Genomic DNA, 71,233 nt, shown 5'->3' on the forward strand with positions numbered 1-71,233 from the left:
CTAACTGGGGTTAAAAAGTCAGGGCTGTAAGAAGCAGAGGTAAGGAGGGAATGCATTCCAGGCACAGGGAGCAGCCATTGCAGAGGTAAGGTGCTGAGACAGAGATCGTTGCTGGAAGGAACAGAAAGAAGGCTGGTTTAACTAGATTGTATTATGCATTAAGAGGAGTAATGTGTAATAAGCCTAGAGAAGAAGGTTGGACCCAGGTTTATGAAGGATTTTAAATGTCAAATGGAGAAGTCTGTATTTGACTCTGGAGATGATAGGGATCCATTAGGGTTTATTGAGCAGAGTAGTGATATAGGCAGACCTGTACTTCAAGAATATCACTTTAGTAGCTATATAGATGATCGATTGGAAAGGGGAAAGCCATGAAGCAGAAGAGCAATTAGGAGTCGATTGCAATAGTTCAGATAAGAGGTAATGAGAGCCTAAACTAGAATGGTGGCTGAGTGGGAAGGAGGAGCCAGATGAGAGAGATGTGGGAATCTAAGGACTAGATTTAGCAGCCACTTGGGTGTGTGAAGGGAGGAAGAATGAGGAGAAGGGGGTGATTTCCAGCTGGAAGGATGATGGTGTCCTCAACAGTAATGGGGAAGTTTGGAAGAAGGGTGGATTTAGGGAGAAAGATAATGAATTGTTTTGGGCACATCGAATTTGCGATACCTGCAGAATGTCACTTTCAAAATTCCAATAGGCAGTTGGGGATGCAAGACTGATGCTCAGGAGAGACTGTACGGAGATGGCAGTTGATCTCATGGGAACTGGTGAAGTTGACAATAAAATATAGAGAGAAGAGAAGAGAACTCTAACTGAATCTTGGAGTACACCGACAGTAAGGGTGAGATAGGGAGGATAATTAGCAAAGTGGGGCATAAACCTGATGGCAAAGGGTTGAGAAGTGAATGGGAGAAGAAGGAGTGAAGGCAAGATGTGTAGACAGCTTCTTCCAGGAGTTTGATTGTGAAAGGGAAGAGAAATCTAGGTTAATAGGCTGAGGGGATAGTGGTAGCAAGTGAGGTATTTCAGAGAAGGATGGGGGTGGGGAACCTGTGTGTGTTTGTAGGCATCAGGGAATGAGCCAATAGATGGGAAGAGACTGGAGAGAGAGGGGGAGAGAGGAGAGAGAGAGAAGAGAGAGAGAGAGAGAGAGAGAGAGAGAGAGAGAGAGAGAGAGAGAGAGAGAAGTGAGGGGAGATGTACCTGTGAGAGACAAAAGATAAAAGGGGGTGTGATCAAGGTGACAAGTAGACAGGTTAGCCTTGGTGATAAAGGCCATCCATCTCTCCTTCAGAGGCTAGAGTAAAGGCACTTCCTGTCAGTCTCCATCTTTGGGCACTTAATCACTGTTTTGTTTTGTTTTTAAGTCAAAGGACCAGGGTTGTATCCTTTATACCAATTTTCTTTTTTTTTTACTTTTTTTTTCTTGTTCAATTTGTGTAAGTCTCTTGTCCCCCAACCAGATTGTAAACTCCTTGGAGGTGCACTGGATGCATGATACTATGATTATGATTCCTTTTTGATAAGATGCAAGGACTATATCGTCTCTCCTTAAGATTTCTCCCTTAGTTCCTTCCTCTGGGATAAGTGAATAGTGAATATTTAATAAAAATTATGGAATAGAATTCATTTGAGTACAATTTCCCTGAATGTATGCTTCTCCCCATCACAGTCGTTGCTGAGGTCAGGTAACATAAGAAAATGCCTGGAAGGGAGGGAGGGAGGGAGGAAAGAAGGGAGGGAGGGAAAGAGGGAAGGAAGGGAGGACAGAAGAAAGGAAGGAAGGAAGGAAGGAAGGAGGAAGGGAGGAAGGAAGGAAAAAAGCATTAAGTGCTTATTATGTTCTAGGCATTATACTAAGACTGAAGACAAAAAATACAACCAAAAAAACATTCTCTGACCTTAAAGAGCTCACATTCTAATGGGAGAAGAAAACACACAAAGGAAACTGAAAGAAAGTGGAAGAAGGTGTAGGCTGAGGGAGCATAGTTTTGAAGCCTGGAAACCTGGTCCGGGAGGGGAATGAAGGCTGGCCAGACCCTCCGAAAAATGGAGGCTCTTGGAGGAACTCACCGGTGGGAGAAAGGAGTGGATCTTACAGAGGCATGTTCCAGGTTGAGAAGGTTGCAGGAGTGGTTGGATGTTGCGGGGGAGGAAGCCCCAGGTGCATAGAGCAGTTCCAGGATGAGACAATATATGGTTTGGATGTCTGGGAGTCAGAAGCATGGGGCTCATTTCTGGATAAACTCCTTCCAACTAAACAGGCCCTCCATGCAGTGCCTTCCATGAGCTGGTGGGCCTGATGTTTCTACAAAGCAGATTCTCTATCTCTCCTTGTCCTGTGGTAGCCTCCAGCAATCCTCCCCCCTCCCTGACAACTTTCATTCAAACCAGAAGGAAGTCATTGTCTGGTGTCAATAGACTTGGGTTTGAATCCCGGATTCTCTGCTCTAAGTTAATGTATTCCCATGTGCTTAACATGGGGCTTCTACATAGTAATGCTTAATGCATTCATTCATTCATTCTTCATTCATTCATTCATTCATTCATTCACTTATCCTGACCCTCACTTTCCTTGCCTGTGAAACAGGATTAATTATGCTGGCCCTGCCTACTTCACTGGGTTGTTATGAAATCAAATAAGATTCAAAAAAGCACTTTGTGCAATATGATCAACAGTGGCTATTATTTTTACTGTAGGTAGTAATAATTATTACCACTGTTGTTCTAAAGAGTTGCGGGCCTAGGAGACCTGAGTTCAAGACTCACTCTAACTTTGTGACCCTGGGTAAATCACTTCTCCTCAGCATCACATACAATTCTCTAAGACCATGAACTGAAGGGCAGGTGCTAATTTATCATTAGAAACAGGCCAAAGAAAGGCACTATAACAGAGTCAATTGAGAGCTGCCTTTAGATTCAGGAAGGCCAAGACAATAATAATAGCTAGCATTTATGTAGCACCTCGTATATACCAGGAACTGGGTTAAATGCTTTACAAATATTATCTCATTTGATCTTCACAAAAAAACCCAGGAAGTAGGTGTTCTTGTTATTCACATTTTACAGCTGGGGAAACTGAGAGTTTTGTTTCTTTTGTTTTTTTAGTGTAATTGCCCAAGGTGACACAGGCGCTAAGTCTTTGAGGATAGATTTGAAGGCAGGTTTTTCTGACTCTGGATCCAAGGCTCCATACACTGTGCCACCCAGCAGGCTGGAGGCTCATCCTGGCTCGGAAAGATGGGATGTATGACTGAGCAAGCTGCTTGATCTCTTGGTATCCCCAAGCAACTCTCTTAGAATAAAAACTGTAGAACAGTTTATCTGTATTAGGTGAGGGGTTTTCTTAACTTAGATTCCTTCCATGAATGAAAAGCACAGGACTGATCAAAACAATAAGTCAGCAACTTTCTGGATATACCCCTGTAACAAGCTGTGTGAAGAAAACAACCATCCTCTTGCTGACGGTTGGGATGATCTTTCATTATTAATTTGTGTTTGTAGCATTTGTGTTCTAAAATATCGATGGATTCTAGAGCTAAGGGGAAGGGGCTAAACACCTGAGGTAGCAGGCAGTACTGTCAACTTGAACTAGGAAAGTCATTGGGTTGCTTTTAGGTCAGTCATCCAATGAGCTGAGAGATAGAGCTGCCCCTCACTTGGGAAAAGGCAATTTTGGGGAAGGATGCAAAGGGTCCTTTGGGGTGGGCTTTGAAACAGGAATATGTGAGTCTATTGCTGCCTTTGGAGAGAGCTGATGAGAGGCAGCAGGTGTTGTGAAAAGGACACCAGATTTCTGAAAAGACACGTAGACACGTATTTCTGAATAGGGTAACTAGGTGGTACAATGGATAGAGCTCTAGACCTGGAGTTAGGAAGACTCATCGTCCTGAGTTCAAATCTGATCTCACACATTTACTAGCTTTGGGACCTGGGGCATGTCACTTAACCTTGTTTACCTCAGTTTGCTCATCTGTAAAATGGGCTGGAGAAGGAAATGGCAAACCACTCCAAAATCTTTGCCAAGAAAACCTCAAAGGGGATCATGAAGAGTTGGACATGACAGAATAACAACAATATTTCTTTTTTCTCTTCGTATGTGACAGTGTTTAGCGCAGTGCCTATCACATAGTAGGTCCATAATAAATACTTGTTGAGGGGCAGCTAGGTGGTGCAGCAGATAGAGTTCCAGCCTTGGAGTCAGGAGGGCCTGAGTTCAAATCTGGCCTCGTACTAGCTGTGTGACCCTGGGCAAGTCACTTAACCCCAATTGCCTCACCAAAAAGCAAAATAATAATAATAATAATTTTTTAAAAATGCTTATTGATTGGTTGATTTGGCATTAAAAGACCTATGTCCAAGTCTTGCCTTTGCTGCTTACTACATGTATGACCTTGGGCAAGCTGCTTAGCTTCTCTGGGCCTCAGTTTCTTCATTTGTAAAGTAATGGGCTTGAACTAGAGGGGCTCTAAGGGCCCTTTCCACTCTAGATGGATGATCCTATTATGAAAAAAGGCTCTGAGGGAAGAAGGTGCTTGTAATAGAGGCCACAAGTCCACTAGACCAAGGGGGAAAGAAGTGAAGCTTCCTCCAGGGATAGAGACCTTCAAGAGAGGATTAGAGAAAAGGGTTTGAGGGTCTCAAAAGGCCCATTGGTCAAGCTCATCTCTAGCCCTATTGTACTTTCTTTTAAGATTTCAGAGCAGGAAGCTTCCTTAGACAACAGAAAACTAACATGGGGCCTTGGAATATTGAGTTAATTAACTAATCAATTAACAAGCATTTATTAAGCACCTACTATATAATAGGCACTGGTGATAACAATGACCAAAAGGAAGCAGTCCCTGGCATCAAGGAGTTTACATTCTATCCAAGGAGCAAACCTTCTAAAGAACTATTCTCAATCTGGAAGGGACCCTGGAGATCATCTAATTATCTAACCTTTTTATATTCTAGATAAGGAAAATGAAATTTAAGAAGGGAAGTGACTTTCCAGGTATTAAGAGTCTTGGCAGAGTTAGGATGAGAATACAGCTCTCCTGACTCCTACCTAATTTAATGTTCTTTCTACTATGCCACTAAAAAAAAAAGGTTAAATACCATTCTGTGTATTCTTAAACAAATGTATATATAATATACATATAATATTTTATTTTTCCCCAATGATATGTTAAAACAATTTTTAACATTTGAGTTTTTTTTAAGGTTTTTTTTTTTAAGCAATGAGGTTAAGTGACTTGCCCAGGGTCACACAGCTAGTAAGTGTTATGTGTCTGAGGCCGGATCTGAACTCAGTTCCTCCTGACTCCAGGGCCGGTGCCCTGTCCACTGCACCACCTAGCTGCCTTTTTTTTTTTTTTTTAAAGTTTTGAGTTCCAAATTCTATCCCTTCCTCTCTGAGACAGTAAGCAATCTGATCCAGTATATATGCGCAATCATGTAAAACATTTCCATATTAGTCATTTTGTACAAGAAAACTAAGAAAGAAAGAAAGAAAGAAAGAAAGAAAGAAAGAAAAGAAAGAAAGAAAGAAAGAAAGAAAGAAAGAAAGAAAGAAAAGAAGGAAAGAAAGAAAAAGAAAGAAAGAAAGAAAGAAAGAAAGAAAGAAAGAAAGAAAGAAAGAAAGAAAGAAAGAAAGAAAGGAAGGAAGGAAGGAAGGAAGAAGGGAGGGAGGGAGGGAGGGAGGGAGGGAGGGAGAGAGGGATAGCATTCTTCGGTCTGTATTCAGACAATATCAGTTCTTTTTCCGGAAGGGGATAGCATGCTTCATCATGAGTTCTTTGGGATTGTCTTGGATCATTGTATTGCTGACAGTAGCTAAGTCATTCCCAGTTCTTCATCATAGAACATTGCTGTTACTGTGTACAATGTTTTGCTGGTTCTGTTCACTTCACTTTGCATCAGTTCAGGTAAGTCTTTCCAGGTTTTTTTGAAATCATCCTACTTGTCATTTCTTATAGCACAATAATATTCCATCACAATCATATACCACAGCTTGTTCAGCCATTCCACAATTGATGAGGAATGGCTCCCCTCAATTTCCAATTTTTTAGTCACTATGAAAAGAGTTGCTTAAATATTTTTGTACAATTAGGTCCTTCCTCCTCTCCCTTTCTAAAATACCTTTGAGATATAGACCTAATAATGTTTTTTTTTTTTGCTGGATCAAAGAATATGCACAGTTTTATAGCCCTTTGGGTATAGTTCCAAATTGCTCTCCAAGGGCAGCTAGGTGGCACAGTGGACAGAGCACTGGCCCTGGAGTCAGGAGGACCTGAGTTCAAATTTGGTCTCAGACCAGACACTTGACACTTACTAGCTGTGTGACCCTGGGCAAGTCACTTAACCCCAATTGCCTTGCCAAAAACAAACAAAAACAAAACAAAACAAAACAAAAAAAAAACCAAATTGCTCTCCAGAATGGCTGGACTAGTTCACAACTCCACCAACAGTTGATTAGTGTCCCAGTTTTCCTACATCCCCTCAACATTTATGATTTTCCTTTTTGTCATATTAGCCAATCTGATAGGTTGGAGATAGGATCTCAGAACTGTTTTAAATTGCATTTAAAAATGTATTTAGAGCATTTTTTTATATGACTATAAATAGCTTTGATTTCTTTGTCTGAAAACTACCTGTTTATATCCTTTGACCACTTATCAATTGGGGAATGACTTGTGTGTTTATAAATTTGACTCAGTTCTCTATATACTTGAGAAATGAGGCATTTATGGAGAAACTTGTTGCAAATCCCCCTCCCCCCCAGTTTTCTGCATTACTTTCCATTTTGGTTGCATTGGTTTTGTTTGTGAAAAAACTTTTAAATTTTATATGATCAAAATTATCTATTTCATGTTTTTGTACATTCTTTTAAAGAAGGTAAAAATTTGATTTATTTGAAGATTTTCATCAAAATAAAAAAAAAATTCATGTTGAATTCCTACCCATCTTTTCAAGCCCCATTCAAATACCACCCCCTCCAGGAAGCCTTCTCTAATCCCTTCCTCCCCTACCTTTCTCCAGCCTCATTTATTCATGGTTGTATCATGCTTCTTTGTATAGGACAGCCATATGTGTCTGTTATCTCCCCCCCCATACCCCCTTCCCACCAGTAGACTGTAAGTTCTATGAGGGCAGAAACCATATCTTCTTTAGAGTTTCTGTCTCCCTAACCCTTACACAACATACACAGGCATTGAATGTACATATTTAACATGCAATCATTGATTATCGAAGGGATAAGGTCCAATTTATGGATGATTTACTTAGGGAAGGCCTTTCATTTCCTCATTACTTTGGATAAATTAGACCTGTTTAATAAATGCAATTGATAATTTAGTTTAAAAGAAAAAGGATATTCCAGCTTTGGTTAAGTGACTTGGGCCAAATCATCTCATGTCTTGGGGTTTCAGTTGCTTTATCTGTCAATTGAAGGGTTTGGGTTTAGAAGGTCTTGAAGGTCTCTTCTAGCTCCCCAATTGTCTGTGGCATTTACCTTACCAATAGCGTAGAATCCTTGTGAAGAAAGTACCTTATAGGTCAATCAGTCAACCAATAAACAAACATTTAATAAATAAATTCTTAAACTATTGTAGAAATGGGAGGTATTATGGAAGGATTCATAATATCCTGGGATCTCAGAGATGGAAAGGATTTCAGAAGGTAACTAGCTCAGCCCATATTTCATTGGGAATTCCCTCTTCCCTGACAAGTGGTCATCTGGCCTCTGTTTAAAGACCTCCACGGACAGGGTGTGGTGGAACAGAAAGAGTACTTGTTTTCATATTAGGAAACCTGCATTGAAGTTGGGACTTTAAAAATTTTGACACTTTCTAGCTCTGTGACTTGCTGAGGTCACTTAATGTCTCAGTTTCTCTATCTGTTAAAAATTATAATACTTGCCCTACCTCCCTCACAGAATTAGGAAATACTCAGAAAACTTTAAAGCACTATAGAAATCAAAGTCATTATTCTCTCCCAAGGCAGCTCATTCCGTTTTTGGAAAACTCCCATTGTTAAGAAATTTTTTCTTCTGTTGGACTAAAATCTGCCTCCTGAGCTTTGGGAAGGTGGGGGAAGGGAAGCTGTCCTCTCAAGGTCATGTGGTCCATCCCCCTGCCTCATGACCCTAGCTATTCAGACAGCATAAAAGCTTTTAGCAGGCCCATCCAGGGCCCCAGTCTATGCTTACTCTTTTCTCTGTGTCCCTTGGGAATCAGACTGGGTCCCCAGGCCAGGACCCCACAGGCCAAGTGGGGAGTAGAGGCCGGAGAGGCCAAGAAGCCCTGTAGGCTGTGGAGGATGGGCCCATAAATCAGGTTGGCCCTCAGCCTTCCCACCTCGATAATGAGCTGCTTTCCTCCCCCCCCCCAAGAGCTCCCTCCCACCCATCTCTGTCTTTGGCTTAATTGACAGCATAGATCCCCTTATCTACCCTCCACCTTGGGGAGCATTAGATGCCTGTTCCCCCAGGGCCCCACCCTCCCACCCCCCCAGCCCACTGTCCTCTTATTATTATTTTTTTCTCCTAAGAAAAAATGAAGAGACAGCAAATCACGTGTGTGCAGAAACCAATGAGACACTTGATTGGGCCTCAGGCGGGGGCCTCCCTCCTATGCCCCCCCCCCCAACCCTAGATGGGAGGGAAGGAGCTGGAGGAGGAGAAGGACGGCCAGGACAGGGCTAGCAGCCAGCACCCACCCACCCATCCTGCTGGCGTGAGGGAGCTCCCTGCGCCTTACCCACAACCTAGCCACGGCCCCAGCTCTGGCCTGTCTGTCTGTCCGGCCGGCCGGCCCCCCCGAGCCCTGCAAGAGGCGCCCCTGCTCCTAGTAAGTAACGGGATCTACACTGGTTGAGACAAGGCCTCGGCTCTGGCTTTGGCCTTCATTATAGAGGCCCGGGTTGGGGGCATTGAAGGTAGTCAGGAGACTCTAGCCCTTCTTGAAGGGTGTCATGGTGAGGTTTCCAAGGAAAAAATAAGCTTTCATTTCTGTAGTGCTGTAAGATTTACAAAGTGCTTTTTCCTTTGAAATAGGCAGTGTGAGTATTCCCATTTAATAGAAGAAGAAACTGAGGGTCGTAGAGGGGAAATGAGTGGCTTAGGATCACCCAAAGGTTACATGTCACAGCTAAAATTCAAAACCATACCTCTCCATATTTCAAGTGTCTGTTTCCACTAGCTTTGCTACCTCCATTCAGAAACAGAAGACAATGGGAATATTGGGAGGTGGGAACGATTGTTGGCACTGGTCAGGTGGGGAGGCATCAGCTAGGAGAGTCACTGGCTCCTGGAGTGCAGCCAGTGACCAGTCAGGGCCCCTCTGAAGAAGGAGGGCCTGGAAACAGGCTGTAGTCTTCCTCTCCGGCAGCAATCATGGCCTGAGGGGTGGGGGTGGGGTGGGGTGGTTTCCTCTTGGTTCTGAGCTCCGGGCCCAGCTCGGAGTTGGCCAACATGGTTTACTAATCCCTTTCAGTTTTCACTCAGCTGTGTGTGTCTGTGCACACATCTTGTCTGCATTTGTATCTTTGTATACATTGATACCTTGTGAACATATTTGTGTCTGGGTATGCACCACAGCTGAGAGCCCCCTCTCTCTCTAAAGAAGACTTGCTCTGGCCATTCTGGAGGCTGCCGCACTTTAGCCCCCTTAGGATTAGTATTTGGGACTGAAGTAAGACTGGAAAGAAGGAAGAAGGGAGCCAATCTCTACCTGTCTCTAGGACTAAGGGCCTCCCCTTCCCCTCCCCTTTGACCTTAGGAGCTCTGAACAAATCACTTCCCTTCTGAGCCTCAATTATCCCCTCTGTAAAATGGAGATGATAATACTTGCACTCTCTTCATGGGATGGTTGTAAGGAAAGGGCTTTTATAAACCTTCAAGTGCACAGAAATCCGATTTATTATTGTGAAAGGTGCATTTGGTCCGAGGGAGAAGAATATGAAAAGAGGATTTGAAGCTACCAAATGTCATCTCCCACTTGGCCTCCTTCAGTACCCCTAGAATTATGGGATCATGGGTTTAGAGCTGGAAAGGACTTTAGAAGCCATTGAGTTCAATGACCCTATTTTGCAGATGAGAAAACTGAGGCACAGAGAAGTGACTTGCCCAGGATCAGAAAACTTAAGTGCCTGAGGAAGAATTTGAATTCAGGTCCTCCTGTCTGTAAGTCCAATGCCCAGTCTGCTACATCATACCATCTCTGCCCACAGGACAGACCCTTCCCCCCCCCCCACTCCCCAATCAGACAGCTGATCAAATGATGAGCAGCCTCTCTGGCTAGAGCATTGTGTGGTATGGAGGGAGCACCAGGGGAGCTGTCAGAAGACTTGGGCTCTAGGCTCAGCTGTACTAACTAATTGTGCAGCCATGGGCAAGTCCCTTCTACTCTATAGACCTCCATTTTCTCACCTTTAAGATGCTGAGTGTGAATTCCATGATGTCCAAGATCCATTCCAACTATACTATTTTATTTCCAGCTCTAACAATCTCCATTTTAGCACTCTACCAATGCCCCTAGTCTGGAATGCTGGATATTCTCCTCCCGCCTAACCTAATTCCACCTAGAGAGGAAACATCTTTTGTGTTTTTGTGCCCCCACCCCCATTGGAGGTTTATTATTATTATTAATTTTTACCTGTCACTAAGTCCTCATTGCTGAAAAAAACAAGGCACCTTGTACCAGGCTGGACTTAGAACATTGTGCCACAGGAAACACTCCCCTGGGAGGTAATGGGGGTAGAGGAATGGGTTTGAGTGTGGCAGTCATATCCCTGAGCCCCAGCCCCACTCTTTCTTTCTGATTACCCATAAGCCTCTTCCCAGGGCTCTGAGCTTTCTCTTCCTTCCCTGTGTGATGGGGGAGAGATGTCTGTATCAGTGAGTGTGTGTCTATGTATCTATCTGTATCTTCCTGGTTGCATGTCTATCTCTGTGTCTCTATGAGCATCTGTGTCTAACAGTGTTTGTGTATGGGTAGGGCTGTTAATCTAAGATCTGTGTGTCCCTAGTCATGTGCCTTATACTCATTGGGAGTATAAGCATCTGTGTCTCTGTTTCTGTGCCTCTGTGTGTGTGTGTGTGTGTGTGTGTGTGTATCTATGGTTGTGCATCTGTATCTGACTGTACCTGTGTGTTCCTGTGTTTGTGTCTGCCTGTGTGTGTATTTCACTGTGTATCACTCAAGATTTTGTGTCTGTGTATGTTTGTGTACCAAGATATGTCCTCATATGTATCCCTATGTTTCTATATCTGCATGTGCCTCTGTGTCTGGCATTCAATCACACTCGGCAAGCATTTATGAAGTTCCTACTTTACGCCAAGCTCTGTGCTAGAAACTGGAGAAGACATGAGACACCCCTTACTCTCAAGGAGTCTGTGTGTACATGTATCTACCTGTGTGTATCTATGTCTGTGTGTATGTACAAAGACACGTATGTAAGAGAGACAGGGAGAGAGGGAGAGAGAGAGAGAGAGAGAGAGAGAGAGAGAGAGAGAGAGAGAGAGAGAGAGAGAGAGAGAGCGCTGCAGAGGCTCATTGAGTCTCCCATGGGTTCAGTCTCCCTGGTGCCAGGTACAGGTTCTTCTCATCCCAGATGAAAGAGAACCATCATATGTTGGGGGTGGGATTCAGAGGATGGGCTAAGGATTCACCTGGGGCGACTTTGGAAAGGCGAGCCAACCCAGACTACTGTATTGCTACCAAGGGATTGAACACCTCCTACCCTCCCACAACCACTGCACCCCACGCCAGCCCCAAGTTTTCCACTTCCGTCTAAAGCAGAGCTCAGAAAAGCAACAGGGCCCAGGGATTACCCGCACTGTTCAGGAGGATGCTTCTATATTTAAAGATCGAGTTTTTCAGACACCAGAAGTTTGCTCTCCGGTGTCTTTGGCTGAGGTGATTTGGCAATCCTTGGGATTGCTTGGGAATACTTTAGACTATGACATCAGTCCTTAAAGAAATCTGAGTCCATATATCTAGCTTTTTTTTTTAGCCTGCCCCAGGGCCCTTAACTCTGGCCCGACTTTCCTAGGGACATGCCCTAATTTCACCCTTGGGTGCTACAGCCTGTGGGGCACTGAAAACACTAGAGTACTTATTGACCCGTGGGACTGATCAAGTCACGCCTCTTCTTTCGACCTCTGTTCCTTTATTTGTCAAATGGGGACATTGATATGTGCGCTGCCTCTGGCACTGATAGTTGTGAGAATCAAATTAAAAAAACATAGGTAAAGCGCTTTGCAAATCTTAAATGCTAATTATTATTATATTGTTATTGTTCATCAAAGAAGGAAATCGAGGCCGAAAGAGGTTAAGAATTTTGTTCAGAATAACAGCAGCAAGAGAACCTGGCCTCCACTCCGGCCCACTGCTCTCCGAGCCATTGCTCCTTCGCTCCACTACGCTATCGTCTATGTGAGCTAAAATCCCTTCAATTAAGTCCTTAATCTGTGGTCCCAAGAGCCTTCTCCCAGCCTCAGTCTCTCCATCTGTTAAATGGGGATCACTCCTGTCCCGCCTTCCCTGGGGCTCTCATTAAGGTTGGAAGCGCTACACAAACAGGGACTTTAAAAAACAGACTGTGGCTCCACATCTCGAGTGTCCGTGGGGAGGGTAGAGGAAGGAGGTTCGGAACCACCGCGAATAGAGCCACTCCTGGTCTTGGACGCTGCCCGCGTCTGGAAAGGTGCGCACTCACTCCCAAGTCTGTGGAAAGGGGCTTCCACTCCTATTGCGCTTTCTCTCTGGGGCTTGAGGGAAGGTACACCCGAACCCAAGCCGACGGGAAGCCTCGGAGCTTCGAGCCTTGTTTACCTGAACCCCCTCATCCCCGAATCCCCCGCTGCCAGAACCTCTTTCTTCTCCTAGGCCAAGGGAAGGAGAGAGCATCCTTCACCTGCAAGTCCTTCCCGGGCCTTCGGTGAAAGAAGTCTTCCCAAGTGGGCACATTTAGCAGCAGCCGAGGGCAGTGAAAAAGTTGGAGATGTTAGGAGTAGGGTGACCCTGTATTCGAGTCCCGACGCCTTCTTCAGCTTTCAATCACGCTTCGGGACGATATTCCTTTCTCTTCTTTGGTCTTCAGCTTTCTTCTCTGTGAAATGGGGATAAGTCGCCTTTTTTTTTTTTAATAGCGCTGCCATCACACGGGGTTATCTAGAAGCTCAAATGAAATACTTTTTAGCTACATTCTATATCTCCCCGAACTTCGGGCACAGAATATTGTATACAAAAGGCGCTTAAGTATTTTTTGAAAATATAAAATCACGTATATATGTATACAGATACGTGTATGTTCTTGCTCCTGAGTCGTTTCAGTCGTGTCTGACACTTCGTGATCCCATTTGGGGTTTTCTTGGCCAAGATACTGGAGTGGTTTGCCATTTCCTTCTCCAGCTCACTTTACAGATGAGGAAACTGAGACAAAGAGGGTTAAGTGACTTGCCCAGGGTATACACATATGTATATTTTGTGTACACATATCTAACTTCAGAACCCGTGATTTCATCTGAGAAGGGAATTCTCAGTGTGGGCACTCTCTCTGCATATGCAAATCAGCAACCTGTCCTTAATCTAGAACATCGTTTGGAGGCATTCAGAGACTGTGGATTGCTATTCCGCTAGCATAAAAAGAGTAAGGGTTTAATAGCAGCTCTTCCAGAAGCCAGTCTACACGACTCCATTCACTCTTAGTTGAATAACAATAGTTCACGTTTCAAGCTTTTTTAAGATTGACAAAGCTCTTTCCTCCTAGCAGTCTAGTGAAATAAAATATTCTTGTGTATCCTTGTGTAGGGATTTTTATGCCTATTATACAGATGAGGCAACTGAGCCTGAGAGAAAGGAAGTTGTCTGTGTAGACTATTAGAGTTGGAAAGGACTTTAGAGGTAATTTAATTCAACCCTCCTCATTTTACAGATGAGGAAACTGAGGCACACAGAGAGGTTAAAAGTGACCTGCTCGTAATCACTAAGCTAGTATAGATATGTAAAGTGGTATATATGTTTGTTGTTGTTATGCTAGGCTTTTCCCCCTCCTTCCTCTCAGACTCTTTCGATCTTCTCTTCAAATGCCCGCAGGCTCATTCTTCAAAGCATTCAGTTCCCGGCTTTTCTGAGTCCTAGGGTTACTTTGGGGGGGGGGTTGGGTTACTTAGGGATGGAGTTTGGGCTCCATCTCCATCCCTAGCTGGGAACATTTCTTCCCGCTCTGGTGTCTTACCTTCTCCGCGCTGTAGGGTTTGGGGTGTGTCTCCTCCCACATCTTCACCCGCATTGGTCTCAGACAACCCCCTCTCCAACTGCATGAACGTTGAAGAAAACGTAAGAACAAAAACTACCAAACCAAACACCCCTTTAATCTAAGTCAGGCTTGCAAACAATCCCGAGACTGCTGATTCGTGCTTGTTAAGGGTATAAACTGATGGGGTTGTTATTTTTTTCTTTTTCCCAAAGGTGAAGCTGGGAAGGCTTCTGCCCCCAGAACTAAGCCCTGATGCTTGAGCATCGAATCTTTGAGTATCCCAAATTTTCTCGGCCACAGATAGAAAGGGAGGAGGGAAGTGCAGGCAGCAGGGTTAGGGGTTCTAACTCAGAGATAGGCTTTTAGGACGGACAATCGGAAAAGACCTTGGAACCTAGAATATTAAAACTGAAAGGGCCCATAAAATATACAATATTAGAGTCAGAACGCATCAGAACTGAAAAGGACATTAGGACATAAAATGGTAAAACTGAAAAGAACCTTAAATCAGAGACCATAGAAGCCAAAGAAGAAAGGGACTTTAGAACATAGAATGTTAGAGCTTAGAACGTAGTACATGGAACTAAAAGAGATCTTAAAAATCATGTTGTATGACAATCATTTTTGCAGAGGATAAAACGGAGTCCAATATGATTAAGTGACTTGCTCAAGATCATACAGGTCTTTTTAGGTACTAAATAGAGGGAGGGCGTGAGGTCCATGGATCTGATACCCCAGACTATGCTTTCTATGCTAGCTAGAGAAGGAATACCGTATTTACAGGTGTATGAGACATGCCGAGTCTCCATTTGCAACAGAAATCTGGGGGCACCCCTGCCGCGAAGAATCACGGTCCCCAGCAAGCTCTTCTGAAAATGGGGGTCGCTGTGGGCAGTGATGTGGCGGCTTATATGTAGAGGCTTGGTGTTCGGTAGGGCTTTTTCCCCCCTCCCCCCTCTGAGGAGGAAGCGGAGGCCGGGGCCGGGGGGCGGAGAAGAGCTCCCCAGATGGAAGCCGCCCAGGAGAGCCCTGCGCCCCCGCCCCCAGGGGCTGTCAGCACCGCTGAGCTGACTCTCCCCGGAGCTGAGCTGTAGTGCCGATTATCAGCTGCCGGACGGGGTGCGGCTTATAGCCGGCCGGTGTTCGTCTGGGCAGGTGGGTCCCAGCGCCTATGACCCCAAGAGGGAGAGGGCCCAGGAGCCCCACAGGGCAACCGAGAGAGAAAGGAGGTGGAGGAGCAGGCAGGCTAGGGACTGGGGGTCGGGCGGGGTTGGATACCAGGACGGGGCGGGCGGATCCCGGGCTCACTCAGCTTCCCACTACTGTCAGGGCCCCAGCGGCAAGGATTCCGGGAAGAGTCCTTCCAAGGCAGGCGAGCTTTCTTGTCTTTGCTGCAGTTGTAGGGCTCTGTGTCTCTCGATGTCTCTGTCTCTCTCCCTGGCAGTGTCTCCCTCCCTGGATCTCATGTCTCTGTCACTGTGTGTTTGTCTCTGCCTTTGATGTTTTTGACTTTGTCTCTCTGGCTCTGACGATTGCTGCTGTTTGTCTCTGTCTCTCTATCTCTGGGTGCCCGTTTTAATGTCTCTGTCATTTGTATCTCAGTGTGTGTCTCTGCCTCCATCTGTTTGTCTGTGTCCGTTTCCATTCCTCCCTTTCCCTGCTTCTGTCAGTGTCTCTGCCTCTCTGAATTCAATGTCTCTGTTTCCATTTCCTTTCCTTTCCTCGGTCTCTGCTGTTTCTGGACGTGTCTCTGTGTGTATTATCTCTGTCTCTGTGTCTCACGTCTCTGTCATCGTGTGTCTCTTTCTGAATCTCGTTTGCTAACCCTTCACGTCTCTTTCTGCGTTTCTATGCCTTTCTTCGATACCCACTTCTCTCTCCAAGTCTCTGTCTCTGTCTCTTTTGTCTTTGTTTCTGCTTTTTTGCCTCCGTTGCCACCCTTCGGTCGTTACCCGTGTCTCTCTCCCCCTCCCTGAGTCCCTATCCTGCTTTGGGCACTCAGTTCCAGTCTCTGCTGTGTCTCTGTCTCCATTTCCATTATTCCGTTGGCTCTACTCTCTCGTCTTTATAATTTTGTTTCGGGTGCCTCCCCCAGCCCCCAAAGTCTCGTTCTTTCTCCTGTTGCTGTGCGCCTGTGTTTCTTACGCCTCAGTTTCTCTCAGTGTCTGTGTCTCTCTTTAGACTTTTAACTCTTATCTCTGTCCGGAGTCTGGCTCTCCCTGTCTGCATGGATTTATTTCTGTCTTCATAACCATTCTTTGGTCTCTGTCTCTCTTGGGGTCTTTGATTCAGTCAGCCCTAGTCTATAAGCCCTGGCCACCGCGGCTGGGCCTCTCCCCCGAATCCCCTCTGAATGTCTCTATTTCATTTTTTCGGCTTCAGCATCTCTATCTGGAGGTCATATTTCGGTATTTCTACTTCTCTCTCAGTCTCCATCTCTGATTCTGTGTCTGTGTGTGTTTGTGTGTTTGTGTGTGTGTGTGTGTGTGTGTGTGTATCTCCATGTGACTATTTTTCCGTTGTCATTTCTTAGGAATATCTGTCGCTACCTCTTTCAGCCTCTGTTTCCGAACCTTCACTGGCTCTGTTTCTGCTTTAGGTCTCTTTTTCTTCCAGAGGTCTCTGTCTCTGTTCTGAATCTACCCGTAGACCACCCTTCCTTCTGTTTCTGCCCATTGTCACTAAATCTGCCCTGGGTCTCACCCAACACTAGTACTTATTCTGTTTTGCCATGATTTCAGGACCTGTCTCCCCTCATAATCTCTCCCTCTTCCCTACCCCACCACCCTTCCTCTTCTTGGTAGCTGGTCCTCATCTAGTACTCATTAGCTAGAAGAGCGCTTGACTCGGTCTTGGGGGATTTTTGTTGCCAGAGAAGCTCATTGGGTTGCAAACGTCTGCCTCGACGGCTCTGGCTGTCCACCTGGCAAGGATTAAGGCCAGGCCCTATGTGGTGCTGCCTTTGGCTAGTTGGATCCCCAGAGGGCCAGTTAGAAACACAGTTTGAGTCCCCTTAGACTGTGTGCACAGCCTGCAATCCCGCCCGCCCTACCGGGGGCGGGAGAGGCGAGAGAAAAGGGAGGGAGCCCCAGCCGGGGGGGGGAAGGCTGGTCTCTCCAGGGCCCCACGGGCGCTATAAAGGCTCCGCAGTAGCCCTGAGCCACGCCTGGCTCTGCTGCGCCGCCGCCCACTGCCCCTTCCCTGGTTCTGTACCCTCAGCCCCTGGGCTGCCAGTGATCACTCTGTGGTGACTTTTGCCTTTCTATTCTCCCACCCCACCCCAGGCAGCCGCCGAGGGCATGGACTATTCGTACGACGAGGACCTGGACGAGCTATGCCCGGTGTGCGGAGACAAGGTGTCCGGATACCACTATGGGCTGCTCACCTGCGAGAGCTGTAAGGTGAGCTGCCCCCGAAGGCCGACCGCCAGACTGAGAGGGATTCGGACGAACTCGGGGTGTTGGGGGGGAGGCCCAGGGGAGTTCTGGTGGGGACGCTGACAGGCAGGGATCTACAGCAAAGGATCGTGAAGGGAGGGATGACGGCCAGGCAACACAGTGACAGAGGAGCTCTGGTCAAGGTGGGCGAGCAATGGGTAAGGAGAGAGATGAGGACCCTCAAGAAGCAGTAGAAAGGACTAAGGGCCGTCAACTAACTCACCTGGTCGACTGAGAAAGATGGAGAGGGCGAAAGGAGTGCTTTGGCCAGCTGACACAGTCCGATGGGATCTGGCCTGGCCAGCCAGGAAAGAGGGAAGAGGAGAAATGCTAACAGATTTGGTGTTGGGGGGGGCGGTGGAGAAGAGGAATATAGTTGGAAGTAAGGAGGAGTAACCAGTGGGTGCTCTGAAGCTGTTGTAGTGACCAGGACAGGACCGCGGGTCGCTCGGGACAAGCTAGCCCAAGAAAGAGGGAGGGGACAGGGAGAGGGTGAGGTGTGGCTGGATCGCGGTAAGGACTGAAACAGACGGAGAGAAAAAGAAGGTGACAGGTGACGGGGCTCCCTGTTATAAGAACCAACACTAAAAGTGAACTTGAGGTGCTTAGGGGAGTCACACAGGCACTGTGGCGGGACAGTGAGGTGACAGTGGCTTGGCCTTAACAGCGCAGGAAGCGTTGACTCTGCACAGCTCCTCCTTCCCACATCCACCTTCCTGAATGAGGGTTTGGGCCCCAGGGTGGCGGTCAAGGACCCAAGAGCCCCGAGGGCCGAGACTGCAACCCTCTCACGACTCGCTCTGCAAGAGGCCCAGATTTCGTTGCCGTTTGAATCCATCCCCACCACCCACCACCCTCGAGTTAGGGCAAGAATAAATTTGAGATTCGTCAGACACAAGGTGTTCTCTGTTAACCTGTCTAGTATTCAGCCAGAAGCGGGCACCTGCCCCGTTCTGAGTCTTAAGCAGTTTCCTGGAACCTGCGAAGTCAATTGCGGAGAGCCTTATTTCTCTCCAATCCCTTTAATTCCGGTTAGGAAGAGTCTGGGCTAGTTCTGGGGGCCACTGCCCTTCAAGGTCAAAAAGAGGTCCCTGGAGACACAGACCTTCTCCCTGTCACCTCCTCGTACCTGGCTCTCACCCAACCTCGGGGCCCGAATCTTTCCTCAGAGCTGCATAGGAGCCTTTTCGCTGCGTTCCGGTACCGATTGCCCGCCGAGGAACTAGCCTGGAACAAGCTCCTCTCCCTGCGCAAAGAACACTAGCTTCTCTTTCGCACAGCGCCTCTTTGGTCCTCACTAGTGCGTTAACCCCCTTCGCAGCTCCCTGCTCCGAGTGTCTCTTTACCCAGAGCTAAAGCAGTTCCCAGGACACTCTGAGCTTCCTCGCTTTCCTGCTGACGTCTTCCAATCTCGGCCTAACTATGGAAGTCCTGTTCCTCATTCTCTTTCCTTGTATCTTCTTCCCCATTCCTCCCCCCCCCGACCCCATATCCTCTCCTCTTTCCCTGTATATTCTTTCCTCTCTCCATATCCTCGTTCTCGACTTCTTTTCCTTCTCTCTGTTTTCTCAAAGTACTTCCTTTGTCCTTTATCCATATCCTTTCCCCAATCCTCTCTCCAGCTCCCCTTCCCTTTTGCCGTGCCTTCTCCCCCACCTTTCCACACTCTTCCAAGGTCTTCTCTCCTATCCCGAAGTCTCCTCCCCTGTCCCTAGGCATTCTTCCCTCACCTCTTGATCTCTCCCCTCTATTTACACCTCTTGGATTCCCCTGTGCTTCCCCCACTCCCTAAACCCCTCCCCTTGTCCTCTCTTCTCCATATATCCTCTTCTCACTCTCTGCATCTTTTCCTCTTCCCGTGGTCCTTTCCTTTTATTCGTGGGTCCTCTCCTCTTTCCCCACATCCTTTCCCGCCTTCTTTTATCCTTTCACCTTTCCTCAGTCCTTTCTTCTCTTCCCTTGTCAGTTTCCCAGTCCTCCAGCGCTCTCCTACATTTCTGCTCCTTGAATTCTTTCCCTTTTTTCATTTCCTATCCCACTTTTCTCAGTCTTCTCCCTCATCCTCCTTGTCCTTTTTCATCTCTCAGAATCCTTTCCTCAGGCCTCCTCCTGTAATCTCTCTCTCTTCTTCCCCTCTTATTCTCTCCTCCTCCCACAGCTTCTTCCATCATCCTCTCCCAGCTGCTTCTCCCCTACGCAGGTGCTTTCCCCCCCCCTCCTCCCTCATCTGGCTTCCCCTCCCGGACTCGGGTGCTAACTCCCTCCATATCTCCCCGGGACACAGGGGTTCTTTAAGCGCACCGTACAGAATAACAAACACTACACGTGCACCGAGAGCCAGAACTGCAAGATTGACAAGACACAGCGTAAACGATGCCCCTACTGCCGCTTCCAGAAGTGCCTGACTGTGGGGATGCGGCTGGAAGGTGGGTGTGATTCCGGTCCCAAACCCAGCCCTAGCTCCATGTCCGTGTCCATAGATTCTTCTCTCTCCCTGCTTACTCCTTCTCCAGTTCCACTCTGCAGGGTGTAGAAGGGGAGGAAGAATTGAGTTTATTGTAAAGAGAGAAAAGGGCTAAGAAAGCTGGTGAAGAGAGCTGGGAGGAGGGGGCCCAACTTGACCAGTTCAATGAGTGGGAAGGGCAGGTAGGTGATGGGGAGCCTGGAGGAAGGAGACCTCAGTGATACAAAAAGAGCTTCTGACTGGAGTCTATATTATTCTAGGGGTAGTGATCAGTACTAACCTTGACCTCTGGAGATCATAGGTGAATTTTCTAAAACTGGGTTTTATTAACTTACCAAGACAGCTAGTGTAGTGATAAGAGTCAGGGAAAATGAGCCGTTAAGTCTGGGCTCTACTTCTGTTGACTCAATATGACCTTCCTTGGATAAAGAATCTGACATTTCCTCCTATGAAAAATGAGAGAGATTGGTTTGGATGGAATCGTTTCCTGATTCCACGTCGAAAATCCCTTCTGTCCAACTCTTGTGTTTTGTATTCTAAAGTCCTTTTCGTTGATTCTCTATGGATCAAGGGACACTGATATCTTAGCTATTGAGGACTTTTACCTGAGTCTGGGAGAAAGACACCGGTGGACTGGACAACTCAGATTTATGTATCATTTTAAGCTTTTCAAAGCTATTTCTTCAGCATGAGTCAGGGAGTACAAATATTATTATACCCATTTTACTGATGAGGAAACTGAAGCTCAGAAAGGGGAAATGATTTGTTTGTTGTTCACACAGCTAGCGAAGTGTCAGAGCTGAGAGTAGAACACAAGTCTATGGAATTCAAATCTACTACTACTCTCCCTATGGCACACTGTCTCTGAGTATGAAACAGTAAAAAAGCACAGGATGCCCTCTGGGATCCAAATCGATTGTATTGGAACAGGGCTGGGCTGTGCAAACTTTCTGATATGATCAGACTCTTCTCCCACACGTTGACATTAGAGATATGTAGTCATATCACTGGCTCAAAGAAACCCATGTGATATGGAGTTGGAAGGTCTCACTTTGAGAACCAAACGGTTTGACTAAATTAGAAATCCATCGACTTGTCTATCCAAACACAACTTTACTAAGCACCTACAATGACTCATCATTGGGGGAAGTGGTGCAAAGATGAATAAATAAATACATGAATAAATCCTCTTTCCACAGGAAGTTTGTAGAAGGGGAGATGAGAATATGCAAATAACAAAAGTACAGAAAAGAACTTGATAAGATGATGAAGAAAGGCACAAACAAAATACTATGAGGCCTGCTCAGAGGAAAGAAAGATCACTTTTGGTATGATAAGGGAAGAGAGGGAAGGGAAAAGGTCAGGAAACATTCCATGGAGGTGGCATCTGAGCTGAGCACTGGAGATGATCCTGAGAGGTTTCTTCAATTGCCAACCTGCAATGCTGACTCTGCTGGTTTTTACTGCACTCCTCTTTACACAGGGGATATAAGAAATGGCACGAATCCATTTTCAAGCCGCTCCAAATTCCCTTTTCTCCATGGGTGGGGGGAGAAGACAGGAAGTTCATAATTCACAACTCAAAGAACAATAGAATATGGGATGTTAGCACCAAAAAACCCTTAAAATATAGAACATGGGTTGTTAAGGCTAGAGAAGACCTAAGAACATTAACTGTCAGAACAAAGAACTTTAAAGTTGGAAGAGACCTTCGAAGTCACCTAGTTTGGGGCAGCTAGGTGGCCAGGTGCCTAGAGCACTGGTCCTGGAGTCAGGAGGACCTGAGTTCAGATTCGTCCTCAGACACATAATAAATTTCTAGCTGTGTGACTCTGGGCAACTCACTTAACCCCAATTGCCTCACTGAAAAAAACCCAAACAAACAAATAAACAAACAGAAGTCACCTAGTTGGAGGCAGTGAGGTACAGTAGAAAGAGCATTAACATTGCAGTAAGAAGGACAAAGATTCAAATCTCACCTGACATTATTTGTGTGACCTTGGCCAAATTATTTCATTTCCCTAGAACCTAGTTTCCTCATCTGTAAAATTAAGGGCTTTGGGTTTGATGACCTCTGAGATCCCTTCTAGCTGCTAAGATCTAAGATCTTTTTATCTTAGAAAGGTGATACAAGCTTTCAATATCACAAAGTGATTTAACAGCCCATGCAGGACAAGGTCCCATGCCTGCTGACTTCCTAGCTAAGATGTTCCATGGCACCACAATGTTCCTTGGTTTCATGGCACCACAATGCAGCATAATTACATATATTCCTCAACACAGGCTGGGGAGTCGGGGGTGGGGGGGGCGGGGTAGGGGGCTGGGCAATGCTGTCTCTGTGAGTCTCAGAAACAGAGGAGGGGGATAACAGGGGAGATTCTAGAAAAAGGAAGAAGAGACCAGCACTAGCTTTGACCTAGAACAGTGACTGATTGAGGCCTCTCCTCATCTTGCTCCTTCTCTCCTTCCCTCCCTCTCCCTACTCTTCTTGGGCCAAGGGAGGGCTCTCCCTGTTCCCCATGAGGCTCTCAGTCTGTGCTGGGAGATGGTGGGGGAGGGGCACAGAGTAGAGAAGGAGGGAGGGAGGAGGGAATGCTGTGCTGCAGAGAAGCACCTGTTCCCAGCCAAGTGACACATTCTTGGGCTGTGGGAGGAACATCTGGCTGGGGACTGGAGAGGCCTTCCCGGGGGGGGAAGGAGCTTCCGGAAGGGCTGGACAGTGAGGCTGCCTCACTCAGGTTTGACTAAAACAGAGATCCATTTATGCATTCATTCAAACAAACGCTTACTGAGCACCTACTATGTGCCAGTCCTGTGTTCTTCATTGTAGAGGATACAAAGATGAGTAAGACCATTTCCCTGTCATCAGGGCTCTGACAACCTTCTAACAAGGAGAGACATGTAACAGTAATATGCATTTATTAAGCACCTACTGTGTGCTGAGTACTATGCTCAGGGAGATACAAGGTATAGATGGGGAAAAAAACCCTCTAGTATCCAGGGGAACCCAAAACACTGAGCCCTAGGCTTGATACAGGCAGGCTTTCCCTCCCACAGGGCAATGGGACATGTTGCTCCCTCCCCCCGCCTAAAAAAAAAGACACCTAGCATCCCCAGCCCCTTTCTGGAGTGGGAAAGAGGAGGAGTAGGAGCCTCATTTCCCTATAATCCCCCACCCACATTTGCTCAATTCTAGGAGAGGAGATCAGAGTTGGATTGGCCAATTTGAGGCCCAGGGGAACAATTTATCTAGAACGTACAAAGCGAAGTGGTTCCCAAACTTAGGTAGAGCCATATTCCTTAGAATACCAACTATGGTAGATGGCCAGTCACCCGAAGTAAGATTTAGAAACTCATTTGATGAGTGAGTTTGGGTCATTTTTTAATGGAGAATATATGATATAGCTGTGAAAGTATGATTGGTAAGGCATTCTCCATTTGATTGAATCATAGTCAGAGAATGTCAGAGCTAGAAAGGACCTTAGAATATAAATGTCAGAGTTAGCAGGAGCCCTAGAACATAGACCATTAGAACAAGACCAGAGAACGTGGGACCTTAAAGGGACGTCAGAATATAGAATAATAGAGATGTAAGGGACTGTAATTCCATTCCATTCAACAAACATTAATTGCCTACTGTGTACGAGGCACTGTATTAGGGAGTGGGGGTGGAGTTTGAGCAAAGACCAGGGGAATCTTAATGGAGGAAATGGGAACAAAACTGAGCATTGAAGGGAGATGAAGATTCTGATAAGCAGATTTGAAGAGAGAGTTTCCAGGGATGGGGAATAGTTGGTGTGAATGCATGGAGATAAGAGAGGGAGTGTCAGGTTCAAAGAACAGCTAGTGGTACAGTTTGGCTGGAATGTATAGTTCATGAAAGGGAATAACATGAAAGAAGAGCAGGAAGACTGGTTGGAACCAGATGGTCATGGGCCTTGAATGAGGAACTAAGGACCATGTATTTTATCCTCGAGGCTCTGTTGGGATCCAGTGAAGTTATTGTAAGCAGAGGAATGACATGGTCAGGATCTAGGATGTTAGAACAAAAAATCTTAAAACTGGAATACAAAGCTTCACACACAGAACACTAGGGTCAAAAGGACCCTTAGAGATCATGTAGTTCAATGCGTTCATTTTGTAGATGAGAAAACCGAGGCCCATAGAGAAGAAATGGCCTGTCATGCAGTAAGTTAGTTGCAGATCTGGAGTGTCATGTTTTCCTTTCTTAGTCTTTAAGAGCCAAGGTGGAGGTGGGGGATGGAGATTGAGGACAGAAGCTAGGGGAGGCCCAGGTGGCTTCTCTCTGATCAGTCTAGGAGGACTTCTTGACAAGATCCCTCTTGCCTTCTCCATAGCTGTTCGGGCAGACCGAATGCGAGGTGGGAGAAACAAGTTTGGTCCCATGTATAAGAGAGACCGTGCCTTAAAACAGCAGAAGAAGGCCCTGATCCGAGCCAATGGATTCAAGCTTGAGACGGGTCCACCCATGGGACCTCCTCCACAAACTGACTACCCCTTGGCACCAGCCCTCCACCCAGGGTCCAAGGGCTTGGCACCTGTCCCACCTGCAGGGCCACCTGGTGACTATGAGCGGGGCCCCTATGGTCCACCAAGTCTACCTATGGCAGTGCCCACTCATGGCCCACTGGCTGGCTATCTCTACCCTACCTTCCCTGGCCGTGCCATCAAGTCAGAGTATCCAGAGCCCTATGCTAGCCCCCATGAGCCAGCGCCCCCCTATGGCTACCCAGAGCCCTACTCCAGTGGCCCTGGCCTGCCGGGGGTCCCAGAGCTCATCCTCAAACTGCTGCAGCTAGAGCCTGATGAAGGCCAGCTCAAGGCCCGAATCCTGGCCTGCCTACAGGAGCCTGCCAAGGGCCGGCCTGACCGGCCCACACCTTTTGGCCTCATGTGCAAGATGGCCGACCAGACCCTCTTCTCAATTGTTGAATGGGCTCGCAGCTGTGTGGTCTTCAAGGAGCTGGAGGTGAGTGGCCAAGGTCAATGGTCCCCTTATCCTTTTCTTTCCTCCCCTCTCCCCCACCTCCTCTTCTTTCCTCTCTCTTTTCCTCTTTTCCATTCTCTCTCTCTTTCTCTATTTTCTCTCCCCTTCTCTCCTCTTTCTCTCCCTTCTCTTCCCCTTTTCCTCCCACATCTCTCTCCCTCCCTCTCTTTCTCTCTTCCTCTCTCAGTCCTTCTCCTTCTTCCTCTCTCCTCAATCCCTTTCTGGTATCTCTCTGGGTCAGAAGTAGGATGGTTCTAATGAGAACGACAAGTCCCCACATCATAGTGTGATGCAGCATGGGAAGAGCATGCATTAGGAGTCAGGGGCCTGGGCTGGCTTTTCTGACTCTGCTACTTTTTAGCTAGGTGATCCCAGGGTGAGTGGCTTCTCTCCTCTGGGCCTCTGGGCAGCACCCTCCAGCTGTAAAATGGCAGATGTGAACTTGAGTATCTCTAAGGTGCTTCCAGGTCTATGCTCCTATGACATGACAGAGAAGAGAATCAACATTTATCTCTGTTTCCATTCCTGTTTCTTCTTTCCTTGCCTTCCTCTTTGATTTCTTCTCTCTAGCTCCCTCTGAGACTTTGATTGCCCTACTCCCTTTTCCTCCCTTCTCTCATCTCTCTCTCTTTAGCTAAGTTTAAAAGGGACCTAGGAACCTAGGTCCCTTCCAGTTCTAATGCTAGGATCCTCATTTTCAGAGGTGGAAACTGAGATCCATAGGGATTAAGTGACTTGTGCAATCAGACAGATAGTAATTAGCAGTAATTAGTCACTATTTTGAGCCTTCAAATCTACTGCTCTTTCCGCTATACCACTCTTTCTAGTTCTCTCTCTCTCTCTCCTCCATACTTCCCTCTCTTCCTTATTTTTATTTCCCCTTCCCTCTTTGATTTATCTGAGTCATAGAATTGCATGATAAAAAGCCTCAGATGTCCTTTAGACCGATGACTATTCTGTCTATCTCTCCTGCTTTCTCCTTATCTTTGTGACACATTGTGGTGATAAGAGTAATGGATTGGGAGTAAGGAGACATAGACTGCAGTCTGGCTCTGCCATTTATTCATTATGTCATGCTTTGGGCCTCAGTTTCCTCATCTGTAAAATGAGGGGATTGGAGGAGATGACTTCTAAGATGCTACCCAGTTGTATGGTCTCCTGCATCTCTGCCATCTGAGATTCTCTGATGGAAGAGGTAGAACCAATTCAGAGGGTTCCCCTTTCCATAGCTTCTCTGAACACTCTGAAGGCCAGAATGGGATCCTGGATCCTTTTCAACCTCTGTGCTTATGGAAGGGGCTGTATTTTTGTCGTGTATTCTCCTGCCTGGCTGGCTCTGCCCACAGCTGGAGAACAACACAGGAAAGGATATGGCTTTCAAATCTTGGCTGCCTATACGGTACAAAGTGGGAAATTTACCTATGGACCATTGAGAATGGCTGAAATTTGGGTCTCCAGGTTGAACTCTCTCCACATATACTGATCTTTGGGAGAGACTCATGTAGGAGGGAAATCATGGGGTGTGTATCATGGCAAGGATCTGGAGGGAATTAGTGAGGGCTTTTTTACTAATCTTTGCCTCTGATTCCTCATTGTTATGTGAGAGTGGCCTAATTTATAAAAATTAAATTTATTTTTTCTATGCAAAAATCTATTTTCTCTTTCCTACCTCTTCACACCAATTGAAAAAGAAAAAACAATCTTGTAACAAATATGCCTAGCCAAGCAAAAAGTCCTACATTGACCATATCTAAAATATACACATATGTGTGTGTGAATGTGCACATACATGGGCTACATTCCTATGTTGGCTGTGTCTAACATATACATACACATACATGTTTATTGTATGTATGTACACATATGTGCAGATATGTATTGATTTGTGAAGGTATACATACATCTTTACACATGTACATATAATGTGTTATTATTATATATTATATATGTATGTACACATTGTTCCACTGGTTCTGCTCCCTTCACTCTGCATACCGTTCATACAAATCTTCCCAGGTTTCTCTGACCCTGGGGTCTTGAAGGCTGTGCTAAGCTGAGCTCTGACTAATCCTACCAACCTAAATAGGCCTGGGACAGGCTTGTTGATGGACTGTGCATCTGTGCCCCAGGACCAGTCTCATGAAGTATGGGACAGACAACTCATTGCTGGGTTGACTGCAGGTGGATGAATTTTCTGACCTCAGCAATCCTCAGGGGAAAACTACCTAGTCCTAGAAAGGTTGGTGCATTGGTAGAAGGAATCACTGTGCTATAGTGGAAAAAATCATTGGTGCTGGAGTCAGAGAACCTGGGTTCAAATCCTACCTTTGACAATGTGGGAACAACAGGTTAGGTAAGTCACTCTGCACCACGGCATTCTCATCTATAAAATGAAGGTTGAGATTAGATGGCATTTATTGTCCCTGCCTGCTCTGTATCTATGATCCCAAGAATTCCTACAGAAATGAGTCTTCGATGTGTTAAAGGAATGGGAATGAGGGGAATAGGGCAGTTGGGATCTTCGTACTGATAATGTTTCTGGCAAAGGCAGCCTGGCCTCTACGTGGTACTGCTCTTCCAACGCCTGGGCTAATTCTCTTCCATTCCCTGCCCCTCAGGCTGAGATAAGAAGAAAAGCAACAGGACCAGTACAGACACAATAAAGAACTTCCCAGTAAGATGGAAACTTCCAATAAGATGGAACGGTGGTTCTTAGGGAGCTGCTGGGAATGCCCATGCCTCCAACTTAGAGACCAGGGAGAAGGACAGGATGAATAACTTCAAGAGGGTACCTCTGGGGTCTTACACTTCATCTGTTTTGACGTGCTGCATTTTCTCTTTCTACACGTTTGTCCTAACCTTCTAAGGTGCAATATCCTATCACTGAGGCGGAAAATAAGATAGACCTCTGCACCCTCCTAGCTTTCTGAGATTCAGACTCTGCTGATTTCAGGCAGACGGGGGAAGGGGGGGTGCCTCCGTGGGCAGTGACTGTTTGTCTCCGTCCTATCAGTGTTTGCTTCCCATGCCAGCCAGGATGTTGTTGTTCCTGACCTGGATTGTAAACAGTGGGGCCAAACTGGGCTCTGGGGCTGGAGCAGTCTCAACTGGCTCTTGTCTGTGCTGATGGCTGCACAGCCACAGCTTCCTCTGGGCATGCAGGGTACGGCCTGATGTCTGTCCTGGGAAAAAGAGCCAGACTGAAGGCCCTATCTGTTCTCAAGACTGAACTGGGCTGGACTATGGGATGACATCTGTTCTTGGGCGGGGGTGAGGACCATGGCAGGTGCATCATTTTCTGTCTTAGATACCTGGGGTGTGGGCTATCATCTCCAGAGCCATGGGCTATCATGGGAGTAAGAAGGTCGGGGGGTAAAGGAGGTACCGGTCTGAGGGTATTCTTTGTCCTGGTCTCTCTGTGGCTGCTGGAATGGAAGTTGGCTGATACAGCCCTGGAGGCCTAGGCATGAACTGTGTTTATTAACATAAGCCATACTTCCTATCTGAAGGGAGACTGGCATGGAGTTTGTGGAAGCTGTGAGGTGGGGTCAACTAAGTCCAGAAATATTATAGGTGGGGGAAAGAAAGTCCCAGGACACCTGGGAATGCAAATCATTTCTTCTGTGAAGGACCCTGGCTTCTTTCACATGTCCAGGCCTCAGCTGGAGGCATCTAGAGGGCAGAGGTAGTAGGCAGACCCTGGGTTTACATAGCTCTGGATTTCAGTGCCGGGGGTGGGTAATAAGGTGCCATTCCCATGAGTGTTTCCATCCAGGAGAAGCAAGGCTTTCTGACCACTTTGGTGAGTGTTTTTTCCTCTTCTGTTGGCTGGGCCTTCCTGCTTCCTGTCTCCTTTGCCAGGGTCAGCACTGAGCCCAAGAAACACCATTCGTAATATCCTACGATATTGAAACATTCACAGTGTCCTGCCCCATTGGACACCATGCATAGTGTCATGCAATATTCTTAAAACAGCTATGCAGTTAAGTACCATCCTGGCCTACAAAATGCTCTCCCTATCCTGGCCTACATGCACATTCTTTCCTACCGGCCCACCGGGAACTTTATGGGGGTAAGCAGCCTATGAAATCAGAGGCTTGGATGAAGGTGAGGACAACTGGAAGGTTCTGCCCCATTCCTTTACATGGCAGAGCATCCCAGACCCCACCCTTCACTCTCTTTCAGGAGGGTTGTACATAATCTACTCCCCTGAACACATCTGTTACACAGGCAGCCTCCAGGAAGAGAGAGGAGTTTAACTCATAGGCTGTAATTGCTGACAGGACTTTCGAAGATGGGATGTCAGACCATCGAATGAATGTTAGAAGGAGTCTTAAAGAAAAGACATAGGACAGAGCATATTAGAGCCAGAGACAGAAGGACCCTTGGGACGTAGAACATAAAATCTTAGAGCTACCTCTCCTGAGTGACAGGTGAATGCTTATTCCGCTAAGGTTTTTGGGAGCAAATTCACGCTAACTTCTTATGTTCAAATGGCCTGCCCAGTGCTGTTGTGCCTAATGCTCAAGAGAGTCCCAGCCAATCTCCTTTCTGCTCAGACCCTGGGCAAACTCTGTGCTATCTTGAAGGCTGGAGAAGAAGGGGAGGGGGTTGGAAATAGAGCAAGGGAGGGCCATGGGGGGGAGGGTTATGGCTAATAGTCTCTTTTGACATTAGTTCACACTCCACGTCTGGCCTTTGAAGCCCCCCAGAGCCACGATTGGCAACAGATTTAACTCCCCAGATATATGGTTTCATTTAAGGGGCAGTAATTCTGTCAGTCTGTCTCTGACAAATGAGCCCCCTGCCTGCCACTCTGTAGGGCCAGCCAGGAGCATGTCAACCACCCGAGAATTACAGACCCGAGCTGGCCTTCGGCAAGGATACTAATCAGAGCATGGAGGGTGCAGGGGGCTCCGGGGGCTGGTCTGCTGTGAGAGGGCCTCGGCAGGCCAGGGGTGGGGGCGACGGGAGCGAGGTCAGCATGACATCCATAAATACCCTTGTGGAACGAGACGGGATGAGATGTGTCAAGGTGCGGGGGAAGATTTGCAGCCTCCCCTGGTCCAGAGAGGAGGACTTGTAGGCTGTAGGGAGTGGGGCTGGCCCAGGGGAGTGGTGGCCAACTTTGTCCTAGGGGCTATAAATTTCCATTTTTATATATATTTCGGAAGGGAGGTAGGGCATGTACACGGGGACTAGAGAATAACCTTTAACTTGAGCCTCATGAAGGTTAAACCAATTGTCTTTGGTTAAATGAGGGTCCCAGCCACCTGCCTTCTAACAGACTCATAGAATCATATAATGCTTGAGCAGACAGGGACCCTAGAACGTAGAACGTCAGAGCTGGAAGGGACCTCAGAACATAGAATGTGAAAGTGTAGGGTGGGCAAGAGCCTTTGAGATCATCTGGTCCACCTCCCTCCATATTTATAGGATGAGGAAACTGAGCCCCAAGGAAGGGAAATGACTCACTCAAGGTCTCTGTAAATGAATGATGGAGATAGGACCAGAGGCAGAGATGCAGTGGAGCCATTTCAGTCACGCTGAGCTGATTGTTAAATTTTCAGTGTGAGCATTTACACCTCAGAAGTCAGCAAATGTTGATGAATCAGGGCTTGACTTCTAGTTTTGTTGAGTGTCTTGACTTAAGAAAGTGGCGGAGAAAATGCAAAGAACATGGTAGATTAAACTATAACGTTTGTTAAACATTTCCCAGCACATCCCTGACTAGACCTCATCTCTTTAGACTCGCAGGCTAGTGATCTTTTCCATTTCATGCTGTGTTGATTGACTGAAGGCTCCATTTGTCCATCTCTTAATTAAGCATAGAAATGAGTCAAAATTGAAGCAGGAAAGTGAGCCTGAAATAAGTTTCCCTTGTTGTCCAAGGAATTTATAGGAATAGGTCAGTCACTCCAAACGTCATTATAATGGACAGGGATAGGGCTACCCTGTGAGAGACAGGATACCTGGGTTCAAGCCCAGCTGTGTGACCTTGGGGAAGTTACTGACTCTTTCTGGACCTCAGTTTCCTCATCTTTATAATGGGGCTAATCATCCTTCCACCGCTTCCATCATAGGGTCTTTATGGAGAAAGCTTCTATTATTATTTATATAGTAGTCCCTCTCCCAACTATAGTCTCATTCTATCCTCAGAGCCACCTTGTGTGGGAGACAAGGATTATTATCTTCATTTTATAAGGAAATTGAGGTCCAGAGAGAGGAAACGATTGATAGGATTCATGGCAGAGCTGGGAATAGAAGCCAGGTCTCCTGTTTCCCATCCCCAGACTCTTTGTCCTAAGCTAAGGAGGGATGGGGTGGGGCAGAACTAAGGTTAGGAGGAGTAAGGTCTGAGCTGGCTTTTGCCAGCACTGATCTCTGGGGCAGGAGTTTGTGTATGGTAGCTGTTCTGGGGCTTCCACATGCCTGGGTCACAGTGACCCCTTTCCCCTATCCTGGCTTGAGAAGATCTTTTTTATCTCCCATCTCATTCTGCTCCAGCACTAATAGCCCTGGGGGTGGAGGCTCCCTCTCTATCTCTAGGGCTCTGGCTCCAAGTTTCCCAGGTCAGACCCCATAGCATTATGGGGTCTTAACCATGAACCTTCTGCTGGCCAATAGGCCCCTGCTTCATGTTCTGTATGGCGTCTTGTTCAATTGTTAGAGTTGGGCAGTGGAAGAGAAGGGAGAGGCGAGATGGGGAAGGAAGAGGAGGCTGAGAGAGTGAGGGAGCACACGCTGTTCCCTCTACTTAGCACTAAACTCTGTCTAGGTTCAGCTTCTCCACCATGACAGGCAGGTAGGCGGTCTGACAGCTAGTCCTGTTAGATGTAAGGGCCTTAGCCACTGTGAGATGGCCATTTGTGAACAGTACATTCTCATTGGGAATCAGAAAGCCTGGGTTAATTCACTATGTGACCTTGGACTGGTTCCTTCCTCTGTCTGAGCCTTTGTTTCTTCATCTGTAATAAGAGGGATTCGAACCAGACCATCTCCCAACACTAATATCTCATAGCACAAGGTCCTTTGTTCTGAGGTCCCTTTTATCTCTAATATTCTATGTTCTGATTTTCTACTGTTCTGAGATCTTCCAAATTAATGGTCTATGTTCTCAAAGCTGTCCTAACCCTAACATTTCACGCTATGACATCCATTCCAGCTCTAACAAATGTTCTGTGTTATAAAGGCTGGGGATGAGGAGGAGTCACTGGGTCTAGGAGGCTTTGAATGTGGGCCTGAGGGGCTACAAGCCTGGAGTCTGAGAGGGGGCCTCAAACCCAGGTCTTTTGACCCCCCTGCTCTGGTCTTCCGTCTACTACATTACAGCTGCCACCACAAGTCATACCTCCCCTGAAGGCCTCTCTTGCACTTCTCTGGATACAGAGCTGGGGTTCACAGCTTGCGGTCTGCTCAGCTAATTGGTCGTCTCTGTGTCTCTGTGACAGGTGGCTGACCAGATGAAACTTCTGCAGAATTGCTGGAGTGAGCTGCTTGTCTTTGATCACATCTACAGACAGATCCAACATGGGAAGGAGGGGAGCATTCTGCTGGTCACTGGCCAGGAGGTACCACTTTTTCTTCTTTCTCACCACCTCCTATAATCACCTTCCTCATCCTCACCCCTGTTCTTGGCAATACTTTGGGGCCTGCCATTCTCTAGGACAAGGGTGAGGAACCTACGGCCTTGAGGTCACGTGTGGCCCCTCTAGGTCCTCAAGTCCTGCCCTTTGACTAAATCCCTGCTCTAGGATGTATATGCTGGGTGTGAAGTTCTAAAAGAGAAGGTTCCAGGCAGGAATAGAATTTTCTTTCAGTTCTCTGTTCTACTCCATTGGGTTTTTTTTTATTGTTTTGGCTATTCCCCTGTTCCAGATATTTGGGGTACAGCCCCTTCTATATGTCTCTACCTTTGTATATTCCCTCCTTTCCCCCTTAGCTCCAAGAAACAGAGGCTGGATTTCTCAAGAGAAGTTTAGTATGATGATTAATAATAATACTAATAGATTTCTATAGTGCTTTGTTTTTCCAAAGCATTATGGGTTTATGTGGGTTGTTTAGGAATTACTAGCCTCATTTTACAGATGAGAAAACTAAGGCTAGAGAAAGTGACTTGCTCAAGCTCTATCATGAAGTGAGGAAAGGAACCCAAGTCTATTGATTTCAAGCCTAGGAATCTTTCCATAACACTGAATAGAAGGACACAAAAGTGCTAACTGCCAAGTGGCGATATCACCACAGATCCTGCAACACAGACTATTACAATATGGAGTCTAAGAGCTGGAAGGGATCTTTGAGGACATCTAGTCCAATGTCTATTCCACAAATGAATCCCTTCAATGCCACGGCTCAGAAATTGCCATGGAATCTCCATTGCAACATATCCAGTGAGAGAGCTTATGCTCAAAGGGAGTCTAGTCTTCTTTTACCAAGCCCCCACCGCCTCCTCCTTTCTAACCTTACACATGGCAGTCTCAGAGATGAAGTCTTAATCCTTGCCAACATCATTTATCTCCCAATTTGGGGGTCTGACTTGGAAAAAAGAAAATAAATATGCATTGTGTGTGTGTGTGTGTGTGTGTGTGTGTGTGTGTGTGTGAATTATTGTATCATAGGGCAGCTAGATGATTCAGTGGATAGAGTGCTGGACCTGGAGTCAGGAAGACCTGAGTTCAAATCCAACCTTAGACACTTAATAGATGTGTGACCCTGGGCAAGTCACTTAACCTCTGTTTGCTTTAATCCACTGGAAAAGGAAATAAAAACCACTCTAGTATCTTTAACAAGAAAATCCCATAGATGGTATTGGCGTGCTATGACCCAAGGGGTCACAAAGAGCCAGACACAACTGAACAGCAACAAATTATATATTTAGAGCTGGAATAATGGATTTTTGAGGTCATCTAGTACAACCCTTTCATTTTACAGATGAAGAAACTGAGGCCCAGAGAGGTAAGTGATTTATCCAAGGTCATACAGAGGGAAATAAGTTGATGAGCTGAAATTTGAACCCAGGGTCCCAGGCTTGACTACAAATCCAATGTGCTTTCCAGTGTGTTTGTGAGAACCTTCTGTGTATTTGAGAGTATTTGGCATATTGTGAGTTTGTATATGTGTCTGTGGCCATGAGTGTACTTGTGGCTGTGTGGTAGTATGTATGTGGATACAAGTATATATATATCTGTGAGCTTAAGGTTGTGAATGTGTGTATGTGCATTCATGCGACATCCTGCCTGTGTGGGGGAGAGTATATACATTGCAGTGGGGTGTGTGTGTGTGTGTGTGTGTGTGTGTGTGTGAGAGAGTGTGTGTATGTGTGTGTAAGTGTGTGTGTGAGTGTGTGTATGTGTGTGTCTGTGAGAGTGTGTGTGTGTGTGTGTGTGTGTGCTTGCTCGCCCTCGCCAGCCTTCTTGGAGCCGTGTGGTGGAAGGAGCAGAGAGCTGCAGGCCTGCTCCAGCCCCATTGGCCCGCCTGACCCTGCTCAGGGAGCTGAGTCTGAGCCCAGCTCCCATTCACCAGGCACAATGATTCACAAACAGCAGCAAACGACGGCTCCGGGCTCTTTGTGCCTGGAGGACCCTTCAGACACTGGCAGTGTCAGCTCTGGGTGCAGCCACCGATGCTTTGGCTCCTGCCTGCCTCCGAGGCCTGGGCTGCGGGGAAGCCGAGGGGCGGCCGAAGAAGGGATCAGGGGAGGGAAGACCTCAGTACCGCAGAGCTGTCGCAAGGCCACTCACTGTCTTGCTCTAGGCCTCAGTTTCCTCATCTCCAGAATGAAAGGGCTGGATTAGATCTGTGGTTCTCAAACTTTGTGGTCTTAGAACTCTTTTGCACTCTTAAAAATTATGAGGACCTCACCCCCCAGGGCTTTTGTTTATGTGGGAGATATCTATTAATATTTATTGCATTAGAAATGAATATTGGTAGTATTATTATAAGCATAGTTTTGACTTTATAGACCCCCTGAAAGGGTCTCAGGCACTCCCCAGGGGTGGCCAAGCTGCACTTGGAGAATAACTGGATTAGATGACCCCCATCCAGCTTTAAAATTTTGCCTAGTTCCTATCTTCACCCTGGGAAGATTAAATTTAGACAGTTCTGGATTATGTACCGTTGGTAGGATTTCTCCCTGTTTCTCCTCCCCTTCCTTCCCATAGTCATCTGGGCTCGGAAAGATTGTCTATCCTGGAGACCAAGGTTCTAGTACCAGCTCCATCACTGACTTGATATGTGACCTACAGTGAGTCATTTCACACCTCTAGGCCTTCAGTCTCCTTTGTAATATGATGTGATAGAAGTAGCTTGGACAATTTAGGATGTTCTGGGATGGTGACCTCAGATTTTGTGGAGCATCCTAGGGAAGAGACATTAGCTGAAGAAAGAAAAGATGGAATTGAGAGAGAGAAGATGCCAAGGTATCTCCACTTCTTTGTCTCCTCATCCCACCCCAACATGTTTCCAGAGAATGGAGGCATTACCCTGGACCCTAGGGACAAGGAGTTCAGAACCTCAGAATGACCGGGTTCCCTACTGGGAGAAAGGGGATGGATGGAGAAGGGACCTGTCCTGGTCCCCTGTAGAACTGGATAGAGTGAAATAACCTCTTATGGTGGAAACAGCACCGTACTGAGTCAGAGGACCTAGAAACACTCCTAGGTCTGCCATTAACTCAGTGTGTGACCTTTGGTAAGTCAATTCCCCACCTCAGCAGCTCAGTTTGCATATCTATAATTTGAGGATGTGGAGCTAAATGGTCCCTAAGGTACTCTCTCACGTTAACATTCTATGTTTAGTTCTAACATTTTGTGTTCTGAGAGCTCTTCCCTAATATTTTATATTCTAATGACCACCTAAGTCTGTTCTTTCTAAGGTCCCTTCTAGCTCAAACATTCTGCATTCTTTCAAAAATAGACTTTTATTGAGATCTTTTTTCTCATATCATTTTCATTTCTGAATATCTATTCCTCTCTCTACTCTGTGAGCCTTTCTTTGTGACAAAGAAAAAAGGAGAAGCAGAGGGAAAAAAGCAGTTGAGCCAAATTAGTCTACATATACAGTCTGACAATCCATACCCAGAGTCAACTTAGCTCTGCAAAGAAAGGGCAGTTGCATTTTCTCATCTCTTCTTCCAGGACAAGCTGTTTTGTTTTATTTGCGTCAAACATTCTATATTCTAAGGGCCCTTACATCTCTAACATGTTCTTAGGTCCCTTTGAGCCATGACATTCTATGTTTCAGCTCAAATACTATATTTTAAGGTCTTTTTCAGGTCATTTGATGTTCTAGTGTCCCCTCCAGATTTTTTTTTTTGAGAGGGAGACTGGATCTCTGATTCCATTGGTGAAGGGAGTTCTGGATAAGGAAATGCCCTTTACCAATTCAGAAAAGCAGCTGCTCTGCAGAGGTCCCAAGAAGCGATGACTCACTGGTGCCCAGAGTCACACAGCTAGCATGTGTTAGAGGTGGAACCCAAACCCAGATCTCTCTGACTCCGAGGTCGTTTCTATCTATTTTGCACTGCTGCTGCCTCTCACTCCTCTGTCCCAGACCCAGTACCTAGAAAACTTCTGAGTGATTTCAAAAGAAATCAGTCAATGGATAACCTGACCTACAAATTCTCTCTCCTTGCCCTCCCAGCCCAGACCTGCTCAAGCTATGTCTGTGCCGTATCCAGGGACCGTGATTTCTAGAGGGGGTTGTGTGTTTGTTCATGGGTGGATGTGGGTGTGGAGGAGGGGCTGAGACTGTAATTTTCAAGTAATTGCAAGGAAAAGAGAATTAGGCCCTCTTGAAGAGGGGTGGTGGTGTCTGTTGTAAATATACCTGTTCAGATCACAGATTTAGAGCCAGAGGAGCTGCTAGAAAGAGTCTAGCCTGGATGTCTTCATTTTGTAGATGAGACCCAAAGGAAAAACTGACATGACCAACATTCTCATGGCTGGTCTCAGGCTCCAAATGCAGAGTGCTTTCTATTACATCACATCATGCAGTCCCTCCCCCTGATTTGACTAAGAGACCCCAGGTGGTTTCCTTCTGATTCTGAGCCTGCTTCCTTTCACTCCAGGTAGACTTATCGACTGTGGCAGCCCAGGCGGGATCTCTTCTTCATAGCCTAGTGCTTCGGGCCCAGGAGCTTGTACGACAGCTGCACTCTCTGCAAGTCGACAGGCAGGAATTTGTCTGCTTGAAGTTCCTTATCCTCTTCAGCCTTGGTGAGTGTGCAGCTGGGTGCGAGGGTGGGTGTGGTGGGACCAGGGTACTGGGTGGAGATGGGTGAGGTGGGGTAGTCGGATGAACAATGGAGTTAGGAGTCAGAAGACCTAGGTTCTAACCAGAGTTTATTATGAACATGGATGAGTTATTAACTTGTCTGGGCCTCAGTTTCCTCTTCTGTAAAATGAAGGAATTGGACTTGATAATCTCTAAGGTCCCTTCCACCTCTAAGACTTCTTCCAGTTTGAATATTCTGATTTTTGTTCAAACATTCTGCATCTCCTAAAATTCCTTCTAGTGCTAAGATTCTCTTATCTAAAGTGCCTTCCAACTCTAATATTTCATGTTTCTATGATATTGGAGAGCTATTCCCTTCCTCCCTGCCCCCCACACTCAGGGGTCATTGTTCACTGGAAACCTCAGCCATTTGGTTTCTTCTGGAGGAGTCAGGCAGGCATCTATCACCCACTGTCAATCAACCCTTCACAATGAGGTCTAGTTATTTACCTTATATCCACAGCAATTTAGCAAGGATACACAGATGGTCTCAGTATCAGGCCACACTACAGACATCTCTCTCTCTCTCACACCTGCTCCACCCCCCCCACCTTCTCAGGGACAGGGGGATGATCTGATACTGCCAAACATAAGCCTTGGCTGAGGACCCAATATGACTCTGCCATATTCCCAAATCCAGTGGGCTAACATAATTGTGAGTTATAAATGATTCTGGAGGGAGTTTGGGGATTTGCCATGAATGTCATGATTAGAGTTGGGCAGGGACATTCATTCATTCGTTCATCCATTCAAGAAACGTTTATTAAGTAACATTTTGTAGAACCTAACACCCAGGGCTGGGGAAGATGCAAAGTCTAGAGACGTGATTCCTACCTTCATGGAGTTTACCACTGAGCAGGAGAATAAGATACAAACACAGATACCTCGAGTATACAACATTATATGACAAATACATTGAAGTGTTATATTGAAGGGTACCATGAAAGGTTATCACCAAGTTGGGGGTGGGGGCTGAAGCTGGAGAAGACTTCTGGGAGGAGTTGGTGCTGAGCTGGCTTTCAAAGGCAAGGAAGTCATCTGGAGAAAAGGGGGAAGGAGGACCGAGGCAGAGGTTGGGGCAGACAAGCATAGACACATGAAGCGTGGGAGTGCTGGGGAGCTGACCTGTCCGGTTCAGCTGGAGGGAAGAGAAGGCTGGAAGTGTGGGTGTGTTGGGGGCAGGCACTCGAGGAAATAGATTTTCTTTCTTAAATCGATCAATTCTGTCTTAACACAGCTGACACACATAAACAGACACACCAAGAAACCACAAAGTGAGCTCCCTGAAAAGCAAAACAACACAAAGGGGTGTTTACCACTGATAGTAGTGAACTGTCCGCTTTTGTCATTTGCAGTTTGTTTTAAAAAACTGAACGCTGCTTGCTTTAAATTTTATGAGCCTGGGCAGCAACAATGTCACCCATTGTATTCAGCCGGACTTTTGTTGCCATTTCAATATTGTCTTCTTTTACATAGTTGTAGTCACGTGTAAATGGTTTTTTTTCCCCTCAGCTTTGCTCGCTTCCCTTGGTATCACTTCATTTCAGTCTTCCCATACGTCTAATTTTTCATATGTTATGTGCCTTTCCCAGCCTCCCAATCGGTCCCTCTTTTTTGGGACCTGTCCTCATATTTTCTTTGGTATAGAGGACACTCAGTGAGGAAACTCTCACTCTCACTACCAAGGCAGGTAAGCATCTGCTTAATTTAATTTAGAGAATTAGACAGTTGCCTGGGGCAGGTAGGTGGTATAGTGCTTACTTAGAATGTGAGACTTGGAGTCAGGAATACCTGGGTTCAAAGCCAGCCTCAGACACTTACCAGTTATGTGACCCTGGGCAAATCACATGACCTCTCAGCCTCTGTTTCCTCATCTGTAAAATGAGGGTATTAATAGCATCTACCTCACAAGGTTGTTGTGAAGATCAAATGAGTTAACATATTTATGTGAAGCGCTTTGCAAACTTTAAAGCAATATATAATGCTGTTATTTCATTATTTGTTTTACTAGTGATTAGGGTCAATATCCAGTACATGTTAAATGCAGGACTCCAACCCAGCTTTTCCTGATCACAAGGTTTCTCAGTGATAGGCTACCATTTATTATTACCTTAAGAACAATAATATCCCATTACATCAACATATCTCAATTTATCCAGCCATTCCTGAGTTGTTGAGCATATAGTTTATCATCTTTTTGCTATTCAAAATAATACTGTTATAAATATTTTTGTAAAGATCAGTTTTTTCTTCCTGTTTTAACCAGCTTGTGGGAGGGGGATATGTGTGTGATTATGGGTACATATAATTGAGAATGATTAGAAGGGATATTTATCATATGAGATTGTTTATAATCGGGCTTACTAGGGTGATTTGGATGTATTTATAATTGGATGATGATGGGGGTATATGTAGTGAAGGGGTGATTGGAAGGGAGGAAAGTGTGCGTGTGTGTGTGTGTGTGTGTGTGTGTGTGTGTGTGTGTGTTTTGTAAGGGAATAATTGTGTCCCATCTGCAACTGGGGGAAGGGGGAGTGACTAGATGACTTAGAGAAGGTAGAGGTTGTTTTCTAAGGATGAAAGTCTATGGCATGGGTGCGGAACCTATGGCCTCGAGGCCACATGTGGCTCTCTAGGCCCTCAAGTGTGGCCCTTTGACTGAATCCAAACTTCACAGAAGTGAAGAGGTTCAGAATAGCGAAATTACATGACTACAGTCACATGTCCTATTGATCAGTTAGTAAGTGAATCCACTTAACCATTGCATTTAATTTCCCACTACACTATATACATGGTTCAGCAGCAGGGTCTGGCCCAGAGAGGACTTCAGAATTTGATCAGTCTGCTTAATTTCCTTAAGTCTATGGGGAATGGTGAGTTCTGTTTTTCTAGAAGAACTACTTCTTATTTTGACATACCCCAGGCTATTGAGTAGTGATCAGAAATGAAGGTGCTAAGAGTGGGTGGCACATTGGAAATCACACTGAATGCAGAATCATTAGAGGATGAACACAAACACCAGTTCTGTCGCTATGTGACCTTGGACAAGTCACTTCTTTCCTTAGTATTTTCATCCATAAGATGGGGACAATGCTACCTCTGCTACCTTCCCATTGGGTTATTGTGAGGATCAAATGAAATAATGTCAGTGAAGATCATAAGATCATAGATTTAGAGCCAGAAGGGAACTTATAGGTCATCTAGTCCACATTTTTCATTTTACAGATGAGGAAGTAGGTAAAGTATTTTGTAAATCATAGCAACAACAATAATGATTTACATTTATATAGTATTTATTTTACAAAGTGTTGTATAAATGTGAGAGTATAGTATAACTGAAAAGAACACTGTATTTGTAATTTGAAGACATGAGTTGAAATCCCAGTTAAGGTATTTACTAGTTGTTTGTCCTTGGACCCCCCTGGGCCTCAGTTTCTTCATCTATAAAATGGGAGATTTTGATTAGGCTCCTTCCTATTCTAAATCATGTAATCCTAAATTATTATTATAATTAGCTCCATGCCTAGAATTTCCCTAAATTCCAGAAGTAAGCCATATAATTCCCAATCCCAGTAGAGTCCCTAGAGAGCACATAACTGATGGGGATGGGGAGACTGCCCTCAGGGGACAGGAGAAGATATCCTTCATAGATAATCGCCCTCTTCTCCCCTGTCCAGGAAAGAACTGTGGGGCATAATCACCTCAGTTGGAGGAGGTCTTTGGGCCAACTTGGGTACACATCTGCTCATCACCCTGGGTGCCGCCCTTTTGGGCTCCTGGCCCAGGACCTCTGTGTTTCCACGATTAGCTCCCTTCTGACCCAGACTAAATATCCCAGAATAATCGGTGGCAAAGAAAGCGCCTACTTGTCCCATCCCCCCAACTCAAATCCTTTCTCTGTCTCAACAATCTTTTTCTCCCTTTCTCTGGGCTTATAGTTCTGTAACCTGCTTCCCTCTCCCCTCCATCTCCACCTCCACATTTCTGCCCAGACTGATCTGATAACATCTGTTAGAGTCCCAGCTTCTTCCTTCCATCCTCCCACACTACCCCATTTCCTACTCCTGTAACTAGCTCTCATTCCTATAACACTTTAAAATTTACTATTAATTATTATTAATAGAATTGTCAACATTTCTATAGGGCCTCCGGTCTAGAAAAAAAAAGTTCCCCTTATCACAAGTCCACGAGGCATTTAGGGCAATGTTTATCCCCATTTCATGAATGAGGAAACAGAGATTCAGAATAGTAAAGTTACACGATTAAGGTCACATGTCCTTGATTGGCTAGTAAGTGGATTTAACCTCTGGATTTAATTCCCACTATACTATATATGGATCAGCATCAGAGTGTGGCCCAGAGGAGTCTGCTCAATTTCCTTAAGGACTTAGGTATCCTTCTATACCACATCTCCTCTTGTCCACTTTGGGTAAGTATTTCAGGTCTTCACAGTTTCTATCTTTGCCCCTAAGGCACTCCTCCAAGATGGAACCTTAGAATACAGAATTGCAGAGCAGAAAGAGACCTTAGAACATGAGAAGTGAAAGGGTCTTAGAACAGAGATCTAAGAGGTAGTTGGAATATTAGCCCATATAATTTTCATAGAATCATACCATTTACAGCTTGAAGGGGTCCTACATCATAGGCTAGAAGAGGAAAGACCTTTAGGCTATAGGGAAGGGAAGGAACTCAGAAGCCATTTCTCTCCAACCAACTTATTTTTACAAATGAGAAAAGCCCAGGGTGGTTAAGTCCAAGGTCACAAAGGCAGTAAACATCCAAGGTTGGATTTGAACCTGGCTCCTTTAATTACAGTCAGCAGTCTATATTTTACCTTTCCTGATATCCCAAGGGTGAAATCTCTCTCTCTCTCTCTCTCTCTCTCTCTCTCTCTCTCTCTCTCTCTCTCTCTCTCTCTCTCTCTCTCTCTGTCTCTCTGTCTCTCTCTCTCTGTCTCATCTACCTATCTATACACGTACACATACATACACATATGTATATATATATATATATATATATATATACATGTATACACATGCAGATATGTATACACACATATATAATCTACATCTCCTATGAAATTTTCTTTAAGTTGATGACAAAGCCAGGACTAGAACCTAGATCTCCTGATTCCTAGCCCAAAACCTTTCCAGCATTCCACACTGCTAAACCCAACCTCTCCCTGTTACCCCTTCTCCCACCTATCAGAACTTAGCAAACTTGTGTGTGTGTGTGTGTGGGTGTGGGTGTGGGTGTCTTCTGGACCCCTAACCCCTTTCCATTTTTCCCCCTGGGAAGCCGGACTGGGCAGTCTCTTGGTGGGCGGTTTGGAAACAGGTCAGGGGTTGACCCAACTGGGGAGGATGAGCCCATAGCAAGCAGAGGACCTGGGGTTGTATTCATCTCTCCCTGCCTCCCCCTCCCCAACACCCCGCAATAGCACAATCGGAGCTTGCCTTCACGCACTGCACAAGGGACAGCCATTTGGTGTCTAAATAGATTTCTCTCCTGAGCAGGTAAAGAGGCTTAATTAAAATTAGGACCCCTCTTCTCAAAATAGCAATATTTATGGAGACGGCCCAGGGTAGCTTTGTTCTACAGAAGGGCTTAATAGAAGCTTAATGGATTGACCTAACATTCGATTTCATGACTCACATTCAGGGAGCTCGGCGGCAGCAGGCGGGGACCGGGCGGCTTTCAGAGCGCACATTCCCTTAAGCGTTTGCAATTTATCAACAGCTTCTCGCCAACAAAAGGCGTCTTGAATAGCAGGCCCACTTGAGGGTACACACATCATCCCAGAGGCTGGAGATGTGTGAGGGGGGCCATTGTGCCCGACAGCCTTTGCAACTGTTTCTCTGTCTCCCAATGGAGTGAGTCAATGTTATTTGGACAACATTCTTTATTCCTCGGAGGAATGAAAGGATTATTCAAATATTCAATTAAACAGTAAAAAAAAAAAAAGGTTTTTTTTTCTTTTCCCCTGAGAACCTCAGGCGAGTTCATCCAGCAGAACTGCCTATTGTCAGCGGCTGCTCGAAGGGGGGGCCTGGGTTTGACATCTATCAATATAACTTCTTTCTCTGCTGCTGACACCCACTGTCACCCTCTACAGATAAAGAGCGGTCCCCAAAGGCAGGAGGGGATTGTGGCAGATGCTCAGCTCCCCCCACCCTCCTAGGCATGGGAGGGGTGAAGGGAAAAAGAGGAAGAAGAGATGAATTGGAGAGGGGGTGATTCTGATCTTTTGACCCCTTTAAGCCTTCCCCTACCCAGGTTTTGGCCTGGTGCTGAAGATGGCATTTCTAGGAAAATGGGTCAAGTGGGAAGAGGGTTGTATTCAACAGCCAGGAGGCCCCAGTGAAGCATCTCAACTTATTTCTAATAGGTATGGCCATAGACCAGTCACTTACCTGGTCCATGCCTCAGTTTCCTCATTTGTAAATGTGAGGTTTGGACTTAATGGTCTCTAAGGTCCCTTCCAGCTCTAAATCTATGATTCTACTGTCAAGTTAATTTACATCTCTGGGCCTCAGTTTCTCCCATTATAAAATGAGGGTAATGCACTCTGTAGGGTTGTGATGAAGGCATTATGGAAGTGGGAGTTATTATTAATATGGCCCTTCCAGGCAAAGGTGTGAATGGTGACCACCTTTCACCTCCGTTGGGGGACCATTTGATCTATGGGTCTGTGGAGCAATAGCATGGTATTAGGATGCCATTTAGCCTCAAATAAAGAAGACTTGGGGTTGGGGTGGGGCTGTGCTCTATGTTTTCAAGTATCCCAAGGGCTCACCTTTGGAAAAGGGGGCAGATTTTTTCTCTTGACCCCAAGAGAGGGCAGAACTAAGACCACCGCATAGAAGTTCTACAAGTCAGAGGTTCAGGCTGAAGCTACACAAATGACCCTTGGTAGGAATGTTGAGGAGGGGGTTCTTGTTTCAGGTAAGGACTGGGCTAGACAGCCTGGGATCCTCTTTAGCACAAATATTCTAGCTTGAGTATTCTCTGTTCTAACACTGTGTTCTAAGGTCCCTTCAATCTCTGGTGTTCCACATTCTATTTTCTGATGTTCTTTGGTCTGAGATCTCTTCCAGCTCAGATGGTTTTTTTCCCTCTCACAGTCTGTGTTCTTTTTATTATTACTATGTTAACTTCCATTGACAAGTATACATATTATATAAATAAGAACAAAAAAAAAACAAAAGCAAATAGACTATAACAAAATGAGTGATTGTAAATGATTGTACATGTAACTATAAACTTGTTATTTACAGATTTTTTTAAAAGCCAAAATAATTTTACCGAGGTAGTAACAAAATTGCCCTGTTGTTTCTGTGACCTGATTCCTCTCTATTTATCTGGCTTTTGTGGCTGTTATTGTTGTCTTTATTTACATGGAAGTCATTCTATGTTCTTCCAGCTTTAACATCACATTTTCTAATACCTTGTCCAGTTGTAATATTCTATAGTTTTGTGTTCTAAGGTCACTTCCAGTTTCAGTATTCTATGTTCTCAGGTTCCTTCCAGCTCTAACATTGTGTCCTAAGATGACTTCAGGCTCTGATGGTGAAAGGTTCTATGGCTTGATGCTCTTATTTGACAGGCTCGGGGGTGGAGTGGAGGTGGCCATAGAAGCTCTGCCCTGCTTCCTTCCAGTCTGTGACCATGGATGAAGGAGCCCCACATGGGACGGCTTGACCTGTCTCGTTCCCCCTGCCCTCTGCCCGGCAGGATGTTGTTCCCTGGCTCACTTGGGTGGTGGTCCTAAGCAGTCCCCACTTGTACCCTCACCTCACTGGGCAGATAGACAGGCTTGGAGGCAGAAGGGGGAAGGATTTGCTCACAGGCCCTGATGACCCTAGGGGAATAGACACTCAGGGCTGAATGCTCTACTAGTCCATATCACCTTGAATCCTTCTGTGGATGATATTGGTGCAGGGAGGGAGAAGGTACACGAGTCCTACGTCATCATAGCGTAGCAGAAAGAGCATTGATTCTGAAATCATAGGACCGGGTTCTAATTCTGCTCCTGATGTTTACTACCTGTATACCTGGGCCAATCACTTTACCTCCTTGTGCCTCAGTTTCCCCCCCTTTTTTTTTAACAAAATGAAGGACTTGCAGAATTGGACTAATACCCTTCAAGCTCAGATATATGATACAGTGGTCCCTCTTGGGCTGTCTGCTGGAGCTTGTGAAGGAGAGAAAGGATTCCTTCTGCTGACCCCACTAGAGAGTGTGGGTGATCAGCATATTTGCACAGGACAGCTGGAAGAGACCTCAGAGCTCATCCGAGAGGGCACACATCCCCTCATTTCAAGTATGAGGAATCTGGTCCCAGAGAGGGGAACTTTGTCTTAAGCTCTCAGGGCTAGGAAGCGCTAAGGTCTGAACCAGAGTTCGTGACTCTTTCTGCATCACCAAACGGCCTCATCCCGATCTTGTTTCCATCTGCCAGGGCTTTGTTGCTGTTGCTACTGTTTGCTCCCCGCTTTCTTCAGGGAACAGTACATTTCCTCAAGATCTTCTAGGTTAGGCTAATGTTGCTATGAGCCCTGGGGGGGGATGCCCCTTTGGGGCAGCACCTCTCTAATAGATCTGCCACCTCTGGGCCCCTCTAAGGGCCAACAGCCTTCTCTGACTGTGTGACCTTGGAAGAAAGGAAGAAAACAAACATTTATTTTTTTTAGGCAATTGGAGGTAAGTGACTTGCCCAGGGTCACATAGCTAGTGAGTGTCAAGTGTTTGGTCTGAGGCTAGATTTGAAATCAGGTCCTCTTGACTTCAGGGCCGGTGCTCTATCCACTGCACCACCTAGCTGCCCCCTAAAACAAACATTTATTAAGCAACTATTATGTGCCAAGCATGTGGCTCAGTGCTTTATAAATATCACCTCATTTGATCCTTATGGCAACCCTGGTAGGTAAGTGCTGGTATCCCCATTTTACAGGTGAGGAAACTGAGGTAGACAGAGGTTAAGTAACTTGTGCTAGGTCACATGGCTAGTGAATATCTGAGACTGGATTTGAACTCAAGTCTTCTTGACTTCATGCACTGTGCTCTCTCCACTGTGATACCTAGCTTCCTTCAGCCAGTCTAGGACAGGCACTTGGGACATGGGGAAGATAAGGCTGAAGGTTAAAGGGCCTGGGTTTGAATATGACCTCTGCTGCTGCCTCATTGTGTGACCTTGAGCAAGGCACCTTCCACGGGCCTTTGAGGAAGTGGACTTATAAGTGGCAGCAGAGTAGAAAGAAACTGGGCTTTAAGCTAGGAGCATGAGGTTTGAATCCAGGCTCCAGTGTTCGCCGGTTGTGTGATCAAGTTTCTCCTTTTGTCAAAGAGAGCTCAAGCACACCTTACAGAGTTGTGAGCAAAGTCCTTTGAAAACTTTTAAATATTACAGAAATGTGTGTAGTTATAAGGATATCTTTCAATGCAGAGTTTGAAGGGACTTTGGAGATCATTTAACTCAACCTTCTCATTTTACAAATGAGGAAACTGAGGCCCAGGGAGGGTTAGGAACTTGCCCAAATCTGTATAGGTTGTAAATAGCAGAGTTAAGAATATTATTAAACAATGTCTTTGTAATGCCTAATTATTCATATAATTATATTATATTTAAATATGATAAATTGCTCTAATAATTTTATATCATAAAATTACATATACACCAATACTTCAAAGCTTGATGATTTTATCAGTGTGGGCATGCCCTCCACCACCTCAGATTACGACCCCTCTGTAATTTGGTAGGTGTTCTGAGAGTTTCTGTGGCTGTGAAATTTATTTTGCTGGTGGCTAACTTTTAATGACCCTCCTCATTCTTAGCTAGGCAGACATACAGCCTGTCACTGACTCCCCATTGGGATCCTTCTAGCTTTGTAGAACCTGGCAATCAATCAATCTAGAATCAATTAAGCACCTCCTAAGTGCCAGGCCTGGGCCTCCCAGGGTTGTGGTGAGGATCAAAAAAGATAGTATTTGTAAAGCATTGAGCCACTTGCCTGGCATGTAATAGTTGCTTAATAAATGTTTGTTTTCTTCCTTTCTTCCAAGGTCAGAGTGAGAGAAGGCTGTTGGCCCTTAGAAGGGCCCAGAGGTGGCAGATCTGTTAGAGTTGGGGTGCTTCCCCAGAGGGGCATTCCCCCAGGGCTCATAGCAGCATCAGCCTGACCTAGAGGATCTTGAGGAAATTTGCTGTTTGATGAAGCAAGCAGGAGCGATAAATCCCTGGGAGATGAAAGGGGGGAGGCAAATTAAATGGTTATTGCCCACAAAGAGCTTACATTCCATCATAGAAGACAAAATGTGTGTGTGTGTGTGTGTGTGTGTGTGTGTGTGTGTGTGTGTGTGTAAAAACAAACAAAAATTCAAGGTAATAGGGCAGAGATACTAGTTCCTGGGGGGATCGGAAAAGGCCTTCCTGTAGGAAGTGGGGTTTGAGCTGAGCTTTGGAGAAAACTAGAGATTCTAAGAATCAGAGCTGAAGAAGGAATGCATTCTAGGTATGGAGATGGAAATGGACCACTGTGCATGAAGAACAGTAAGGCAAGGTGGGCTGGATTGTAGATGAAGGAGATAACGGTCATGTGTACTAAGTTTGGAAAGGTAGTTTGAGGCCTAAATAAACGAGTTTGCATTTGATCCTAGAGGTAATAGGGAGTAATTGGAGTTTGATGAGCAGAGAGTGACCTGTGTTTTAGGGAAATCACTTCAGCAGCTGTGTGTAGAAGGGATTGGAGCAGGCAGGCCAATTAGGAGACGATTGCAACAGCCTGGGGGGGGGGGAGGGCTGATAGTCTGAACCAGGGATGTGGCTGTGAGAGTACAAAGTAGAGGATGGATGTAGGACGTGCCCTCTCCGAGCTTCTACTCTGCTGGTAGGACCTTCAAAAGCCCAAGTCACCTCCACACCACAGTGAGGCTGTTGAGGAGGGCTATGGGGGAGGAGATCCTGTCAGGTTTAAATACCCTCCTCCCCTGAAACCAGACCTTCATGCTAGGCCTGGAATAGACAATGGGAAGAGGAAGAGGAGGAGGAGAAGAGGAGGAGGAAGAGGCAGAGGAGAGGAGGAGGAGAAAAGAAAGAGGAGAGGAGGAGGAAGAAGAAGAGAAGAGGAGGAAATGAGGAGGAAGAAGAAGCAGAGGAGGAGGAGAAAAGGAAGAGGAGAGGAGGAGGAAGAAGAAAAGAGGAGAATGAGGAGGAAGAAGACAGGGGGAAGAGGAGAGAAGGAGAACTCTGGATAACTCGGTCAGTAGAACATCACACTTCTGATCTAAAAAGGTCCAAATTTCAAGCTTGGGTTTTGTGTGGAAGTCTCTTTCCTTGAGGCAATATGTTGAAGAAGAAAGAGAATTGGATTTGGAGTTAGAGGATCTCAGTTCAGATTCTGGCTCTGCCAGTTACTACTTGTGTGAGCCAAGACAAGTCATTTAACCTCATCTGTAAAATGAGGGGGTTGGGCTAGGCAGCCTCTGAGATACCTTCCGGCTCTAGAGCTATGATACATAATATAATAGTATTAGTAACTGATGTTTATATAGCAACTACCATGTGCCAGGCACTGTGCTAACATGCTTTACAAATATTATCTCATTTGCTCCTCACAACGACCCTGGGAGGTAGGGGGCTATTATTATTATTCCCATTTTACAGATGAGGAAACTGAGGCAGACATAAAGTGACTTGCCCAGGGTTGCACAGCTAGTTAGTGTCTAAGACTGGATTTGAATTTAGGTCTTTCTGACTCTAGGCCAGAAGCTCTACCCACTTAGTTGCCCAAGCTATGATTATACATACATATATATGTATGTATATACACATATATGCACATACATACATACGCATATATATATGTGTGTATGTATGTATATATATATATATGTGTGTGTGTGTATGTGTGTGGATGGATATGTATATAAAATATATATATAAAAATATATATGTATATGTTTGGACTAGTGATTTCATTAGTATAGGAGTTCCCTACACTAATAGGGTGAGGAAATGATTTCTACCAATGTGGACATGTAACTGCTTTACAAATAATAGTCTTATAGACTTAAGTGGGGACATTCAGGGGTTAAGTGACTTGCCCAAGGTCACACAGCAAGTAGGTGACCTCCAACACATACCACATCCCTGACTCTGAGGTCAGTTATCTACCCAACCAACTGAGCTGAATAAAACCCCCATTTTGCTACCTTACTACAGAGAGAATTGTGGTTCAGAGACAGAGTGGTTTGCCCTTTTAAGTAGCAAGTGAGCTGAAACTTGCACCCACATGTTCTGACCCTAAGTTGAGTCCATAGTGTCAGGTTACCTGGGGAAGAAGGTGACATTTGGCTTCTGGAAATACAGAAGAAGCCCTAGAAATTCCTCTTGAGCTGCTTAGGAGTTTTATTTTGGTGGAGAAGGTAAATTGAGCTTCACTAAACCCACCTAATATGCAGAATATTGGGGTGGACCTGGAGAGAGCTGGAAGCAATAGGTCCTGTGTCTGGGTTGGGTGTCTTGTGGGAAGGATCATTGGACTTATAGTCAAAAGGTCTGGGTTCAAGTCCTGACTCTCCATTTACTAGCTATGTGACTACTGGCAAATCCTTTCCTATCTTTGAGCTTGGATTGCTAAAGAGGGAGATGTTTTTGCCCTACTACCTCATGTGGCCATGTGTGTGAAGCTCTTGAAAAATATAAAAGTACTACTACTACTAACTTGCTAAATTATACATATACAATCCTCCACTGATATCTACCGTGTCTCATGGTGGCTCAGACGTGACTGGGTTTTCAAAGGGTTCTCTGCCAGCAGAAGATGAGCTTGGCCAGGATGGCTTCAAGTCTCCACTGGCAATGGGCTGGGTACCTGTTGTCTGAGCATCAGCCTTGACAAGGGCAGAGAGCTCATGAAGTTGTCTTCCTAAGGCCCTACAGGAGGGAGCCCGCAGATCGATGAGATGCATGGAATCATCACTCTAGAGCTGGAAGGGATCTCAGAGGCCACTGCGAGTCCAACTCCATCATTTTACAATGAGTAAACTGAGGCTCAGTGATGTTAAGTGACTGCCCCAAAGTCAAGTGGGTCGTAAGTGGCAGACCCAGGATACAAGCTCAGGTCCTATGACACCAGTTCAAGCTCCAAGTTCACTGCTACCTCCTTCGTTTCCTCATTTTACCATCTGGGACACTTCAGCATGGAGGGGAATTGACTTGCCCAAGGTCATGCAGTGAGTAGAAGAATTTAGGTCTTCAGGCTTATTCTGGTATTCTTTCCACAACATCACACCTCCTATGAACTGAATTATATATATTAATATGTAACTGAATTACACACTGAATTATATATATTAATAATGCTTACTCCCATTTATGGAGAGTTCTGAAGTCTGCAAATCTCACTCCTTACACTTAGCTTTTTTTGTTGTCGTTCAGACTTTTTCAGTTGAGTCTGATTTTTCATGACCCCACTTGGGTTTTGTGTTGTTTTTTTTTTTGGCCAAGACATTGCAGTGGTTCTTCAGCTCATTTTACAGATGAGGAAACTGAGGCAAAACAGGGTGAAGTGACTTGCCCAGGGTCACACAGCTAATGAGTGTCTGAGGCCAGATTTCAACTCAGGAAGATGAGCCTTCTTGACTCCAGGCCCAGCACTTGATCTACTGAGCCTACTGGTTGTCCTTGTGCTCAGTCTAGGTTACATAGCATCAGAACAGGGATTCAGACCTAGATCCCTTGACTCATGTCCCATCATTTTACAGATAAACAAACTGAAGACTCAAGAGGTTACGTGCCCAGTCCTATCTTTATTTTTAAAATTTTATTACTAAATCTTAGATGAGATTAATAATCATTTAATTTTCTAGTTTAATTTTAACTTAGTAACATATACTCATAAGCCATTTCTTAGGGTGGGAGGGGGCCCCACTACCCTGAGCTGCTGGTTAATGCTGTGAGAGCCCCCTTTCTTGCTTGGGTGGTGTTGGGCCCTAGGGCTAAACTACAGTGTGTGTGTGTGTGTGTGTGTGTGTGTGTGTGTGTGTGTGTGTGTGTGTGTGCACGCACGCATGGGGAGGGGAGGGCAATACAGGGATCAGCATCTGGGGGGCACCTTAGCCTCCTGTTGCTTGGGCTCAAATTTCCCTAAAAGCTGTTGTGGAAGCCAAGGGCCTTAGGCAGGCGTTGTGGGCGGGCAGGGGGATCAGGGTTTCCATGATCGTTGAGCTCTCTGGGCCTCTTCGGCGCACCTGAGCGTTAGGAGGATTAGAGTTGGAGCTTTGCCTGAGGGGTAGAGACCAGGCCGATTCCATCTGAGAGGCTCGGGCTCCCCACGCTCTCCCTTCCCCTCCTTCCCCACCCCTCAGGAGGGATGTAAACATAGGCAGAGGTGAAAAAACACCTGATCATGGGCTCTAGAGTTGGAAAGGTCTTCAGAACATATAACGTTAGTGCTGGAAGGAATCTTAGAACATAGAATGGTCATCTAGTTCAATTTCTTCCCTATTTTTTTCCAGGTAAGGAGACTAAAAAGCCTAAAGGAGGCAAATGACTTGACAAAACACACATGTAGTAAGAGTGTGGCTGTAATTTAAGGCCAGTTCCTCTGACTATGCATTCATTGCTCATTCCAGGTCATCATTCTACCTGGTAGTACAATGGGTACACAGCAGCGATTCAAATCCAGCCTCAGACACTTACTAGCTGTGTGACCCTGGGCAAGTCACTTAACTTCGGTTTGCCTCAGTTTCCTCAATTGTAAATTGGGTAGCACCTGCCTTGAAGGGTTGTTGGTAGGATCAAATGAGATATTTGTAAAAAGAGCTTATCACACACAGTGCCTGGCACATAGTAGGCCCTGTATAAATTCTTATTCCCTTCCTTTTCCCCTTCCTACTTGTCCTTCAATTCATTTCCTTCAGAAGACATTTTTCAGGGTCTACTATGGGCAAGGGCCCTATATTTGGTTCTGGGAATATAAAGATAAGAAATGATATGGTCTTTGCTCTCAGGGAGCTTACAGTCTATTAAAAGGGGTGCAACATGTGCACAAATAAGTATGATGCAAGGTAAAACATGACGAATGAATGAAAAAGCATTTATTCATCACCTACTGTGTTTAAAGCACTGCGATGACACACTGAGGAGGTTTCAGCTACAAGTCAGATGGGAAGGTCCCACCCTCCTTAGAGTGCAACAGCAAAGCAGATGGTTAACACATCCTCTTGAATGTCATTTCCACTGATAAAATCATATCTGTTTATGATTTCTGCTGGTGAAGCCAAGGTCTTTGGTGGCGAAGACTTTTTTTCTTGGTCTTCAAGTAGCCAAGCAGGTAGGGCTGCCTAGACCTGCAAAGGCAGCTGCCAGGGGGCTGACTTGCCCTTCATTGGCACTTGGTCGGTGATTGGGTAGGGAGGGCATGGTGGGACTTTTCTCTCAATGATGGCTGTGGGGGCCAGGCTGGAAGCAGGGCTGGTAAGCTAAGCTTTTCCCAGGGCTCTTGGGTTCAGGGTCCTGGGCTGTCTTCAAGATGGGATGAGAGTAAAGGAGCAATCCATACAGAGTGCTCTGGCAAAATCTGAGGAGAGAGAGAGAGAGAGAGAGAGAGAGAGAGAGAGAGAGAGAGAGAGAGAGAGAGAGAGAGAGAGAGAGAGAGACAGAGAGACAGAGAGAGAGAGAGAGACAGAGAGAGAGAGAGAGATCTTTTCAACTGGAGGTGGGCTGAGGGGGTGGGGGGGTGGAAGAGAGGCAGATCAGAGTGGCTTCCTGGAGGAGGTAACACCTTTGCTGAGCCTCTCAGGAAAAAAAAGTTTTCAACAGGTGGAGCTGGGATCTTTTGCTCAGAGAATGAAAGACTTTGGGCGACCAGAATCACTGTCTTCAAGAAATCAAAGGGTTGTGTATAGACTTGAGACTAGAAGAAAGAACAGTGAGGTTATGTGACTGGGAAGTAGAACTTAACTCATCTTAAAGAAAAACTTCCTAGGTTGGGCACTTTCCAAAAGTGAAATGGGCCAGCTCAGGCCATGTTAATAATCTTCCTCATTGGAGCTCCTTAATCGAAAGCTGAATGACTGCTGGTCAGAGATAGTGATAGTTCATGTTTCTCTAGCCCTTTTAAAGATTTACCAAGTGCATATTCCCACCAGAGCCCTGTGAGGGATGGAGGGCAAGGCCTGTGTCCTCCCCAGATCCCCAGAAGAGGAAGCCAAGTAACTGAGAGAGGAAGTGACCAGTCCAAGCTGACAGGGTCTGGACCCAAACCCAGGCCTTTAGATTTGGAATCCCATTCCCTTTCCCCTATGGCACATTTATACTAGGAGGTCCTGGGCATCTTTCCATGGGAGTTTGTACAGGAATATATATCTCTCCAATGGTGAGCTCCCAGACCTCAGGGGCTGGAGTATCTTGTCTGTACAATCCTTAGAGCAAGCAAGTGCTTTATCAGAACTTTGTAATGATAGTATTGGGGATGGGGATGGTGGCCATGGAGATGGGATGATGGTCATGGGGGTGCTGGGAATGGGGATAATAGTGACTTTAAGTAAATGCTGGAGATAGTGGTGATGGGGATATAGACACTAGGAATGGGGATAGAGGGATAAGGGAAACAGCTGATGCCTGAGGGTAACGATGGCGGCTAGTGATGCTGCTGCTGTCCTCTCCAATTCCATGCTTCAAAAAATGCTACATCCATTTTCCTGGTGCACAGACTTAATCATGGCAGAGCCATAGCTTTCTATTATAGCCTACAGAATAAAGTCTGCACTCCTCAGTTGCATATTCAAAGTACTCTATGATTTTTCCAGCTTTAGCAAATGCAACTCCATCCCATGGGCTTTATTCTTGACCAGAAGAGACTACATCGTCCCCCATAAATAGCCCCATGTTCTCCTGCGCTTGTGTCTTTGTTCACTCCATCCTCCATGCCTGACATTCTATCCCTCTCCATCTATCGCTATTGAAATCCTACTGATCCCCAAAGATCCAGCTTAAAGGTCACCTTCTCCATGGAACTTTCCCATATCTGACTGGTTAGAACTCATCTTTTACTATGGCAGCTAAATGATGAAGTGGACAGAGAGCTTGACGTGGAATGGAGAAGACTTGAATTCAAAATCAGCCGAAGACACTTACTAGCTGTGTGACTCAGTTTCCTCATCTGAGAAATGGGGATAATAATAGCAGTTGTCTCCCAGGGTTGCTGTGAAGATCAAATGTGATAATAATTGTCAAGGGCTTGGCACTAAAATTATAATTATCTTTCCCCCCTCTGATCTTGCAAAAGATTTTGTCTGTAACTTTCTGTTAGACATATAAGGTACTTAGATATCACACAGTTCATTTTAATCATTTTATAAGGAAAGGCACAAAACCTATGATTTCAATGATATAAGTCACTTTGTGGTGAGGAAAGTACTTCTACTCAGAATCTTAGGGAATTTCCTGGGCACTGAGAGGTTATATAACTTGGCCAGGGTTACATAGCCTGTGTTTATGTGTTCATGCGTGCGTGCATGTATGTGTGTGTGTGTGTGTGCATGCGTGCAAGCGCATACGTGCAAGAAGCCTTAAACCCAGGTCTTCCTGATTTTGAGGATGGTTCTCTAGTATACCACATTTAAAGAAGAGGCATAGAAAAGGAAAGATAAGTGATTTATCCAAGGCCAAGTAGCAGGTCAAGGATTTGAACCCAGGTCCTCTGGCTCCAAATTTATTGCTTTTTTTCCCCCATTGCCCTGTGCTTATGAATAATGGGGATGGAGAAGAGAAGGATGGTGCCTGGGCTAAGCTAACAGTCCGTGCCAGTGGTGATGATGGGGATGGGAGCAAGGGTGGCTAGGCAGTAAGGATGAGTCCAGAGATGAGCAGAAAAAGGCAGAAACAGTGGTGATGCTGATGATATGCCCATCTCTCTGCAGATGTGAAGTTCCTAGAGAATCACAGCCTGGCCAAGGATGCACAGGAGAAGGCCAACGCGGCCCTACTGGAGTACACCATGTGCCATTACCCGCACTGTGGCGACAAGTTCCGGCAGCTGCTCCTGCGCCTGGCTGAGGTGCGCTCTCTCAGCATGCAGGCTGAGGAGTACCTCTACCACAAGCACCTGGGTGGGGAGGTCCCCTGCAACAACCTTCTCATTGAGATGCTGCATGCCAAGCGGACTTGAGCCTCTGGCCTGGCCCTGCCCAGTCCCAGGGACTCTCTGAGGAGCCAGGATCTAGGCCGTGGGGCAGGGGAGGGGTGGCCTTGGCCATATCTGGAGATGGTTTATTTTATTATCACAGGCCTGGTGGGTCTTATTTCTCAGAACTGCTCCACCCTTACCCTCCCAGGGACGTGCTCCCTGGCCAGTGTTTGGGAAAGTGGGGAGGGAGGGGATGGACCTGACCCCTGGTGTGTGTGTATGTGTATGTATGAGTGTGTGAGCACATGTGCCCATGTGTGCCTGCAACTCCCGGGCTCCTGTTAAGCCAGGGTTTTTCCTGACCTGGTTGATGTCCTGGGAGATCAAATCTTGGCTTTGCTACTTGCTACCTGTGTGATTTTGGGCAAGTCATTTCCCCTTCCCAGGCCTCAGTTTCCTTTTCTATAAAATGAAGTGGTTGGACTAGATGATCTCTAAGACCCCTTCCAGCTCTAGATTCTAGGATTCTATGGTAATTACTTAGGAGAGGTCAGTGTGATAGAAAGAGCTCTGACCTTGAAGTCAGGAGACCTGAGGTCTAGTCCTGGCCCTAATGCTAACTCACTGTGTGGCCTTGGGCAAGTTGATTTCCCTCTCTGTGCCTCAGTTTCCACCTCTGTAAAATGAAGAGGAGATGTTGGGTGAGATGATCAATAAGGTCCTTTCTAGCCCTACCATTTTCTTCTTCTGTAGAGCTACTTAGCCAATGACTGGGTGGCTAAGCTGACTGATTGCCGACCACCAGCCCTGAGCTCTCAGAGGAGAGGCAGTGCATTCTCTCTACTCCATCCTGATCTTTGTGCTGAGAGGCTGAAGCACAGGACTGGGTCAGAGGGGATGAAGTGTAACTTTGCAGGGGGCCTTTTTTCTTAGTCTCACCTTTCCCACGGGACAGACATGGACTCCATGATACATACCCCTAGATGCAGGGAGAAGATGACTGAGAGGAAAAGAGGAGGCAGACGTCTCCCCACTGAAAGGACAGGGAGGAAGCCCACAGCATCAGCTCATCATGCATTTGTCCAATTTCTTCATGAACCCTTAAAAGAGCATAGAATGAGTAGAAGTAGGGTGGGGATCAGCCCCTATTTCATAGGTCTTGTTATTTTAGCAATAAAAGAGTGAGTCACACTGGGCAGAGGCTAATGGTAGACAGAGGGAGTCTGGAGACGGGCTGGCACAGGAAAGCCCCCCCCATCTTCCTTAAAGAAAAGAATTGGATACAATTCACATTCCATCCTCTCATTTAGCAAATCCAGGCTGGTATTATCTGCAAGGCTACAAAAAAGGTCTGCTCTCTCCAACCATCTCTAGCACTCCTTGAGAGGGAGATGGAGCTCTCTGTGGGAGAGATTTGGGGGCAATCCTAGGATGTGAGGAGAGGTAAGGGAAAGGGTTAAGGGTTGGCAGCCATTGCCAGCTCCCCCAATGCTGTTACGTCCCCATTACCAACACCTTTGTTCTTCCCTGCCCTCATTATGCAATTGGGTGATTGTCCTGAAGTTCTTTTAATTACAGGGATTTGGGGTTCTGCTATCCAGAGTAGACTCATTTCTCCCAGCCTCAGAAGACAGATCTAGGAGCAGTGGGTAGAAATTGCAGAATGACAGATTTAGGACCCATCCAAGGAATAATATCCTTACCTCTACAGCTGTCCAAATGTCAAATGGATTCCCCACACTGGAGGACTTCACAAAGTCTGAATGACCAACATGTTGGGGACATTGTGGGGAGGACTCATGTTCAGGAATGGGGGGAGGAGTCCTCTGACCAGATGACCTGGGAGGGGGGTAATTTCTAGCTCAGAGATTCCATGATTTAGAATGGTTAGGATCTCTGGGCCACCCTCATCCCTCAAGGGGACTCTATTCCTTTAGGGGTGGTTCGGACCCTAGGCGGATTCTCAGGATGGCTATGTGTGTATTTGTATGTGGGGGTGAAGTGAAAGAAATCCCGAGCCTGTGAGGCCTCTGTCACAGTGGAGATAAACTGGTCCATTGAGGAGGGTAGAGGGCAGCCCCTTTTCTGTCTCTTGTGGACACCCAGGAAGAAAACATTGCTAAGGAGTACTGCTTGTGGCCTGCACCTGTTCACCTTTGCTGGGCTGGGGGAGGCAAAAGCTGTTTTGAGGTGAGGGGTTGGGGAATGGGGACTTTGGTACCTGCCAATCATAATGCTTTGGCATTATGGGCAATGGGTTGCTCATTTGCCTGGTACTGGTCCATCCGCCCTTCCCCTTTTCTGTCCCAAACATAGGTCCCATCCCAAAGCCTTCCTCACCTCTTCTGTATTATGCTGTCAGTGGCCCAGTCTTTGTAGACCTGTCCTCAGCTCCAGTTCCCTGGCACACCTGCCCCCTTTCCCCATCTGCCTAACTCACCAGGGATGGGCTGGCAATCTAAGTGGGGTAGGGGGCAAGAGACCCTAAGAATAAGATGGTGCATGACTAGATGAACCAGGGACCTTTCCCCCTAGAGCCTTCCTTGTTGCCATTTGCCCGAACCTGGTGAATCTTGGTTCAATAGCGTGGGTGTTTTTTCCTTCCCATCTATCAGTCTCTGTCTGTGATTCAGTCCCCACTTTGAACTGGGCAGCAGCCCATTGAAGAGCTGGTGACCAGCGGATGGGAGACACACACTGTGTCCTCTTTCTGGAAAACGAGAAGTGCCCTTAAGTGTCTCCCCTTCCCCAATGGGAAGGTCTCTACCCTTCTGCCCTCCTCCAATAAATTTTGCAATTGGTTTCAAAGTGTTTTTATTTTTGTCTTTTGAAGTTTAAAGTACAATCTCGCCTCTCCTTGATTGAAGCTCTGAGGGAAGGAGGAGGGTGGTGGATAAGGCTGAGGGTAAAAACTCAGCAGAGACAGACATGTAGATCACCAGATCTAGGTAGCATATTCCCAGTTCTCTACCAACAGTATGTGTGCGTGTGCACATGTGCATATGTGTGCATGTGTGTGTATGCTTGTGTACGGGGTTAGGGGTAAGGGAGAGTGAACCAAAAGAAATGAGAAGGAGAAGGATCAGTGGTTTTCAAAAAGCAGATAGGGACGCTGAGGAAACACCCTCTCAAAACACTATGGTAGTACACACAGTGGGCGCTAGGTAGCTCAGTAGAGTGCCGGGTTGAAGTCAGGAAGACTCATGTTCCTGAGTTCAAATGTGGTCTCGCACACTTACTAGCTGTGTGACCCTGGGCAAGTCACTTAACCCTGTTTCCCTCAGTGTCCTCATCTATAAAATGAGATGGAGAAGGAAATGGCAAATCACTCCAATACCTTTGTCAAGAAAACCTCAAATGAGATCATGGAGAGTCGGACACGACTGAAAATGACTGAACATGAACAGTACACAGAGTACCTTAGGATCAGATGACCTAGATTTCAGTCCTCTTTGGACACTAAGTGACCTCTCCTTCTCTGAGGTTCAGTTTTCTCGCTCGTGAAGTGAGAGTTTAGGCTCCATGATTTCTGTGATTCCTTCCAGCTGTGACATTCTATCATCTAATATTCTATGTCTTGGGTCTTTTCTGGGAGTAATACTCTATATTTTAAATTGTCAGCTCTAAGAGTCTATGTTTCAACCTTCTATGTTCCAAGCTTCCTTCCACCTCCTACATTCTATGTTCTAAGTTCCCTTCTAGATCTAATATTCTGTGAATCTATGAGGCAGGAATCTTGGCCTGTCCCCTACTTCCTAAAGTGAGGTTTCTGTGTCCCAGCTGCTGGCAAGACAAAGAAGGCAGATCAGCATTGCCATGGTGGGAGAGGATAGTAATAGGAGTGAACAGAGCCATGTGTGTGGTCATATGCATGAGTTGAGCTCAGCCAAGGTGGGAAAAGATGAGATCAGAAGATGCAGGCACACACTGTTTGGACTCACAGAATTAGAAGATGAGCCGGGTGGTTGGTGAGAATACCTGGGAATTTTTGACTTAATTCCCCATCATTTCCACCCTGTGGTCAGGAGTCCTTCCTACATCCAGTCCTTCTGATTCCCTCTGTTGGATGGAATAGGACTCTTCACTTGCTCCCTCAATCCTTTTACATGACTTCAAACTCAGGATGAATCTAACCCAGTAGGGTCGTGTGTCATCCACCTCCATGGAGATGGAGACATTACAAGTGAAACTGGGGAGGGGAGCTTAGCAGGAGAACCATCCTCCCTACCCCCAATATGCACACATTCCAAATGGAGCTTTGGGGATCCCTAAATACGGGAGCCTAAACCAAGTGCCTCTTTTGACCTGATGTTAATCCCCAACTCCCACCCTTTTGGTGAAGAAGGAAGAGATAATGCTAAGGGAAGGACAGCTTCTCCCCCATGTCTGACTCTACTACTGTCTGGGGCAAAGTACTTCACAAATGTAGGATCTCATTAGTGTGTGTCCTCTTTCACTGAAGCAGGTTGGAACTCTTCTTTGCCTTAGCAAATGGTATTCATCAATCAATCAATCAGCACCTACTCTGGGGAGTCTGTGCCCTTGAGAAGCTTATATCCTACTAGAAATACATACAAGATATATACAAAAGAAATAGTGAGTTAGTGGGGCCCGCTGGCTTCATGAGAGGCTGGAAGGAGGTGTCAAAGTGAGCTGAGCTTTGAAGAGAACTGGGAGTTCCAAGGGTCAGAGGGTAGAAGAGAGAGTAAGGGGGACAGCTCATGAAAATGTGGAGGTGAGAAATGGAATGCTACATATGGAAAAGAGCAAGTGGGTCACGTTAGCTTGATTATAGAGTGAGTGAGGGGGGAGATACTATGTAATCACATGGAAAGATAGACAGGAACCAGATATAAAGGACTTCAAAAGCCAGAGGAGTTTGTATTTTATCCTAAGGGTAATGGTGATCCTCTGCAGTTTCTTGAGGCAGAGAAGTGGCATATTCAGATATCTACCTTGGGAATGTTGTGTGGAAGTTAGGCTGGAGGGAGACCAGTAGGAGGCTCTTGCAGTGGCATCAATTAGAGGTGCTGAGGGCCTGGATGAAGGGGGGCTTGGTATGTGTAGAGAAAAGGGGATGGATTCTAGAGATGTTGAGGATGCGCAATCAGTAAGACCTGACAAGTATTGGTCTTGAGGGGGTAGTGGTGGTGGTGAGAGAGAGTGAAGGGTCAAGGATGATTCCCCGAGTTAGAACTGGGGCCACTGGAAGAATGGTGATGTCCCTTACAGAAATGAAGAAGTTAGGAAGAATTGCAGTGAGCAGAAATTCATGTCTAACCTCTCTGGTCCTTAACTGATAGACACTCAGCCTCCGTGTCTTTGCAGCTCCACCTAATGCTTCCCTGGAGGAGTCGTCCACACCCCAGAGTCACCTCCATGTCATGAGGTAGCATTGGGATCAATAGCAGTGAAAGATAGAAAAAAATGAAAATTTGACATACGTTCACGGTCGTGACTCACCCCTGGAGTGACATCCAGGGCAGAGGCTTTGAGAGAAGGCAGTATCGAGGCTGGTGACCCCACTCCCAAGGGAAAATTGGGGTTCAGGACCACTGAGACTCAGGGCAGTGGTCTCCTGTGTGGAGGCTATGTAGCCCAGGAAAACATGACATGACCACAAGGAATGGGTGGGCATCAGTCAGTCAGAGGATGGGAAAAGAGGCCAAATTCCAGCCTTAGAGACAGTCAGTCATGGACTTTTGACAAGCACAACTAAATTACCCCCTTTACCCATTATCACTTAACATCCTCCCGCTGTACCACTATGGCTGATGTTACCCCCACCCCTCACCTTCAAGGTTGTTATAATCTAGCCCTGGCCCCTGTCACTTGAAGTGATTGCATTGACAAATTTTCCTCCCAGCCCAGGAGGCCCACAGTTGGCCCTCCGGACCTTGAATTTGGCAGGCAGATCTCAAGGAACTCTGTGCTTCAGTGGCCCTGAGTAAGAGCCCTGCCATCCCCAAACCCCTGGACAGAATGAACTGCATGGGGTAAGTGGGCATGAGTGGGTTATGCTTTGCATTGCCAGTCTTGGTACATTATCTTATCCCCTAAATCCAGCACTTTTCAGAACTCTCCTATTACTGTGGAAGGAACATTCATCCTTGCAGTCCCCAGGTCTACAATCTCAGTGCCATCTTGGCCTCCTCCCTCTCACTCACTCCATATATCCAATCACTTGTCAAATGCTTTTTTTTAAAATCTCCACAACATCTCTTCCATCTGTGTTCCCTCTCTCCTCAACTAGCACTCTAGCTCAGGCCCTTATTACCTCTCATCTAAATTTTTGGAACAGCCTCCCAACTCATCTGTCTGTCTCAAGGGTCTTCTCATTCCAATCTATCTTCCATAGCTTCCACAAGAGACTTCCCTTAAGCACAGGTCTGACTATGTCACCTACCCCACCCCCATTCAATAAACTCTGGTGGTTGGCTGCCTATGGAATCTAGGATCAAATATTGTTTTATTTTTATCTCACATTTTAAATTTTGGTGTAAGCTTTATAATGTACCTATCAGTACAGAAGCACATGTACATAATTTACAAATGAATATATATGGGGGGAGTTTGAAATGTTTTCCTGAAGCATAAGCAAAAAGTTTGGAGGGCACTTGCCTAAGGGACTGAGGCTGTGTGAGTATGCTTGTGTGTTTGTGTATCTGAATGTTTCTTTATGAATGAAGGAGCTCAAGACAGTCCAGCAGGAGGGAAGTATATGAGGTAGCTAAGTGGTATAGTGGCTAGAGTGATGGGCTTATAGTTAAGGAGACTGGAATTTTAAATCCTGTCTCAGACACTTACTAGCTGTGTAACACTGGACATGTCACTTCCTAACCTCAACTCAGTTTCCTCATCTATAAAATGAAGCTAATTATAGCATCTATCTCACAGAATTGTGGGACAATCAAATTAAATAATAAATGTAAAGTATAAACCTTAAAGTGACAATTTAAGTGTTAGCTATTATTTTTATGAGAAGTAAAGGAGACTACAGATGTCCCAAGGCCTTCTCAAGTTGTGGTCTCTTTCCTGCACTCTGATACCTTGTTTTGGAGACTCTTTCCCCTGCTGCAGTAGGCTGAATGGCAAAACCAAAGAATCTGTAGTCAGAGGACCTGAATTCTACTTGGGGTGTCTGTAGGTCAGCTACTTCCCTCTGAGGCCTCAGTTTCCTCCTCTGTAAAATGACATTGCTGGACTAGATACTCTCTAAAGTCCTCTCCAGCTTTTAACTCATATGATGCGGAAGCTGTGGCTCATCTAAAGCCACACAGGTCAACACCGGGGAAGACAGTAAAGGAGTTTCATGCTTCAAGTAGGATTTGGACTCAGTGACTTCTGAGATTTCCTCCAGCTTTAGCAATTCCTGTTCTAAGGTCTCTTTGGATTCTTCTCTCTTTTACGTCCTAAGCTCCTTTCCAGATGGCCGTCTCCAGTCGTCCTGATCTATATCTTGCCACTGGACCCAGATGGCTCTGGAGGAGAAAGTGAGGCTGGTGACTCTGCACAGCCCTGCCTCCCTTAAATCGAATTCACTTGCAAGTCATGGCATCACCTTCCTAACATCATGGTCCTCTTGGAGAATGAACGACAAAGAACAAGCAGCTCCTTGCCATCTCCTGATTGTCCATGTTCCATGTTCCAACATTCTTTAATTCTAAGGTCCCTTCCACCTCTGACATTCTATGTTCTAACATTCTATTCATTGATTCACAAGCTGGAGGGGACCTCCATGGTCATCTAACCTAACCCCTTTATTTTACTCAAACAGATCTATGATTTCGTTTATTCAGTGGTTCCCTCCACCAGTGTAGATACCAATCCATCTATGCCTGCCAATTCTGTGCAATTCTTGTCTATGTCTTCCCCAAAATTTGCCATTGAGGTTCCAGGCATAGATATTCTGGAGGCTGTCCTGACTTTCTCCTACATGTTAGTGCGCCAGGAAAGCATTCTGGCAACATGTTCCCTTGTTATGTTATTCTTTCCATGTGACCAACCCATCATCTTTTCCTATCATGGAATTCCTTGATGATATCTATTCTTACAAGCTCCTCATTGATTACATATTGCATCTTACTCTCACCTTCATACTCCTTTCTATTGTTCTCTGTAGGATACTCATTTTTAGTTCTTCTGAGGTAATTATATTCCATGACTCAACACCATATGGCAACCCTGGTGTAATGTTAGTATTGAAAAGATGGGCCTTGACTCTCATGAGGAAGTTTGTGGTAAGAAGCTCTGCAATTTCCCCAAAGCAATCCAGCTCCCTCTCTCTCTCCTGTTCAGTTCTGGGCTTAAATCACTGTACATCTTCACTATCTGTTCCAGATATACACATCAATAGAACAAGCTCTATGGGGTATCCCTCCAAGTGCATGTTAAAATCTGAGCAATAGGAATTCTTCATCCACTTAGTCTTTCTTGTGTAGATGGAAGGCCAAACTCCTTTGCAAGATTACCAATCTCTCTCCAGGACATTCTGCAGTCTTCAGGTTCTCAGTGCAACCAGAACAATGACATCTCCAAATAGGAAATCTAGAGAACTTCACCATCTCCTCTTCTACCTGGCCTTTGCCCTGGATTTCTTCTATTGCAGTGGGGAACACCTTTGGAGAGAATACATCCATCTCCATGTTTTACGCCTTGCCTGACGGTTATTATCAGTGAGTCATTGAATAGGATTATTTCTATTGTTATATCTTCCAAGGAATCTTGAATGATTTTGAAGCACGGATGGGAAACACTTTGTTGTTAAAAGAGCCAGTAAGACAATGTTTTGTTCCACCAATTCAAATGTGTGTATGTGTGTTTCATTATCAACAAAGGATTAACACAACAGGATCTTATATTCTCTACATCTTTCAGTTAATTGTGAAATGATAAAGTATCCATTGTTGAATATGTTACTTGCAAAAGCCTCCTTGTTCCCTAGTAATTCTCTCATCCAGGATGCTCTCAATTCATGTAGAGAAAATGTTAATAAAGATTCTGTATTGATGAGAGAGAGAGAGAGAGAGAGAGAGAGAGAGAGAGAGAGAGAGAGAGAGAGAGACAGAGACACAGAGAGAGAGAGAGACAGAGAGAGAGAGACAGAGAGAGAGACGAGAGAGAGAGAGAGACAGAGAGAGAGAGAGAGAGAGACAGAGAGAGAGACAGAGAGAGAGAGACAGAGAGAGAGAGAGAGAGAGAGAGAGAGAGAGAGAGAGAGAGAGAGAGACAGAGAGAGAGAGAGAGAGAGACAGAGAGAGAGAGAGAGAGACAGAGAGAGAGAGAGAGAATAGGCGTACAAATCAGGAGTCATCTATGTTCTCTTAGATGCCTGAGATTTTCTCCATGCCTTTAGTATCTTTGGACAGTTTGTGTGTGTCCTCACAATGTATTGCCTCTAGCATGGATCTACTCTATAGCCACTTGGTCCAATCCAGCTGTTTTCCCCATCTTTTTCCTCTTTAATATCCTAACTCTGTATGGACACAACTGTGATTGCAATGTTAGGGTTCAAGTATGGAATTCCATTGTTCTCAATGGAGAAAACAGCTGTTTCTTGCTAATCTTTTCCATTTTTCTTGTGTGTATAGTCCCTTTATTTTCATCATTGAAAGCCTTTGGCATGACTTTGCTTAGTTGGATGTCTTGGCAAGTTTTCTCTAAACTGGGTTAACTCTCCTCTGCTTCTCTTTTTTATGAGATGATATTACTCATAATCATCCTTCATTTGTAGATAAAAAAAACCACCCTGAAATTGAGGGAAGGGAAGTATGACTTCATAGTGGAAGTGGCAGTATCAGGATTAGAATTCAGGTCTTCTGACTCCAAACCCAATATTCTTACCATTGCTCCTTCCAGCTCTAACGTCCCATATTTTAAAGATCTTTTTGAGTTCTGAGATTCTATAAAGTCCCTTTGAGCTGTAATATTCTAAGGTCTAACATTCTTTAAAGGACCATACAGTATCAAATGGGAAGTGAATCTTAGACATGAGAAGTTGGAAACTGTCCAGAGGAGTGCAAATAGGACAAGGATCATTGAATCTGTGCATGTTCTAGGATGCTCAATGGAAGAGAATAGGGATGTTTAGCCTGAGAAGACTTAGGGGGAAATTTGAGCTGCCTTCAAACATCCAAAGGGCTAGACTTGTGCCATTTGTCCCCAGAGGACAGAACCTGGAGCAATGGGGGGAAGCTGCAAAGAGGTAAGTCTGGGCTTGATGTCTGGAATAATTTCCTACACTAAGATTTGTCCAAAGGTGAAATGGGCCATCCTGGAAGGGAAAGGCTGGATGGCCATGTGTCAGGAGAGTTATAGTGATGATCCATGTTCAGCCGCAGGTTAGGCCACAAAATGACCTCTGAGGAATCTTCTAACTTAAATCCTATAATTTTGTATTGGGTCAAAAATGTCATCTAAAGATGCACAGTAAGAAGGCAGCTACCCAAACTATACAGAAAGGTGACCCGTGCTCCATTCCTAGCCTCCAGTTCTATTCCATTCAATTCAATGCCACAATTCAATTCAACAAACATTTATTTAAGGCCTCCTGTGTGCAAAGCCTATGTCCTTGGTATGCTGGCCAAGTTCTTCCTTGCAGCTGGGGGTGGGGTGCTGACTTCCAGGAATAGCATCCGAAAGCTTGACCTGTCACTGGGATAATGGGCAGGCAACATTCTCTGTGGGCTTCATTTGATCCTCGCTGAAGATCTGTTAGGCTCACATGTCGACGTTTGCCCTAGAAACCTGAGCATAGACCAGGACCCATTGGTAAGAAATTAAGCCTGGTTTTGAAGGTGGCATTGGTTACCTACTGATGCTCTAGGTCCACTGGGAAGAGAGAATTTCCCAAGTCTGCCCCTATGGGGGCAGTACAGAGCATAGAAGAGGAGAATAGGTGGTAAAGAGCGAGCTAGGGTTTTGGGGGGGAGCAGAGGGGAAGAGAGGGCAAATTTGGCTGTTTCTACACTTAACACAGTGCCTGGCCCATCATAGGTACTTGACGCTAGTTGACTGACTAGTGGGGGAAAGGGCATGGTTCCATGAGATAAGAGGGCATTTGGTTGTGAGGGTCATGAGGGTGGTTGTTTTTGGAGTGGGTGGTGGCAGTGGAGGTGTTAGCTAGGCTTTTTTTGGTGGAGGCTGGACTTTCTGATGTGAAAGGAGAGTATTCTTCTTTGAGGGGTGGGATGGCCTGTTTTCCTGGGGATGGTAGAGACAGAGTACCACCCAGGCTCTTAGGTGGGTAGGGTATTTCCCTGGGGAGGGTAGAGGTGACCTGGCTATTTCTGGTGGGGAGGAGGGACAGGGGGCAAAAGAGTAAGGTCTTTTTCTTTGAGATGAGGGAGAAGGGCTATTCCCTAGAGTAGGAGACAAGACTGTTTCCCTTAGGGGGGGGAGGCTTCTGTTTCCTGAAGTGGAGGGGAGGGTCTCCTGGGGCTACTTTCTTTGGCTCTCCCAGGGGGCTGGGCCCTGCTGGGCAGGGCAACACCTTCCTGGAGTCAGGGAGAAGCTCACTCCATGTTGCTATGCATGGCTTAGCAACGTGCATTCACTGAGGATAATGAAATTATCCCCAGGAAACAATGCAGGCATCACTTGAAGCCAAGAAGGAGCCAGAGCTGCCGGCATCCCTTGTTTGTTAAGACAAGGCTTATGCCACAGGAGTTGGAGAGGAGGGGAGGGAGGGAAGGAGGAGGCCCTGAGCTCATTCTTGCCTCAGAGGAAAGGGGGAAAAAAAGAGAGGAAGGGGGTGAGGTAGTCACCTTCAGTCCTGGCACTTGAAGGTGACCCCTGATGGGTCAGGGAGGGCTAAGGGGAGGAGAGAAGAAACCCATGTGGCTAGAAGTGTCCAGTGAAGGGCAGGCTTTCCCCTGCAAATCCTGCCCAGGGACCAGACTGGAACAGGGTACTAAAGTGATGGGTTAAGCCACATGGTCTCCTTCCAAGCCTCAGGCCATGCCTTCTGTACTTGGCAACGTGACTTCTGCTCTACCCAGGGTCACTGCCTCACTCTGTTTTTGTCCCCCATCAATCACATTGGCCTCTCCTTCCCTCCTTTTCCATACTGGCCCTTGGTTCTAGGGGAAAGAGGGCCTAGAGTGAGATAAGAGACATAAGGACCCATCTCTTAGACATTAGATCATACAGTGTTAGAGCCGAAAGGGATCTTAGAACAAAGGACTGCTGTAATATGGAACGTAAGAGTTGGATGGGACTTTAGAATGTTAAAACTGGAGGGACAATGGAACAGAATGGAGAAAAGGTAAGTAGTCAATAGTATGTGTGTAAAAGATCTGATGGCTTTAGTGGACCTCAAGATGGACATGAGTCAACAGCATGACAGGGCAGTCAAACAGCCTCATTGGGACTTTTAAAATTATTAAATCCATAAAAGAATTTGCTGGGGGAAAACTTCTTTACGATCTGTAGTTTTAGAGAGCTGCCTGGGGTATAATGAGAGGTTAGGTGACTAATACAAGGTTACATAACTAGTTTGTTTCAGAAATGGAATCTGAACCCAGATCTTCCTGCCTCTAGGGAATTTTACCATTCATTACCCTGTCAATTGGATCTTAGGTTGCCTTAATAAACATGTGTTGGCTACAATGGGGAAATTCATAGGATTATTACTTTGGGGCTGGAAGGGCCTTTAGGGTTCTGATTCAAGGCCCTCATTTTTCAAAAGAGGAAAACAGAGGCCTGGAGAGAAGAAGTGACCTGAAGTGACCAAGGTCACCTTCAGCCAGTTAGGTAGGATTTGAACTCAGATCCCCTGACTCCAACTCCTAGGCACTTTCCTCTTCCACTCTAGTCATACAATTCTGGAGTACTGTGTTCAGTCCTGGGCACCATGTTTTATAAAGAACACTGACAAGCAAGAGTATATCCACAAGAGGGAACCAAGATGTTGAAAGGACTAGACAGCCATGCAAATGGAGGAAGTGGAAAGATTTAGCCTAGAAAAAAGAAGCCTTGGGGGAGGGGGGATTGCGGTGACCATTTTTATCAGACACAAAACTAAGAGTCAGTGCGGCATGGCAGATAGTAGAGAAAGCGAGCTTTGAATCTTGCCTTTGATAATTGCTAGCTGTGTGACCCCTGACCCGGGATTCAATGTCTCTGGTCCTCACTTTCCTTCTCTGTAAAATGAGATGTTGTTGGGTCACCTGTATGTAGTACCTACCCCATGCGGTTGTGGCAGGGCAGGTACTTAGGCCTTCAAAAGTTAGCCACTAGTGGAGCAGCTAGGTGGCTCAGTGGATAGAGCACTGGCCCTAGAATCAGGAGGACCTGAGTTCAAATCTGACCTCAGATACATGATACTTACTAGTTGTGTGACCCTGGCAAGTCACTTAACCCCTATTGCCTTACATAAATAAATAAATTCTTAAAAAAAAATCAGCCAGTAGTAACTTAGAGCCCTGGATGGAAGTTCCAGTGAGGCAGAGTTGGACCCAATATTAGGATGAATTATCTCTCGATTCAAGTGGAATGGCCGGCCTTCAGGTTAGTAAAGAATCCACCTGTGGAGGTCTTCTCAGGGGAGACCACTCATTGAAGAGACTGGAGAGGACACGGCTTTTCAGATAGGGGGCTGGACTTGGTATGCTCTGGAGTCTCTTCCAGCTCTGAGATTTATCAAATTCAACAATTCTGGCAGAGATCTTCCTTCTGCTACTAAATAGTTGTTTTGGGGCAAGTTAGGACCCATCTTTGAGGAGTTTCCTTAGCTGTAAAATGGGGCATCAGGCCTCCTGACACATACCTGTTACCCTAGCAACTTGGGAGGACAAGGCTGGTATATCTCTTGAGCTCAGGAGTTCTGGGTTCCCAGTAGGGCTAAAAGTTGACAGAGAGTAGGAACTAAGGCTGCTGGGTGGGGTGGGTAGGTGCCTAATAATGAATGTTTTCTGTTCTAAGGTCCCTCCCGGTTCTAACAGTCTATGTTTTTCGCTCTAAGGGGCATCTGGCTCCAGCCGTCTGTAGAGGTAGGGCTGACATTCTAGGGTTCTCTCTTCTCTCCTCTCTCCCTCCCTTTGTCCCTGGGGCAGGGATGGGGGAAGGGGGGTGGTGGAGAAGGGGGTGAGGGGAAAGTGTGAGCTCTTCTCTGAAGTTGACAATTCCCTGGGAGATAAATGACGGTGACCTTGCTACACTGAATGGCTTAGGACAGTAAATTCTCCAGATTTATCTAGGACGTGGGCTTGTTTAGTTAACCTGGGGTGGGGGTAGGGGTGCATGGATGACTGGAAGGATAATTACATATCTGTATATATCTATACATGTATAGCTGGGTATCATGCATAGAAACCACAGCACATGCATGTGACATGCTTTGTGGGCAAACAGATGCAAACAGACAGGCTGGGCAGGGCTATGTCACGGTTCTACACTCCCCTTCTTCCCCACTTTCATCCCACTCAGTGTCAGGCCCAGCCACGGGTCTCCCCAGCTGAAGAGGGCTGCCATTTTTTCTGTGGGATGGGGGGGAGGTGACAGGATGCTACCCCACCAGCTCTGAATACCCTCCTCCACCTGGGCCACCTCTGGATTCAGGGGCTACTTAGGAAGGGGGGAGGGGGAAGACCAAGAAAGGAAAACTGGGAGCAGGTGGATAAGTGGTTCTCGTGTCAGCCCAAGGAGACTCATCTCCCGCCTTTGGGCTTGGGGAGGGGGAATGAAGGAAGAAAAGACCTTCTGCTTTGGAGCAGGGAGAGGACAGGGAGGCGGGAGGGGAGGAAAGGGATCTCTGGATTTTGAGAGATGGGGGTTAAGAGGAAGGAGGGGCCTCCTATCTATAGGGAAACAGTAGAGTGGGGACAGTCGGGAGCAGGGAGGTCCTGGATTTAGCGACAAGGGGGTGGTGAGGCGGGAGGGGGGAGAGGAGATCTTCTGCTTTTGTGGGAGGAGAGAATGGGGGGGAGGAAAGAGCAGAAGGGGAGAAAGAAGGGGCACGGTGGGGCCAAGGCAGCCAGACGCAAAACTGCTTTGTTTATCTTTTTCAAGTTCAGTCTCTTTTTTTTCCCCTCCCTTTTCACTCCCAGCCCCACTTCAGTCATTTTCCCCCTCCCGCTCTACCAGCTACAAGGTGCCCAGGGTCCTCTTGTCTTTTCCTTGCTTTTCCCTAAAAAAGCCCCTACAAAGGAACCCTGCTTTCTGGAAAGGGATCAATCCACAGAGGATTTAGCGACTGAATGTGTAAGCGCTCTCTTCCAGGTGACAGAGCACCAAGCCAAAGGAATGAAGGTCTAATAGTGAAATTTGTGGCATGAAGCTATAAAGGGGAGGTAGCCATGGGGCAGGAGCTGAGAAGGGGGAGGGGACAAGATGGAGAGCGTTGTGTGGAGAACTCAGCTCACGCAGTTAGGCTCCTTTCTGACTCAAGCCTGAACTTCCAAAGTGGGTAGGGAGCCGTCCCTAGGCTCCCAGCACAGCTGAGCTCTGGCCCTAGGCCAGTACTCTCAGCCCCCAGCCCCAGCAAGGGTTTTGTTTCTGCCTCCTCCCATCTCATACCTGAGGATTTGAATGCTGTCAATTCCACTGCCTGAAAACAGGATGAAAATCAAAGATAGGGTTACTAGTACATCCCAAACCAGGGGTAGCCTCAGGAGTTTTGTGCTCAGTTTCCCAGTCTAAATTCTATCCAGTGACTGTCATTGGCCTGGGCCCAATT

General features: G+C 46.1%; 1 protein-coding gene across 4 annotated transcripts; it reads left to right on the forward strand.

The window, feature by feature from the left end:
- Positions 1 to 8,637: 8,637 nt before the first annotated feature.
- NR5A1 (nuclear receptor subfamily 5 group A member 1) lies at positions 8,638 to 58,365 on the forward strand. 4 transcript variants are annotated; one of them, XM_078150131.1, is made up of 8 exons: positions 8,638 to 8,831; positions 10,076 to 10,165; positions 17,529 to 17,645; positions 19,966 to 20,107; positions 24,504 to 25,135; positions 32,605 to 32,724; positions 37,221 to 37,368; positions 55,352 to 58,365. In XM_078150131.1, exons 3-8 carry the CDS (start codon positions 17,544 to 17,546, stop codon positions 55,597 to 55,599), a joined length of 1,392 nt encoding a protein of 463 aa, XP_078006257.1. In that variant the 5' UTR covers positions 8,638 to 8,831; positions 10,076 to 10,165; positions 17,529 to 17,543; the 3' UTR covers positions 55,600 to 58,365. The 4 variants fall into 4 exon arrangements, with proteins under 4 accessions (XP_078006257.1, XP_020823246.1, XP_020823250.1 ...); XM_020967587.2 differs by lacking the exon at positions 10,076 to 10,165; XM_020967591.2 differs by lacking the exons at positions 10,076 to 10,165; positions 55,352 to 58,365 and adding an exon at positions 43,088 to 43,349.
- The last annotated feature ends 12,868 nt before the right edge of the window (positions 58,366 to 71,233 follow it).

The sequence above is a fragment of the Phascolarctos cinereus genome, unplaced genomic scaffold (assembly GCF_003287225.1).
Source record: "Phascolarctos cinereus isolate Bilbo 61053 unplaced genomic scaffold, phaCin_HiC Scaffold_2;HRSCAF=192, whole genome shotgun sequence".
Classification (NCBI taxonomy): Eukaryota; Metazoa; Chordata; class Mammalia; order Diprotodontia; family Phascolarctidae; genus Phascolarctos; species Phascolarctos cinereus.

Coding starts and splice junctions, on each gene's coding strand:
- NR5A1 (XM_078150131.1), top strand. CDS start 17,544: ATGGACTATTCGTACGACGAGGACCTGGACGAGCTATGCCCGGTGTGC. Junction 25,136..32,604: donor TGGTCTTCAAGGAGCTGGAG/GTGAGTGGCCAA, acceptor TCTCTGTGACAG/GTGGCTGACCAGATGAAACT. Junction 32,725..37,220: donor TGCTGGTCACTGGCCAGGAG/GTACCACTTTTT, acceptor CTTTCACTCCAG/GTAGACTTATCGACTGTGGC.